Source organism: Zonotrichia leucophrys, chromosome Z (assembly GCF_028769735.1).
Source record: "Zonotrichia leucophrys gambelii isolate GWCS_2022_RI chromosome Z, RI_Zleu_2.0, whole genome shotgun sequence".
Taxonomy (NCBI): Eukaryota; Metazoa; Chordata; class Aves; order Passeriformes; family Passerellidae; genus Zonotrichia; species Zonotrichia leucophrys.
The window spans coordinates 59,468,565-59,540,653 of record NC_088200.1 but is presented as its reverse complement, the minus strand read 5'-3'; positions in this window follow the sequence as shown (position 1 = coordinate 59,540,653).

Genomic DNA, 72,089 nt, shown 5'->3' with positions numbered 1-72,089 from the left:
CTGATTTTATACAGTGAAACTGAATCATAAACTGAACTGAGACACATTAGCCCTTTTGTCCACTGTCTGTGAAGCTACCAAGTAATCTAAGAAACTGGCACTTGCAGAATTCATTAATACTTTGGGATGCCATTTTTAAAGAAAATTGGATTAAATATGTGACAAGAAAGCAGGTAAGGGTCTGACAAATGAAAAAGAGACAACAAAGGCAGAAAGAGAAAAAAAACCCGGATGCCAATGTATCATCTAGGGAGGGTGGGAAATGGAAACAGAGCCAAAGCAAATCAAACTAAACCAAAACGAATAAAAGCAAACCCAATCATTCGATAAAAATCTGACATGGGTAAAGACTATGAGCAGACACATATGCACCCTCAAGGAGTTCAATCATCAAGAAAGCCCTCTCAAAAATGTCCACATCATGGGCCAGCCTGTGTCTCATTCATGTAGGGCCAACTACCGTCATGTCCCTCAGGGGCAAAGCAGCACAGAGGGTGAGGGAAGGCTGGGGGTTCATCCTGAAACTCTGAGGAGTGACTGTAATTTCTAAAGTTACTTGGGAGGTACAACCAAGGCAGCACTCAGCCCACAGCAGAACCTAAGAGCCTGCTGCTGCTTTGCAGGATGCTTTATGCATGTACAGGCAAAGCCCTCAGCTAAGGTGATTGAAATGTCTCTGCATATTGGACCAACACAGGATAACATTTGTGGTAAACAAAGCTGTGGCACGGTAAGGAGGCTGGTGGTTAAACCAGGGCTACAGATCACAAGCACGTTGCTGAAGTGTCCACCACCCTAGGTGTGTCTCCCCTGCTCTCTCCTCACTTGTGACTGACTCACGGCATAAAAGTGACTTCAGAATTTTGTATTTCAGCTAAGGGTTCATTGTGAACTGCTTTTGTTTCACTTGCTGGGTCACAGTGCTGAATTTTGTCCTTGCTGTTTCAACTCCAGTACCTCTTCTGAAGATCTGAAGAGTTTCACCATTGGCACACTTAATCACATTAGCATATGACAGTGAGCACGTTTATAATTTGTGGAAACTGATAAAGCTCTTTGGGCATTTTTTCTGCCTGGGATTTGTCCTTGCATGTTTTTGAATCTCCTTCTGAGAACTGAGGATTTTTATATCACATAGCCTAGGGAAACACCAACTTTGAAGTCTTCTGAGTACCTCAGCCACATTTCAGCTGTAAATAATTGCCTTCCCATCAGTACTTATGTTTGTCTGGGGTGTTAGCCACAGAGGTCATATTTTGCGGTCAGCAAACAAATATTACTTGTCTTACACAGATTTTCTTCTCTTTCTGGTAGGCAGAATCCTCCACAGAATCTCTAGCAGACAATCAGGTAGGGAAGAGGGTTGAAGGAATTCAGATATACAAAACGTGTTTTGGAGAATGGGATTTTTAGTAGGAAATCTATACATAATAAAGGGTTGCTCACATACAGTGCTTATGCAGATCTTTTCACACATAAATTCAGACAGTTCTTCTGTGCCAAACTAGAATTTCCCAACAGAATATGCAGAACCACCTCATTTTTTACTGAAAACTTCTTTATTCACCAGAACTTTGATGATGGTGAACTTGTTAATAAGGAGAAAGCACTGCTGATTTCAGCATATGTTGTCACACCTTTTTTCTTTTCTTTTCTTTTTTTTTTTCTGTATTCTTGTCTGTGTGCTTTTTTGCAAACTATCATCCATTGTCTTATACAGGGTTTATAAAAATTTGAGGGTTCAGGGATTAGTAAGGCTTTTACAAATCCTGGATTACTCAAGTAGCCAGTAAAGCACAAATAACCAACATTAATGAAGGAGGCATGTGAAACAATGACATGCTCTCTGAAATAGTTTTCTAGACTGACAAAATAATCAATCTGCATTTAGTGTAACTATTGTCATTCTTTATTAAACCTTGGCAGTGTTTCACAAGTGCAAACTTACAGTGAGTGCTAAGACATCTGATATTTAAATATACCAGGGCCTAGATTTTCATCATATGTTCAATTTTCATCTGCTTTCATGCCACTTTCTAAGTCAAAGTCTCATCCAGAGCGCATTTTTATTTCTGTAAAGTTCATTTATTTTGGCAGCTAGAGAATGTACTTTCTTTTCAAAATTATAGGGGGTCATGATTTGCCCCCTATTCCCCTCTGTTCTCATCTCCTATACACTAAAAATGTTCCAATTTTTTTCCTCAGTTTCCTCTATAGGGAATGTTATGTTGGTACGCTTTTCCAGCAGTGTAGTCAAAATATGCATTTAAATAGAGATAGTAAAGTGAAAGCACATAGGAAGTGGGAGTCATTGACTTTTTGAGGTTTTTTTCTTTTTAAATTACTTATTTTACGACTCAAAGAACTTATTGAAAATATACTTTAGCTAAGTAAAGTAGCAGTAGAATTCTTGGGGAACCAAAACACAACACTAAACTAATCTTTTCTATTCCTGTTTTCCTTCCAAATGGTAAATGTTGTTTCGTATTTGACATCAAGGTAACAGTCTTTTCCTCTGTAGTCACCCTTCATTTTTAATCCTAGAATCTTGAGGAGAGTTTCACTTTTGGCTGATATTAATACTGTCTGTAATTCAGAACCAGATGGGATCTCTCCAGAGGGAGCTTAAATCCAACTCCTGTGGGTGTTACAGGAGCTGGCAAACTTCACAACCCCCAGGACCTGTGTGTCTGTGTGTTTGTCAGCCATTTAAATGGAATTAGTTGTTTTGGGTTTTTTTTACATTTTCACCATGTTTTATTCCTTAGACAAATAACAATGAAACAGCTGCTTTCAGGACCTCATAGGCCTATATTAACAACTAAAAAAAGCAGACACTAGTAAAAGAAAAGTATTAAGTTTATTCAGTTCTCTTATTCTTTTACCAATACTTTATCTTTTGTTAAATTTCAAACTATTTTAAGGAAAAAACCCCAAGCAAAAACAGGCTGCAAAAAGGGCAGAACACTTTGATTTTTAAACTGATACTAAATCTTTTGTGTCAGGTGAGCTCAATACTAAGATCCCTGTGGCTATTGTGTCACAGTGTCTGATGAGACCTGCGTTTTTGTTTGATTATGTTAATCACTGTGAGCCACAGTCTTCTGCTTCCCATCTTAACTTCTGTGTCTTACAGACCCCAGAGGAGGCACAGTTCATACAAGAAATTTGGGACCTGCAAAATGTCAGCACATCAGATGGACTACATGACCACAGCTTTCAAGGGGACAGTGCAGCACTGCAATAAAGTGATGAGCTGCTTCAGAGTAGAATGTCTTGGGTAAGGAAAATTTGTAACCCTTTTCAAGCAACTCTCAGTTAAGTAGTTAAATAGTTCATCAGTGTTTTCCTGTTGTAAAAATAATTTATTCTTGATAAAACAAAACCTTTAGATAACACAATAAGAAATTCTGTTATGAGGTAAAGATATTGAAGGCTAGGACAGAAAAATAAGCAAAACATCACATTTGTGGTGAGAGAGAAGATATGCCTTTTGGTAAATGTGACAGACTCCAACTTTTAAGTAAGGACAGCATTAAGTTTACAAAATTTGGGATGCTGTCACAGCTGAACTGCTGGCAGTTCAGCTGGATGGAGGTGTCATGAAATCTCCTACCTCAAATCCTCCAGCAGTTTCCTGCACACACTCTGGACTGGGAACAGAGAAGGACAACTGGGAAGGGAGAAGGCAAACTTCCCCCATTTTCTTTTGGATAACAAGCACAGCCAGATATACCCAGCCAACGCAATATCTGCCTCCCATAATGACTTACTGGTGTCAATACACAAGATGTGGAATTTTACTTCTGGAGAGGGTGTTTCCCTTGTAAACAGCTTGGCAGAGCACAGTTTCATTTTCTTCTTATGTATTTATTCCTACCTCTTTGGTGCCTTTCCTCTCCTTTCGTGTCATGTCTCAGTCCGCCTGCATCAGGCAGAAGGGGTCAGGATGAAGCAGCAGGGACCCAGTCACCCCACAGCAGTAAGGCAGTAACCCAGCTGCCTGCACAGGCAGAGGTGGCAGGGGAACACATGGCAGGAAGGTGTGTGCACTCACTGAAACCCATGGTTTTCAGCAATTAATCTGCCATGCAGCTCTGGGTATGAAACTTGGAACCAGCAAAGAAGTGGCAAATCTAAGGGAATCAAATTGGCACTGGCTGAATTCCCAGTGCGGTTTGAAAAAAACAATGAAAAAATAAAAACACTAAACAAAAGGAAAAGCATAATTCTTGCTATAGTATTAGACAATGAATTTTACATACTCTGTTGAGCTCTTCGTCTAATGTAGATCAGTGACTACACTGACTTTAGCAGAACTCTGGTATTTTGTAGGTGAAGTTTACTTTAATGTACAACCTCCTAAATCAGTATATTTGTGGTAGTTGAACTTTATGACATTTTTACTTTATTTTTTATCATGGAATTATATATTTTTTACAGTGTTTCACTTTAAGCAACCCTTTTTTTTACATTTAGAATCCGTAGGCACTAAAATAATGTAATTAAGCAGAATACAGAGAGCTCCCACCACTCAGTTCCTTATTCTCTGGGACAGCACAAACAAGTCTGGAAGATATTCCCAGAGTCTTTGCATCTTTTTCATATACCCTGCATTCAAACAACAACAAACATAAATTGCCCCACACATCCAAAATTGTGATGGTCTAGAAAAGGACCAGAAGGAGAGATGGAAAAATCAAGTGATTAGAAAAAGTAATGAAAATACAATCAGAAGGTTTGAGTTTCAAAGCAGAATAAGGCTCATAGCTATTCCTCTTCCTGGGAATCCTAGATATTGAACATCTAATTATCTTAAAATGTACATACAGCAGTGTGGTATGCAATGTTCAATTTTCTGATTATCCCAAAATGGTTTCGTAAATTAAAAAAAATTAAACTGATTGTTTTGCTTAATAACAAGACTGCTACACAGATGAGTTCTTTAATGAACTGTATTATTTCTTTGTTCAAGTTCAATTTCACAAAGTGCTTTTTAAAATAAGTTTCCCAGTGAGAGTGATTTGAATTGTGTTCACGTGTCCAGTGAATAAAAGGGATCCAAAAATTTGTGAGGACTAAAAGATGGCAGAACAGGCCATAAGCATAAGATATGCTTTTTATCTTTAATAATTTTGCTGTTCATCAAGCTCTTCCATTATTTTCAAAATCTGATCATAAATATAAAACCTGAAGACATTCTAACACTTCTTTTTGGTAAAATAAAAAATTTAAACATTTTTAATAATTTTAAAAAACCCAGCTAGCTGTTCCAGGTTTTGTAAAGTTTTCACCATTTTTTTGCTGTGCTATGGTAGTACCAGCCAGTCAAATCTGAATTTTAGTATTTGCTAAAACATGTGCTCTGTGTTCATACCTTTCACATCTGAACTGCAGTTCTTTGCAAGTATATTTTCTTTCTTGCTTTGTCTCATTTTTGTTTATTAAAGCCTAGAAATCAGTTGTCCATGATAGGGAAGTAACTCCCAAATATTATGTCCTCTAACCTTGACTAGGTACAAGAAAATGAGTTTTATTTTTAACCAAGGGGGAAAATTGCTAAAATTTACTTTGCATCAAGCTAATAAGCAATGTTTGCCTCCATTGTTAAAACAAAAACTTTGATCTAACTGTATTCAGGCAGCTGAATTCATAATGAGTTCAGAAACTGAGAAATTTAAAATAAGGAAATAGATATTATGTTCTTAAAATAAGGAAGCCTATTTCAAAGGGAAAAAGGGAGGGGGAGAAAGGGCAGGTTATTGATTTCTAGGGTTTTAAAAATATTATTTTCACTTTCCTGTCTTGTTAAAAAGAATACATCAAATACTGTACAGATTGGCAATTCTCAAATTAGATTTTTCTAATTAAAGAGATCATTCAAGAAAAAAAAATGTTTGCTTCTCTGTGAGACAATCCTCCTTCCTTTTGAGAAGTGCTGGTTTTGCTTTAGGTTTTAATGATCTTTTGGTCAGGGTCTCAGATTGCAAAATTACAGCAAGGAATAATCTATGCCTTCTTCTTTCACCTATAAGGACTCATGCTAATAATTTCATTATAAAATAGTTGTCTTAGTGGAAAAGGTACCACCGTAACTCATTGTTTGAACAAAAAAAGACTTCACTGAAAATCATTAAATTTAAGAAATTTCTCTCAGCTTCATTGCTGGATTTGGTCTGACAAGTGTAGTGTAAGCAACAATACAGATACAGCTCGCAGAGGCTGATGACTTTCTTCATATAAAATTGTTTATGAGGAGAAAATATAAACAGAAAGACTTCTGCTGTCTTATGAGATGACCTCTGGTGTGAAAAAAAAAAATTTAAACAGTAAAATAAATCTATTCTAAGTAAGTTGGGCCACCTGATCTATGTTATGAAAAAAAGAACTCACTTACAAAGTTGCTGCTGGGGCAGCACTGTGTCCCCAGAAGTAATTTGCAAAAATTACTCCAGCCTCTAACAGGATGAGTGGAGCAGCAAAGAGCTGTATGCTTTTTTCTGCATGTCCCTAAACACTAACATGCAAAACATTATTTGTTTAGTAATATTTTGCTCTGCTTTCTGCCATTTGTCTGTTCCAAGTTGGAATTAGCACCTGATAGTCATTTTTCAAGCTATGTTGACTAAATGAGTAAAATTGATTGTAAAGCCTCTTGTGCACAGGGTAGGCTATTCTTATGTCCCTATTTGAGAGCTCAGCGTATGTTAATCAAAAAAGAAAGACTTTGGGAAGAATGAGTGAACCGAGCAAAATTATGAAGAGGTGTTTTTTTCCTACTCCTCTATGCTTACTGTGGAAAAAAAAAAAAAAAAGAAGCAGCAAGAATATTTCTGATAGGAACGGCAGACATAAAATATAAGATTGCTTTCATTGAATGTCCACTGAGAGTTTTGTTGAACAAGAGGCTCACAGATGAAGAGGGCAGAATCTTTATAATACAGCCTCAGAGCTCATGCTGCTAGGAGCTCCCTGGCTCAGAGGAGTAAGGGAGTGCATGTAATGAATATAGACTGACCTTCTGAAGCAAGATCCTCCACAAATTTTTGCTAACATTTCTGTCTAAGAGAAAAAGTCACTTGGTGTGGCTGCTTACTGCTTGATGTTATGTAAAGAAGAGTCTGTTCTAAAATAAAACTTTTTCTCCATAGAATGTAGTGGAATAAATGACTTCTTATTAAGAGGAGTTCAAAGAGCTTCAGTTTCTGAGACCTGAAAAAATTTTCAAGACCTGAAATCCTTTGCAATTTTACCCTCATTTTCTTTATGCTGCCATCTCAGATGCCAGGTATGGACATGCAAAGAAGTTTTTTATTCACACAATTCTCAGAATGCTATAATTCACAGTCTGCACAGCCTGAGAAATAGGCTTTGAAATGAAAGAAGACTGCTGATGTCATGATGAAATAAGCAGGCTAGTGTCATTTATCTTCTGCATAGATAAGTTTCAGAGCCAATAAGTGACAAAGCTCCAGCTTCACTGATTTTCCCCATAACCCCTCAGAGAGTTATAGCAATGAAAGCAGAGCATTCAGTCCCTAAAATTTAGATAGATGGACCAGAGCATAAAAGAGCAAGGTAAGTGGCATTATTTGCAGTACTACAATATTTTTCAGCAGTGCCCTGAAATACTACAAAGCAACATATGTGCAGTCATGTTCAAGTGTCATACTACCAATTATTATCACAATTAAGAAAATCATCATAAAACCTACTTTCCCAAGTAAATGAGACATTTGATTGAGTAGTTCGCTCCAGTTTCATCCTTTCTCTCAGCTTCCTCTGAAAATTTCAAACACATTGATGAATTTCAATCACATTTGCTAGAGAGGGCTAGACCTTAAAGAAAACATTGCAAATTTCTGGCAAATGAAGTAAAATATTCAGGTGAGTATTTTCAATAGAAGATTGACATTGGTCTCATGTATTACCTAGCTGGAACCTATGTGAGATGGTAAATGATGCTCTGCAAATCTCTACTTACTGTAGAAAGAGCATCTTTTCGTGTTTTGTGTTGTGGTGGGTTGTAGGTTTTCTCCCACTAATGAAGAGGTATCTTATTGGTAAAACTGATAGAATGAATTTTAGAATGGTTTCCTTTTCCTGGATGTCTTGAACTAGATTTTAATAATTTTCACTGATTCTTGTTGTTGCTTGCTAAAGGTTGCCTCCCAAAGTCGCTCTTTCCCCTTCAAAAGCTGTTATACACAGTTACCCTTCTCTTGGACTTCTCTCTGTATGCAGTTAGCAATTACTTACGTTCTTATGTGAAGACAGATGGAAAGGTAAACACAATACTCCAAAAGAAAGAAAGTGTTTCAGAAAAAGTGCCAGGGAAATTCACTCACTTCATCCACTTGGCTGTATTCAGAGTACAGTGTGCAATTTTCCATACAAAGGGCCTTTCTTCTTTATCAGCTAGGCCAATCTGAAAATCATCTATTGTTTTCTGATGCTATAAAGCCACACAAGCAGGCGTGATCAAATTGTTGATATCTTAGAAATAGGAGAAAAAACAGTTAGACTGTATATTAATATTCCATTTATGAATATCTAAATGAAAGCAAGTAAAGTAAAGAGTTGAATCAATAGTTAAGTATATCTAACAGAGAAATAAACAGAAACAACAGGAAACATAAGTAAATATTTCATTCACAAAAAAAAGGAAAAAGGAAATTTTCTCTTAAACTGCTGTCAGCCTTTACTTCATTAAAAAAATAAAGCAGGAAAATGTCAATATTTGCAATCACATGTATCTATATATATGATACATATCTGACTGAAGCAAAGGTCAGCAAACATTTAAAATCTCCTGTAAGACAGTATGCTGTTTATGACTCTTCAGTTGATTCATCCATCATGCTTTATTTATGCCTATAGCATTTAATAACAGCTGTGATTTCTATGTAGCAAGCAGGACTGCTACATAGCAATCATAAAAGCAAGCTGCTAGGAGACAACATCAGCAAGAGAATCAAATCAAGCAACCCTTGAAAGAAAGACCCTTCAAGGGATGCAACTTCTAGAAGGCAGGACAAATACTCCCTTCTGTGAAATTTGGTCAGTGGCCAAATGAGTTTTAAACTGTGTATATACATGTATATGCAGAATCACTGTAACTTCTTTAATTTGTGTGCAGTTTTTTTTAATTTTAATCCCCTTCAATATCCTCACTTATTTTTTATCAATCTCTCTTCCCTACTGCCCTTTTCAAAATCCTTTTTTTCTTGGCTGTGTCTTTTCATTGTTCCCCCACTTACACAGGATGTTGCAGCACCCTACAGCAGGATGTTTGGCTGGTCCCTCCAGTAGTTTTCCAGGGAATCAGCCAGCCTTGTCCTTATTACTCTGCAGCCAGTGGGGTGGGACCTTTGTGCTGGATTCAACACAGTGGCTTTGGTTTGCTGCTCCTCTTTATTCTGCTGTGACAAAGCAGAAGACACTTGAGAGGAATATCGGGACAGCACCACCTGCAACATTTTCAAATGCTATTATTTCTTTCCTTATTTCTTGATCTTACTTTTTGCCTTGTTGTACCTCTCTTTGACCTCCCAGATCCCTTCCAAATAAACACCCTGTCCAGAATTATTCTTTACCTTTTGGTCACAGTTCTGCTATGTCCATATCCAAATTTTTCACTTCTTATACCATTGCCTAGTTCACCTTGACATGAATTGCTACCCTGTAATCTTACACTCCCTGGAGGGTTCCCTCAGTTACCTCTCTGAAATATGGCAGTCACACAATTCCCCTTAACCATCTGCAATATCTAGCCATCTCATAGCACTCTGGGTAACTCTTGTCAGGTTCTGACTGTTATCATCCCAACCAGCAATTTTTCATCTCATGTCCTGTGGCATCTCATGCTCTGCTCAGTCATGTAGATCTCAGGTCAGCACCTATTCATTTTCTTGCGACACTAACAGCATACATAACCCTAAAGACAGATGTCTACCAATGCCTATCAGTACAGATACAAATCTATCATCACATCAAGGAAGAGAAGTTAAAAGCATCCATCACTGAAGCCTACACTTTGATGATCTGTTCATCTGACAGCACTGTGAACTGGCATGGTTGTGCAGCAGAATCTTTTCGACATCTAAGAACTGACCTTTTATTGCTCAGCAAAATGCAGAACCAAAAAGCTCCCTCAAGGTTTTTCATAGCCTTTATACTTCCACAGATATTTTATTTTATTTTTTTTTACCTTGAAGAAACATAGACATTCCCAGCTACTTCTGTCAAAGAACATCAGTATGAATGTTCTCCCAGGTTACAGCACAAGGTTCACAAGTTTCTGTTTTGTACAAGCTCTGTGCTGGATTATGATATAGGCCCTTGTGTGGGGCTATAACATGCAGGAAGCCTGGATGATTTCTTAGTGATTGATTACAGGCAGCATTAAGTAGCTCAAAGGCCTAGCACAAGGTAGATAAAAAATTATCCCATACTTATATCAACTCAAAATATTTTATACCCTAACATACTTCCATTTTCCTCTTTAATCCTTCATTTTGTTCAAATTCAGTGCTAACAGCACTAGAAAACAATTTAACATTTTTGAGCAGGCATTCAAGATAGTTAGGAAGGGGAAGATCCCTTCTCATACGGTCAAAAGTTTGCATGAAAGCTGAGACTTGCTGGATCTAATTGGCACTACTAGGCATCATGCCTGCTCCCTCACAGTAGGCTATGCTATGTATTCTAAATAGAGCAACGAGAAGGAGGAATGGGAAAAACTTGGTCTCACCCTGTGTCAGTTTCTTAGCTGGTATGAATCAACCTAAAGCCACCAACATATAAGGACCAAGCTTCCAGCCTTCCTGAACTTCAAAATGAGGTTTTTTTCTGTAATTTTCAAGTACTCCCAAGCAGCATGGCTCACAGGGAGAAGCTTATCTGACTTGCATTAAGAAAATTATTGAGGAGAATATTTAACATCTGTTTTGACAGGATTCAATACTATGATGGGACTCGAGCTCTTCTCAAGAGTTTTGGTGTTGTTTTGGTGAGCACAAGGATATTAATTGTTGGGAGTCTTTGATGCTGTGTTAGGGATCAAAGTTTTTGCCATGGTTCCAGCATAAAGACTTGGGAGATGAATCGGTTGTAGAAAAAACTTAAGATGCAGTTAACACCAACCCTTTGACACCTGTTATCTCCACTTCACAGATGATAAGCCACTGCAGAAACATCATAAATTGTACTGAGATATCTGAGATCAGTGAGTTGAAGCACTGAAAACTAAACCTGGAATTTCTTCTTAAGTAGAATAAGGTAATTTGTGCCTTCCTAAAGGCAAGGATCACTTCAGAAAAGTAGCTACTTTCTCTCCAAGGTGAGAAAAGAACCCTTGGGATATCTCTAGTGATTTATTCTGTCTTTCATACTCTCCCATCTCCATTAAAACAAGGATCTGCTGGTTTGTTTTCCTCTCAATATCCCAAAGAAAGTGAATGTATAGTGTAAGTGACCTTAGAAATTTCAAATTATACGACTTCTTTCTCCACTTTGACTAATCAAAGTCACCTCTTTTGAAGTCACAGTCTGGAGTTATTCTACTCCCTCCTATTTGTCTAACTGACTAGTATCCATCCTGGAACTAGAACAGAAACTATAATACTACTGCAGAAAAATCAACAAATAAATTTTAAAATGGTCCAGATTTTAGACCAGCCAGAATTGGGAATCTGCCAGCAGAATCAAGTGTTTGAAATAGATTGGCTATGTTGGGCTATAAATTAATAATTTCAGAAACTGTGTCATAAACTATTACTATTTGGAAAGAATGTGGGACATATAGAGTTACAAGTAGGGCAGGTGTAAAATTTGTTTCCAGCTCCTATGGGGTGTTTCCCTGAGAGCCTCTCTCCCTTCTCTTTGAGAGGCAATCCTGTCAGATCTGTGCCTCTGAAATGTGTGCCATGTGGCAAAGTAGAACACACCCATTTTTTACATTGACAGTTTTTTCACCTTCTACAAGGAGCAAATTAATCATGAGGACTTAATTGGATTTGGCCATATGACTATGTGGAGATAGTTCTGGCCCCAGCAATAAGGAAATGGCATAGCAATTCATTAGATACACTACTGATATTTCAGTCACAATTTAAGTCAATGTTGAGCTCCGTATCCTCCTTTTCTTATTATCCCAACAGCCATTTGTGTCAGCAGTATCCAAGGATACCTATATTTGCATGGAATTATGAGCTTCATTATTTTCCTTCATTCACCATCACACAGTGGGAAACTTATATTTAGCATAATCTACACTAAATTCTGCCACTCAGAAGCAGAACAGTTGTACGCACATTAATAATGTGATTATGTATGTATACATGAATACACTTAGCCACAGTATTCCAGTGTAGTCTCCTAGAGTGTTGTGTGGAGGGCAGGCATTGGCAGAGTTAGTGTTTATGGGGCTTATATGGGGCTTATGGGGGTTTTGGTGAATTTAGTCAATTTAGAAAAAGTATCTTTTGAGCAGGAAGGCTAAAGAAGGAAGCAGGTGAGCCCCAGTGAGGTGTCAGCAGAGCACATCACCTGTTTACATCAAGCAATTATTGCTAATTGTATGCACCTGTAATGCTAAAGTATGCACCTGACACCCAGGTGTCATTTAAGCCTGAGGAAGGAGCAACACAGTTCATTGCATAGGAGCAGAGAACAGCCCTGTGATATATTGACTAACATTAAATTATTTTCCCCTGCTATTGCCTCATTTCTCATGGCTGTAATGTGAGATCACAGCTATTTGTTGCTTCCTTGAACTCGAGGGGGCAGAATGTCTTGGTGTGCACCACAAATAAAAAAAACAAGTGAATCGAGGAATAAATTTACTGTAGGTTGAGAAGTGCAAAAATTTTAATACAATTTTTTTTTAGTTCATGGCACACCTTTTCCCTACGTTTAACTGAATTCTAGAACTGTTTCCAGGCTACTGCATTTCTGTTTTGCAGCAATGCATCCAGGGATTCTTTTCTTTGGACCTCAGTGTTTTTGCTCTCTATGTCAGACAGAGTCCAGGCACCTACATGGGGTCTCCCAGAGGAGGTACAAGGTGCCTGAGGTCTCCACATGGAGCTGCTCCCAACCCCAAATCTCCTGCCCTTTCTTCCTTTCTTTTTTTCTCTCTGTCCCTTGAGAACTCTTTATTACTGACCTTTGGGAAAATATTCCCTGCAGTCTCAGTCCAGTTTCACAAGCTGATCAGTGCAACCTGTGCCATGGTTAATGAACAGCCCAGTTAGGCAAGAGTCAGGGCACCTAGAGCCCCGAAGGTCTACTGCTTATCTATTCCTGGAGTCATTTCTCTTTGTCTTTGTTACCTGACCTCTGAAAGATGCTCTTCTGTGAGTTCTGCGAATTGAAGCAGAGTGCTAGCACTTGAGATTTCTGGTAGCTATCAACATCAAGTGGAGCACATCACCAGTGTCTTCTTCTCAGCAGCCTTCCTCAGCACCCACCAAACGTGTGAGCAGTGCTGCCATACCTTCCTGAGCTTCCTATCCCCACAGGGAAGTTGCTCAAGGGCAGCAGCTGCTGCACAGTCTCATCTTTCAGGAAAGCAAGTCCACAAGGGCTTTCAAACACAAAAAAAGTCTCTAGAGAGACAAGGAGTAAGATTCTGTGAATCACAAATGCATCTGTTCCACTGAAGTTGTTTTAGCATTTTAAGAATATTCTAACTTTACTGTTTTTCTTAAGCTGTTATGTGATTCACTTTTCTTTATTCAGGCTTGTTTTGCAAGAGTACTTTAGAGTCAAATAGATGTCTTCTGGGTTTTCTGTATGCAACAGCTTCATTATAAAAGCAGCAGAGAGACATTGGGGCTAATTATTAAGGTAGAAGCAACTCTGTGTGATATGCACTAGAGCACTGGATTCAGATACAGAAATTCAGGAGTTTCACCTTCTTATTATGAGCATGCTTTATTATGATATTAGCTTGTAGAATTTGAAAGCTGAAGACAAATATTAGCAAGAGTTAAGTGACATTATTCTCTGGATTTACTTACTTCAGAGCAGAGAATTCTGTACAAATATTTTACTTGAAGCCTCTGTATCCAATTTGATGGGAAAGAAGGAAAAAATGAAGAAAGAAACCAAAACATTTTAGTGCTTTAACTGCGTGCTATTAAACTGGGGTGAGCCAGAGAGCAGGTATTAGAAAACTGGACTACACAACTATTTGATAGAAGAGAGGGGCCTGATTTTTCCAAACTGGAAAACTCAGATATTGTGAGATCCCCAAAGACAAGTACATTTAATGTTTAAATGAGAAATACATTTTAAGTATCCTTAAACTCCCACTACTTATTTACATATAAACTCAGCTAAGAAAGTAACTAGGCAACAGTGAGGAACTGCAATAAAGATATTCTCTTCATCTTTTACTTCAACTACAGACCAACTAAATAGTCTCCCTATTGTTTATCACTTGCAGTTAGATTTTTTTCCAAACTGCAAAATGTCATAGAAATATTTCCTAATAGTCATTCAATCCAATTTAATATTGTAGTATTTATATTGCATTCTCTTGTTTATATTTTTATACACACTACATATCAGTATCAGAAAAATAAAGTTAGCCACAAGGGATCTAAGAAGCAGCAAACTGCTGAACTTTCAATATATGCCTTTTATAGGACATATGGGTTTTGGTGATGATTCCATTTTTTCTTCCCGATTGAAAGAAGTAGGATGAAAAATTATTTTTTGGCAGAAAAACAAGGCTAAACATTAGAACAGAAAGTAAAACCCACACAGATGTAGACCACCAAAATAAAGTTAAACTTCATAGATAGCTGCTTATTTTAAACCAGACTTAGTAGTAAGCAGAATGTAAGTTGGGGATTCTAGTCAAATAGTGAAATACATACTAGTGCTTCAAAATTTTCTTATAGACATGTGGTTTTTATTTCATTTGAATATTTTTGTAAAAGTGTTTGCATTATTTTTAAACCTTTTCTAAGGGCCTCATTTTTGATCCTAAGTGGGTTTTTTTTCCCCTTTTTTCACTGTTCCTATGAATCTAAAATCTTCTTTTCTTCCAATTTCCTTCTTTTTTTCCAACTACAATGGAAATGTGAAACATCCTTGGAAGACATCACTTAATACGACATGAAAAACCCACATTTTTTTAAAACTGATCAAATAAAAGTACTCAGTGCACATATAGTTTTTATGATTTAGTGATTACTCAACTTGTTTTATTCAACTTTATCCTGTCACAAAAACACTACACTCCATTTTTAAGGTACATATTTTTATGGGGACATTGTGAAATTACATATCAGGAAAATAGTGTCTGCATGAACTCAAAGTGACTTAAATGTGTTTGAGTTTCACAGACCACATTAGAAGTGGTTGGGAAAGGCACACAGACCTTTCAGAATATTGTAGGCCTAAAGATGCAGGTTCTAGAAATTTTTGCAAAAGTAGTTATAAGCCTTGTCAAGGTCAGATATGCCTGCATTTCTGATAATGGTGGTGTCACTATTCATTTTATAAACACAAAACTGTGAAGGATGATCAAAATTCTGGTGTTGTAGAAGGCAGTTGTAACCCCACGATATGTTCCACAGCTAATCAGTATTTTGTACAGAGATGCTGCAGAGATGCTGGCTGTCCGTAAGACAGATGGAAAATAAATGTTGTTAAAATGTTACCTTTGCCTAGAAGGTATCCTGTCTTTCAGAAGTCGGAAGAACACTACAAAAATTTTCAGATTTCTATGAAAATCTCATTGCTTCAAAATTCTGAAGTTCTTTGATCTATAACTGTGAAGGAGGGATCATGAAGTCTCATCGCATTTCTTGCATCATTCTTGTCTAATTTATGTTTTACGAGGTTTAGAGAAAATTCTGTTGCTTTTTGGTTTTCTTGATTTCACATTTCAGCCTGAAAAATACTGTTTAATGTTAAGGATGAGTGACATTTGCTTGGATTTTCAACATACTGTGGTCAGCAGGACGCATATGTCATCGTGAACAGCATCATGTTTTCTTCTTGAATTTATTCTCATCTGATATACATACTAATTTCATTAATTAACCAGTTTTATAACTTCACAAAATGTATTTATAAAAAGATGAATTGATTACCTAAGTGGTTTATCAATTTAGGGTAACAGATTCTTTCTTCTATCTGGATAAAATCTCACTTCCTCCCTCTTTTAGCTTTACATCGAGCTAAACAGACAGTATATATATATGCTTACAGAAAACCAAATTTACAGGCTAATCTTTAATTAGCTGCCTACTGAAGCAGCTGTGAAGAACAAGTCAAGGCTAAAGTCTTAGTTGGTGTTTAAATCTGGCTTGAAACAAAAATATATTGATCTTTAAATTAGCCGAGGCAGCTTCCTAAATTCTGCTTTCTGTGTTAAGCTCTAAAATATTTGATACAAGGAATGTCTAGTGGTTTTAGGACATGATCCATGGAAGAAAGAAAACCTGTCAAAAAGCAACTTAGTTCAAGCTCCCTACTCTGTCTGGAGCTGTTGATATCAGTGAAATTGTAGAAGTCTATGGCAAGAAATGCCTGGCAGCTCCCAGACAACAAGTAGTTATGATGATTCACTTACTCCCCTGGGTAAATTTCAGTGATGCAGCTGTGATGTGCAGTGTAAGAGTTCCTGATATTGAAATCCTCTATCACAGAAATGGACGGTAAATTATTACTTCTATCACTGGTGAGTGCAACAATATCTTTTCGTGATGAGCAACATTGCAATTAAAATTTTTTATGGAAGGTTGCTAATGAGCAACATAAACTATCACTTCACAGTTAATCAACAGGGATGCAACTCTATGAATTTAATTTCTGCATTTTATTTAGAGAAAAAAGAAAAACCACTTTTCTAAAATTGCTCTCAGATTTTCTTCTTGTGGTAGCCAAAAACAGTGACTGCGGTTTAAAAAAGTGAAAGAAAATAGTGGTTGAATGTTTTATTGAGAGCTATTTCTATATCTGGTGGAGTTTTGCTCTGTATCCTACAAAACCTACCAGAGTCCAAACAAAGAAAAACAACATGTATTAGATGTATCATGAAATTTATGTAATTCATGTAAAATTTATGTATATCAACAAGCAGTGAGCATACAGATTTTCACCCTGATTTTAGGAAAGAAGGGGTAAGTGTAAGGTTGTAGAGTGCAGACTGAGACAAGAAAATAGAAATTGGTCTCCAAGGAAATCTAGAGAAAGAATGAAAAGGCTTGGAAATTGGAGATTAGTGAGTAGAGATGTGAGAGCTTTTCCAAAAAAGAGACCATTATCGCTAACAGGAGTTGAGGAAATGGAAAGGAATAAACTTGGTACAAAACCATGGTGTTGGTCTTTTTTTTTTCTTCCTTTCTTAGGGAAACAGCATTATATTGGTCCCTTTCTGTTATTATTGATGGCTGCTGTGTGATGTGTCTGACCAACAAAAGCTGAAAGCACAGGACCAAAAGGTAAAGGCCACTTGGTGCTGAGGATGATAACAGTAAGATGGGAAGCCTGTTCACTCACAAAAAGCAGCTCTTCCATGCAGGACACATAGTTATCTCTCCTGTTGATCCTTATTAATGCAATTGAATAGCAGAAGAGCATGTTGCCCCCTGACCCTGAAGAGCTGCGTAAGCTGTGAAGTCATGTAAGAGTGAAGCACCACAAAAATAATGGGCAAAGTAGACTTTATGTGTAAACAGGTATCTTAAGGCCTTTGTATCCTATCTCACCTGCCATGGAAGAAGGCTCCAGAGTAGCTGGGCAAGGCTGAGGTTCTCACAAAATTTTGAGAAGTCTATAGAGAGTGAATAACCAGAACATTACAAAGAATCAAACAGGACTGGAGGATGAATAGAATAGAATAGAATAGAATAGAATAGAATAGAATAGAATAGAATAGAATAGAATAGAATAGAATAGAATAGAATAGAATAGAATAGAATAGAATAGAATAGAATAGAATAGAATAGAATAGAACTCCTTCAGCCAGGAGAGACTTTCAGCTATCATCTAGTCCAGTTGCCTGATCAATTCAGGACTGAACAAGTTAAAACATATTATTAAAGGGATTGTCCAAGTGTTTCAAATTCTGAAAAAACTGAAGCGTTGACCACCTCTCTACAAACTCTGTTCCAGTATTTGACCACCCCCTCTGTCAAGGAATGGTTCCTAATATCCAGTTTTAACCACTGCTGGTGCAGTTTTGAATCACTCCCACATGCCATCACTGGATCACAGAGCTCAGCACCTCCCTCTCCACCTCTTCCAGCCCTTTCACCAGCCACTCCTCTGAACACATTCAGGGCCCTTCATGTTTTCCTTAGTCTGTGGGGCCAGCACTGCACACTGCTCACAAGATGAGGTGGCACCAGTATCATTTACAGCAGGATCACCACCTCTTTTGACTGACTGGCTGTGCTGTGTTTGATGCCCCCAGGATGCTGCTTGCCCCCTTGGCTGCCTGGGCACACTAGTGGCTCCCAGTGAGCCTGCTGCCAACCAGCAACCCCAGACCCTGCTCTGCAGGGCTCATCTCCAGCCACTCCTCTCCCAGTTTGTACCTGTGTGCTTAGTGACTCTGTCACAGGTGCAGAATAAGGCACTTGGACTTTTAAATCCATGTTTTGGAATTAATGTTAAATTTCATACCATTAATAATTGTCCAATGCTTCAAACTATCTACATCCCTGTGCAAGGCCTCTCAATCCCCAAGAGAGTCAAGAGCACCTCCCAGTCTGCTATCAACAGCAGCCTTGTTAATTCGATTCCTTCACCTACATTGTTGGTAAATATATTGAGCAGAACTGGTCCTAGAATCAAGCTATGAGGATCAGTGCTGTTGGCTGGTCACCAGCCAGGTGTAGTCCCATCCACTACAATCCTTTGAGCACTGTCCTTCAGCCAGGTCCTCACCCAGCATCATGAACCTGTTCATTCCACAAGTGAACAACCTCTTCGGGAGGATGTTGTGTATCAAAATGTTTACTAAAATCAAGAAAAACTCTATCCACCAACATCCCTTCATGAGGGCCATGAGGTGGGTCACCTTATCATAGAATATCAGATTTATTTAAATAGGACTTTACCTTTCTGAGCATGAATTGACTGATGATTGCATTGTTCTTTAAATACTTTTCAATAGTATCCAGTAAAACTTTTCAGGAACTGCGGTTAGACATAGAGGTCTGTGCTTCTTTGGGTCTTCCTCACAATCATTTTGTGGATTGCACTACCTTTGGTAGCTCACAGTCAGCAGGCAACTCCCCAGACTCCCAAGAGCTTTGGTAGATGATCAAGACATGTGATAAAAATCCTAGAATCATTAAGGCTGGAAAAGACCATAAAGATCATTAAATTCAACTTCAAAAAGTCACCAGCATGTCAACTAAACCATAGCATTAAGTGCCGCATCCAGACATCTTTTGAACATTTCCAGGGATGGTGATCCCACTACATCCACAGGCATCCTGTTCCAATTCCTGATATCCCTTTCAGGGAAGAAATTCTTCCTGCTCTCCAACCTGAACACAGCTTGAGAAATTCTTCCTGCTCTCCTCCTGGGACAGCTTGAGACCCTCCTCAAGTCCTCTCCCCCCGTCACTGGTTCCCTGTGAGAAGGGACCGGCCCTCACCTGGCTACAACCTCCTTCCAGGTGGTTGTAGAGAATGCTTAGCTCTCCCTTGACCCTCCTTTTCTCCAGGCTAAACAACCCAAACTCCCTCAGCTGCTCCTCATAGGATTTATTCTCTGGACCCTTCACCATCTCCATCGCTCTGCTCTGGCCTTGCTCCAGCACCTCAATGTCCTTCTGGTAGTGAAGGGCCCAGAACTGGACACAGCACTCAAGTTGTGACCTTATCAGTGCTGAGTAGCTGAGTACAGTGCCCCATTATAACATCCCCTAATTCCCTCAGTACTCTGGAATGAAAGTATTGGTTTGGTGTTTTTTTAACTGAACTTTGTTGGCTGAGCATATCAGCCATTTGTATCTGCTGAAAGAATCACTGGTTATTATCAGCTGAGTGTACACCAACCCAGTGCATAACTGCTTGTCTCTCGAGTTTGCCAAAAGAGCAGGAATGCTCTTCCTGTGAGCATATTATACAGACCAGTAATGGAAATCATGTTTCATGTGAGACAACTGTATATCACAATTGTTACTCGTTTCTAAGTGTGCTTTATACTTGTACCCTGATTTAAATCCATTGCTGTATCACCCTGCTAAATTAATACGCCACCTCATATGTTTAAGAGCCAATCTTATTCATGTCCCATTTAACTGAATCATTTTCTTTTGATGTCCTGGACATTTTGCAAGACCAAAGGTTACCCTTATTGAATGTACTCAATATGTATTTAGGAGACTGGAATTTCATTTCAGGAGTATAGAAATTCTGAATACATTCATAAGTGACCTTTGTAAGTTCTCGGTAGAGTCCAAAGGACTTTAAAGCACATGTTTTTTCCTGTTCTAGTTTGTCACCAAGTACAAATAATGCATTCTTTTAATTTAGAGGCAAACTCCCTCCAGCCATTTCTTATTGTTATCTCTAATTGCTGCCAAAAATGTTACCATTTTCTAGAGGTATTACAAGATGTTTTAATTTGAGGCTAAAAAAAATGCCTTTTATAATTTTGTTCTGGCATTCAAGGAAAATCACAATATTAACATTTTTATATTTGTTAATTAGAATGGTTTAATATGGAATGTTACAAATTCTAAGTCTTATTGAAAAAATTAGAAAGTAATCTAATGAGAAGAAATTCACAGTAGTGTCTAATTTTGAACTTATTACAATCTTGGGCAAGAAAATAAGTCATTATAAAAATATTTAATGCTGTTTAATTCTATTGGTGCATCGCCACAAAAATATAAAAATATATTAATTTGAATGAAAGGTTACTTCTGCAGAGGAATGGAAAAATCAAAAAGGTATTTCCACTCACAGAAGACATCCTGTTTGCCTGTCTTCCTTTGGCTTTTTCCCATTTTCCCTTTCTTCACATTCCCCCATGCAGACGAGTCAGATATGTGGAAGCCCTTGGATCATCGCCTGCTGATGGAGGCGATGATTATAATAATTACCCCTCCCATCACAGATGAAAGACTGGACATGTCATTATGATCAAGTAGAATAATTAAGCAACAAAAAAAAAAAAAAAAGGAAGATTTCTTTGTTTAGGCATGAGTGAAATGATTTTTTGCACAGTTGACCTGCTTTGCTCTATGCAGCCTGCCAGAGGCTTAGGACACCTTCACTGTCACTTCTCCAACAAAGGACAGTGTAAAGTTTGGCTGAGAAGGGGGAATGAAAACTGCATAGTGCTGACTTTATTTCTGGGTACATGAATATGATGTGCTGACCCAGTCCCCAGCACATCAAAAAGGATTTTGTAAAATGAATAACATTCTGGAAAGTACTTCCAAAATTGATAGAACTTTACCAGTGTCCACAGATTTGAGAAAAACTTGATGAAGGCAACTGGTTTTATTTTTCTTATAATGATATGGGGACACTGCAATGAAAACCATCCCACTAGAGAAAAACTTGTAGTGGTAATGCAGGTCCAGGACCAAGATGAGAAGACCTGTGCAGAGATGACTCTTGGCTTGCTTCTCAGGCTGGTTGCTATGACTCCCATGAACTTCGCTCCTAGAGAAGTGTGTAGGTGGCAAAGATGACAGCTGGTTTCATTGAATGACATATGCTATTTCTGCTCAAGCTTTTTGCTCAAGGGGTTTTAGGGCAGGCCATCTGCACAAAAAGAAAGCTTGCTCCTGGTAAACATATGTATCTAGCATATTTTTACCTAGTCTAGTTACTCCTGTACTGCCTAAACAATTGGCAGGACCAAGGCGACTGAGTGACTTCTGATAAAGGAAGAAAATAACAACTGTGTGGCATATGACAAGATTAAAGACCTAGGAAGAATAATTTACCTCACTAAAAACAAATGTAGTACTATGGGTATCTATATTTTAAGTGGAATGTCAACTTAATAGTTTAGAACACAGAATTAGGTGTTCTGCTTATAAACAGCAGTGTAGAGGGATATAATGTAAATGATTGTCTTGTGCACTTTGATTGTATCATGTAATATGTATATGTAATAGTAAATGTACTATGATTTGTATCGTGTACAGATTCATGGTATGTGGAAGATGTAGGGATTAAGGGCCTGAAACTAAAGTCAGTTCCCACTGTGAAAAAAGAAATATATTTCTATCTGAATAAGTTGCAAATCTCCATCTTCAAGGAATGTTATTGCTATCCCTCTAAATTTAATGTTGATGCTTGATAAATTAAGTGAAGGATAATCTGGGAACAGTCTCCATCAGGTGGACTTGAAAGCCATTTTCTTCCTGTCAATTGTTTGCTTTTTTATGTAGATGTTGTCCCTCCTGTCTGCCTCTTCTAAAAGTTTTTTCCTATTTTCCTTTCCCATATCAGTTCCAGTGGCCACTAACCAAGCTTGCACAGGACTGCAAGCCTACTCATCTTTTTCAAAACCCAGTACTTTTATTGCATGCAATATAAATGCCATCTTAGAATCATTGACTCGTGGAACAAGAGATTAAGATTGGAACAAGATTTAAGATTGGAAAAGACCTCTAGGACTATCAGATCCCACATTACCAAGTCCACTGAGTGCCACATTTCATTTATTCTGAATGCTTCCAGAGATGGCAATTCCAACAATTCCCAAGATATCCTGTTCCAATGCCTAGCTACTCTTCCACTGAAGAAATTTTTTCTAATATCCAAACTAAAACTCCCCTAGTGCAGCTTGAGTCCACGTCCTCTCTCCCTGTCACTGGTTGCCTGGGAGAAGACACCAACCCTCACCTGATTACACCCTCCTTTCACAGGCACTTGTAGAGAGTGATAAGGTCACCCCTGAGCCTCCTTTTCTCCAGCCTAAACAACCCCAGCTGCTTCACCTACTCTCCATATGACTTATTCTCTGGACCCTTCACCAGCTCCTTTGCCTTTCTCTGGACTTTCTGCAGCCCCTCACTGTGCTTCTTATTGTGAGGGGCCCAGAACTGGACACAGAACTCAAGGTTCTGTCTCACCAGTGCCCAGTATAGGGGAAAAATCACTGCTCTGGTCCCTCTGGCCGCACTATTGCTGCTGCAGGCCAGGATGCCCTTGGCCTTCTTGGCCACCTGGGCATGCACTGGCTCACGTTCAGGTACTACAGGGTACCAGCACCCTCAGGGCCTTTTCCTTTTCCACTGGGCACTTCCAGGAACTCTGTCCCAGCCTGTAGCACTGCACGGGGTTGTTGTGACCCAAGTGGTCAGCACCAGCTGGATCTGGTGAACCTCACAATATTGCCCATGGCCATCAATCCAGTCTATCGAGATCTCTGTGCAGAGCCTTTCTGCCCTCCAGCACAGCAACATTCTGACCAAACTTTCCCCTCTGCAAACTTACTGAGGGTGTATTCAATCCTCTTATCCAGATCATTGATAAAGCTATTAAACAGAACTGGCCCCATATGGAAGGGCATCTTCATACATAATCCTGTGTTGCTATGAGCAGAAATGCAAACTGTTTTAAAATTACCATTTCACAGATCAATTCTGCTCTTCTTTCTCTTTTGACCTCTATTTTCTCCATTGTACTCAAAGCACTTCTTATTGTGGGAATTGCTTGCTTTCTTTCCCTGATGGTTTATTTCTTCCTTTCATAGTCCAGGAGCAGACATTTGAAATAGTGGCAAATTGTGGAAATCTTTTATAGTAAAGCTGAGAGGTCTTTCTGCATTCACTGAGATCAGACTGCAGCAATTTTAAGTACTAAATAATTGATTGTGGAGGCTGCTAAAGGCAGAAAAAGCAGCTTCTCAAATGTAGCATCTGCAAAAGAAATTACATTCACAAAGGTCGTCAGTAATTCTATCATTACCTCACACTGATCACTATAACAGTATTGTTGCTATACTACTATTATATTAAAAATATTTTTAAATAATCACATTCACCAGCCCCAAAAAAGAAAAAGAAAAAAGTTTGGGTTTCAAACCACAAGTTAAAATTATTCATGGATTAATTGACTCCACTTTAAAACTGAACTGCGTTTTGAAAAAGAAAGCAATTATTTAACTATTTAGCTCATCATTTTATGAAAAGGAAAATATTCAATCTGTAAAAATAATTTTATTAATAATTCTTGAAATTTTATGAGTTTTACAAAGCTATTTTAAAATTCTCTTCCAGAGTTATAAAAAATATTATTGTGCTGATGAAAATATGCAGACAGTTACGACAGAAATGTTCAGAAGGGATTTTGTGTGTGTTTTTAACAAAAATCCTAAGTCTAAACAGTGATACAGATATGTTCATGAGTTACCCAAAGTCCCTGTGACCTTATTTTATGTTGCTTAAAAACTACGATTTTCACTTGTTTAATTACAATAATAACTTATTTTAAAAATCATGTCCTTAGATAATGGGAAACTGCAAATGTTTAAAATATTTATTTGTTGCTAGTTGTAGTTCAGGAGTGGTATGTACTTGTACAGCAAAGCTGAGCATGATCATATTAAATGAATATATTTTTCAGTTGATTATTCTTCTGTGTTTGTCATATAAATTGGAAAGAGGAAAATAACTTTCTCTGTTGGAGCATAAAACAAATTAGACATAATGGCACATAAAAAGCAAACCATAATCACACTCTTGAAAACGAATGCATTTTACAGGATATGTAGCCATTAAGGCAGTCACAACATTTTAAACCTACTCAGTTCAACACACCTGCAATCTATTCACTCTCCAATGGCAACATTTTGTGAAGCTGGCACTGATAATTAAATAAATTGTAGGTGGAAATCCTAAACGCATCTTACACGGCAATGTGCCAGATTTTTCTTCCTTTGTCTTCAGTATCTCACTGGACATTTTTTTGTTCACTCTATACCCTTTAGATGGCATTTCCTTTAGAGATTGGGAGCATTTTTATTTTTTGTTCTGAACACAATATTATGAATTTAGGAATAGTCTATGGACGGGATAGACATTGTACTGTAGTTTAGAATGACCAAAGGGACCAGGTGGCAAAGGTTAGAATGACCAATATAAACGGCTATGGTTGAATGCCAAGGAAAATATTGGTTCATGTCATTTTTCCAGAACTACTCATTTTGTTAGATCAATTCACAGAAAAAAATACTGGCAAGCCTTTCCCTGATAATTTCTTATAGCCTTCCAGCTTCATTTAAACCGTTTAAGGGGAAAATCTTGTTCCTTTCCACCTTTTACCTCACAATACCTAAGAGAACACTTTCACATCACCTCTAGACATACCAGGATAGCTCTTAACCACCATGAATGACTTCTCATTCAGCTGATGACAGTCTGGGAGCAAAGAGATTTGTATTAATGCTCATTCTGCAAAATCAAAGATAAAGCTTTGTTTCTGAAAGACCATGACCATCTTTATGTCCTGGAACTCACAGATTCATTTTCACTTCTCAAGCCAATGCCCAAGTAATTTGCAAAATAAGCAATATTAGTAAATGTGCCCCCAAGAGTGAAAATAGAGCACCACAGGAATCTTTCTGCTTAAGTCAAGTCAGATTCCTGACTTGAACCTGAATCTTAAGAAGAGTTAGACTGCACTCCAGCTGAACAGATATAAAGTTTTAGATTAAAACTCTTACATTTTGGAAACCCTGCTGAGCATGACTGTACTTATTGTTTTGGTGTCTGAAAATCCTGGGGCTTTTTAAGAGCTTTAACTACTGTACATGATTTCAGTGGAATCTGTATTTAGGTCTGGGGACTTCGGTCTCTACACATAATAATCCCAGTGATGGAATAATTCCTCTAACAAAATGTTCACCTAAATTCAGGAAAGATGAAGAAGTACCACTAGATAGAAAGGTGGTTAATATCTAGTGGAATATGTGTGACATTGTGCACTAAAATAATAAAAAAATAAAAACAAAGAAAGAAAAGGAAACAAAGGAAAAAAGGGGGGAAAAAGGAGCAAGTGGCCCTGGGGCATTGAATACGCATCAACCATGCGTAGTAAAGAACAGGGAAATGAAAATTGTACTCAAAATCATAGTCAAACCCTCTGGCCTCAGCACATTGGGAGTGGCATACTAACAAAGAAGAGCTCCAAAATCCTCCTGATGTTATGGTTAACAGGTATTTTTCATGTTATTTAGTTTAAAGGTGACCACCTCCAGATAAAGAGATGTTACAAAACCTCTGCTGGTGGTGCAAATGGCTCAGACTATATGGGATTTTGGTAATCTCCTTATCTGATAAGAGATATAGAGAAAATCCTTCAAGTCTGAATAAAAAGGAATTTCAGAAGTATGAAGATAAAGTGCTTTCTATCTTTCTCTATCTCAACTCAGGGAAACATTATTTGATAAACAAGGTTTTTTTTCTGAAAAGGGAGATGGAATTGCCCTTTATTTAATTTCTCATAAGTTTACCATGAAATGCCAGGACAAAATCAGCCTTTTTCAGGACATAAAATTCACAGGTCATTTTGAGAAGAAGATTAAAAATTATAAAGTATAACTCATTGACAACTTTGACTCAAGCATCAGTAATGATTGACTGTGAAATTTTTGCTTGTCTGATGTTACTGAATCATCAAGTAGTTTTTTTTTTAAAAAAAAAAAAAAACATTTGTCTCAGTGATGGGTGCTCAGAGAATGAAATTTAAGACAAGTAATCTGCAGGTTACACATTGCCAACGGTTCTTCAGGGTTTTTAAGTGTGTCAACCATTTTGAATAATTTACCATAAAATTTTCATTCTGACCTCTCTCGCAAAAACAGAGACAGATTACAAAAGGGTTAACCAGCAGGGCTGAAACCATGAGGTGTGGGACTGGCATTATTTCCCATTGCATAGGGAGGTGTGTGCCTGAAATCCAGCTCACAAAGCCTGAAGGTTGGCTCAGCCAGCAGGACCTTGGTGTGATTCGGATGAGCACTCCCAGACCACATGGATTGTCCAAAAAACTGCAGTCATCTCCTGCAGGGTGCCCTTGGGCTAGGTTCATTTTGCACCACTGAAGCCAGTGGACATTTGATCAAAAATATCAATGCAGTCTGAGTATCAGACCCTAACATTTAAGTACTAGTGGTAGAAAAATGTCTTGTAAGCTCAGCTGTTGCTCATTCTTGAAGATATTTTGCAAGAAATTTTTTCTAAATCACTTGTCAGAAGGAACAAGATTGATAAACATGTAAGTCAGTCTATTATTGTAAAAAAAGAGATTATTTTTGCTGATATATTTTCTCACTAAGAATTATTCATCTGCCTTTGATAAATCATCACTTACCATTTTCTACAGTCATTTGGCCACAAATTTTATTGTATTTTATTTCCCTATTTTGTACCTTTATTAGCCTAAAACTTCTTCAATGGTTATATTTGTTCAACTATTTTAATCAACCATTGCAGGCAGTGCTCAGGTTACCACTCTGTGTTCTACAAAGAGAGTTCAGCTATAGCCCAGCTTCCCCACTGCACTTAAATACAGCAGGGACAATGGGATGTGTTACAATGGATTTTCTACTTAATACTCTATTGTATTTTCTGCTTTCTATTGATTCTCCTTTTCAGCCTGACAAAGGAGATATTCAAGTGTTCCAACAGCGACTCCCATTCCTGAGGGAAGCACATCTCACCTGCACCCTTGAACCATACACATGAACCTAGCTTTCCCAGGGCAGCAGCCAAATACCAAAACAACTACTCTGCTTTCAGAAGTGACATTTTTTGACTGGTATTCTGTTACAGATGTATTAACTTTTAAATCCTTATACAGCTTGAAAAAGCAAGTTTTCTTTATAACTATACATGCTTCCTTTGCTATTATCTTAGTTCCTTTATGATTAGCATTGCAATAGCATAAGTAACTGACGCTTCTTGGGAAAAAAGCTTCCATAAACTCAGAAAGAGATCGCCCTAAGCCCCCTGTGGGACCAGCAGAAGACAGTCACCTCCAGATCATACTTCAAAATCAGTCCTAAAATCTAGCTGAATTTGACTAGAAAAGCATCATGAGACTGCTTTCCCAATTTGAGCAGTAAAAATTCAGGATGAAGTACCAAAATGTGATTTTAAAGCTGTGTTTTTAACCAAAAAGAAAGGCTAAACAAAAATCTACCTGGCTGACAACTGTCAATGCTAGATAGAGGAAAACAAGTTCAGATTTCAGCATATACTTGCCAAAGGAAGATAAACACAGCACAATTTCTGCATCATAAGGATACTAAAGAAGTTATTCTTACTGAAGTCCAGACAGCCTAGGAAAGTCAACATGGTATTGTTTTGAGCTCTCTTATCAAAGCCTATTGTTATTACTGGTCTGAGCTCCAGTGGAGCACCTTTCATTTCCAAAATGAAGAAGATGGGGGTGACCATATGACTGCATTTCTATTGACCTGACAGAGGACACTATTTAGGCTTCACACTTGGTGTTAGCTGCAGAAATGTAGGCAACACTTGATTCATTATAAACATCACCAGAACAAAGCCACACTTTACTCTAATATGCTGCCTTTAGATATTTAACAAATATCTAAAGGCAGCATATTAGAGTAATTTCACATTTTATAGTCTGCACAATACTATTTTTCATCCTGTACTTGAAGTACTAATGCCTTTGTGACCAAATCACAGTCTAACAATTCTAAACCATGCCAGTTTATCTATCATGTGGTAGCACACACCAACAGATTTCCATGAATTTAATTTACCAATAAAATTTCCATTTGCAGACAAATGTCAAAATGCCCACAGTATTTTCTCTAAGCCTGCAAGACACCTGAAAAAGAGTCTATAATATTAACTCTATTTTACTCTATGTCATATGGAGAAGAAAAGCACAACTTTATTGCAGGGGGGTGACAGCTCCTTCAAAGGTGGCTGGTGTTCAGTCTTGGCTCAGCAATAGGAGCCAGCCCCACAATGGGAACAGTCAGCCATTGGAACAACCTCTCCAGGGAAGTGGTGGATTTGTCAATCCTGTGAGCAGAGACATGGCCTCTGAGAGCCTTCATACAGGGTTTATGCGTCTGCACACAGCTTCAGAGAAGGGCGCAGGAAAAGACATAACACAGACATATTTTTGAGCAGAGCTCTGGCTTTAGATGCTACAGCAGGTCAGATCAGAACCCCAAGATTCACTGAAAGAAAAAGAAACTGATTCAGGTATATAATAAAAGAAATATATAATAATATATGCCATATAATAAAAATATAATAAGAGGCAACTTCATTACTACCATTAGTGGAGTTACATTTCTCACAAACTTTTATTACATCTCTTGCCTAAGAAGCACGCATTCACAGTTGGAGCTCATTTTCCAGCACTTCTGCTTATAATTTCCCTCTGTCATTTGCAAATTTTAGGTAAACAAGGGACCTAACAGAGCCCCCCCCCCACCCCACCTCTCCCTACCCACATAGAAATGCCTGGAGCAAAAATTCCTAGAATCTTTATTCTGTTTGCAAAATACAGCTCAAATGTTCCCCCCACGGCTGAACTCATTTTACAGGTATCTCATCCTTTCGACAGCTAGATTGAAAGGACATGGGTAGGAAAACACAACACTGGTTTCAGAAGTCCAAGTGCAATTTTTGTGATGTCTCACTTCAGATATGCAGCTGCCCATACCTGCAGTCTGGCCCAGCACAGATTGACCTTCAGCCAAATTGCTTCAGTATTTCTGATATGACTCCCCTGCTAGAAAAGCACCTGCAATCACAGTAGTGCTGTAGGACAATGTTCATCTAACTCAGAAAACAGCCAGACTCCCATTCTGCACACGTATTACTAGATTAGATGGAAAGATACACTCGGGATATGATATACTGAGATCTGACAACTCTGTTTTTTTTCTTACAGCTGCAGCAAGAACACATAAAACTCCACATTATAATAGAAAATTAAATCGGGGCATTGTCCTTTAAAGTAGCAAAAGCCTTGTTTACTTGGGGTTTTTTAACAGACTCTTAGAAGAAACTGGCAAATTAATTTCTACAATGTTATTTGCTAAGAAATAAACACCTGAAAATGGAAGAATATTCTTTATCTGAACAGCTATGCAAGGTGTTAAAAAAACCTCTTGAAATCTCAGAAATAAAAAAAAAAAATGGGGATTTTGGACTTTTTGTTTTATTCCATAATCCTCCCCAACGCATTAAAGTTTTTGGCTAAATTCTTTATATATATTTGTATTTATCTTTATATACAGACATATATGACTAGCAATATAAAACAAGCATTCAAATGTTTACCTTGCCTTCTGAGTTATAGATGCATGTCTATTTATTTGGTGTATTATTTTGACATGAGTGTTTTACAAAATCTCTTCACAGGAGTCAGTTTACCCCTTCATTATTTTATTATTTGTATTTCAGGAAGTGAGAAAAAAGACAGAAATTTGTGGACGTGGCTTTTGGTTGTTTTTATTGTGAACAGTTCATGTTTCTTTGAGGGAGTGTCAAGTGAAAGAATATACTTTTCTGAATCATGAGCCTTCACATTTTGATTCTGTAACTGAATTCAGGTATTGTTTCCCTTGGAGCAGCTGGTGTCAACCTTTTCCTACAATGGCAGGGTGGGAAGTAGGGATTCTTATTATGAATCACAGAAGCATTGAAGTGAAGGTGAAGTAATTTTCTGTTGGAATCATTAATCTGGCTCTGGGATTCTTCCCTACAGCTTCTATCCTGTTGAATAGTTTCACTTTGCAGAAGCAGTCCAGTTGAGTAAGGGTAGCTGGATTTTCTTCCCTGTTTGCATTAAAAGTCCAATGTCATGATATATCATAAGAACAGAGGGGTTACGAGACATTTAGTGCTGCCCTTTAACTCTCTAGTACCTTCAAAACCTGAAATATATCAGCATCTTTATTGCTTTGGCACCTTCCCTTCAGTCCTTAGACTTATAATTCATGGCTATTTCCTAAATCACCTGTTTTGACTTTTCATACAATTTCAAAGCTGAATGATTCAGGGGATTCAGAGGTAGGGGTTTTTGTTTGGGTGCTGCAGCAAATTATATTCAATTGATGTAAAAATCAAACACTCCTCTACAGACATCTAATCGATCTCATTGTAAAATCTACAGAGGGTGGTAGCTCCCATGTGGAGAAAACATACTCCCCAGTTGTTCCATTTTGCTATAGTTACTGTGTGATAGTAGATTCCTTACATATCATAACCATAAAAGTCTGTGCATCAGCTAAATCATTTCATATCAATGACACAACATGAATATAGCATTGCTCCATCTATTCAAGAAAAACTGTGAGCATTTCACATGCACTGAGAATTTTCACATTTATTTGTGCCTGTGCAACAATCCTCTTCAATTAAGTGCAACATTCAAAGGAGTACCAGAATGCAAAGGTAATAGGCACCAAAGTATTCAAAATGCAAAAGCAGCACATGCGGCAGGTGATATCTACATTCAAGCTTACAAAGGAGATTTTTAAGTCTGAATTTTCTTTGTACAAACTAAAAAATATTAAAGAACTTTTGGGCTCAGTGCTGATGTCAGAATTCAGCCAGCACTCACTCTGGTGAGATTAAGGAAATCTTGTATTCAAAGGAACTTTTTCCAACAAGACACTGATAGACTTTTAAATACATTTAAAAAAGAAAGATTAAAAAGACTTTCATGTTAAGAACAGAATTTGAGGTCAACTTATCTTACTCACAACTTCAGAAATATCTAATGAACTTACACCCTAAACAAAAATCTTGGAAACATGAAACTGGGGCACAATAAAATATGTAAATTTAACTGTATTTTGACTGTACATATCTTAATTCCAAAACTCAGAGACAGACTTTCTCATGCAAAAGAAGACAGATTTGTACTTGGAAACACAGATCAGAAAATAAAGAATGAACAGAGCAAAGAAGTCAGGAGGTAACAACTAATGAGCCTTTCGTAGTATATTACTTTTTTTTTTTTCAAATAAGTGTTAGGCAACATGCTGTGGCAAAAACAAATAGTGCCATGGGTCCTGGATATGCTCAAGTTCTCAGGGGAAGTCTGTCCTCTTCACCAGTGGCTCAGTCCTGGTGTGCAGCTGAGAGCTCTGCAAGATGTGCCTGTATTTGGCCTGCAATAGCACAAGCACACAAGGAAACCCAATTGCTTTTAATTAATTAATACATGTGCTCCCTGTAACTGTTTGCTCTTTCATGGGTGATGACAGTGGGTAGGACAGGGTTTTCCCTTTCCTTGATATGGTATGGCCATTAGGAGAAACAAAACCTTCCTTTATGGTACTAGAACGAGTTATACCTGACCTTCCATGTCTTAAACCAGAAACTAATCAAGAACTGTGCAAGGTCCGCAGGTAATTCTTTGCCTAACATAGTAATAGGGAAAAAACTGAAGTGAGTGCCAGACAGGAATGTCTTCTGCTGAACTCTGAGAGTGTGGAGGGGATAGAGGCTCCACAACAGCTGGGGGCTGCAACCTGGGATGTACAAATAGAACCTGAGGGAGATGGGCAGGTTCAGCTTGGGGAAGAAAGAGGGAAGGAGAGATCTTATCAGCGTTTCCAAAAAGCTGATGGCAGTTACAAAAAAGGTGCATGAAGGCAAAACAAAATGCATTAGACATAAATTGAAATACAGTAATTTGCATTAGATGTAAAGAAAAATATTTTTAGAGTGAAGATAAATCAGGAAGAAGTGGCAGGATATGGGGAAAAGAATGTATTAAATAGTCTTCTCTGCTCTCTCAAATCTTCAGCAGAACACCAAGATGGATTTCTGCCCATTGTTCTTCACAGAGTTTCTGATTCACTGGTGGTGCTAGTGGAGAGCTCAGGTTGAAATGTTTAATTTATTTGTTTAAGGACTTCTACCATCTCTTGCTTTCATTATTTTCTAAGTTAAATGAATAAATTACATTCTCCTGAAGTGGACTTGAGCTTCTTCCAGATTTTTTTTAATCCATGCAGTTCTTGCACTTTGTATCCTTTTGAGCAGAGCTTTTATGATGCTTGCTACTGCCAGGAAGATTTCACTTTCTATCAGCTCTAAACTGAGCAGTCTAAATTTTCCTTTTCACCAGTTTTGGTGTTCATCAGATCTCTTACTGAGGCATTTCAGCTCACTGATGTGGTAGTAAATGATTATCCATTATATTTATCCATTGTATTGTTTTGGCCATGCATACAGATTAGTGAGTGAACTCACAGAGGGACCAGCAGGCTCCATCAGGTGAGCTATTAGGTCTGCTTCAGCCTTCTTCCATGCACGCCTATTTTAAAAAAGGACAGGCTAGGTGAATTCTTGTCATAATTACTTGTGGTTTTGTGTCTTCTGCCACCTCCTGCACATTTGCTGTTTCTACTCACAATTTGGTTTAGGACAGACACTGCGGGTTGCTTGTTTTCACTGTCCTGCTGAATCTGTTAGAAGGCTTTAGCGTTCACTGTTGTTCAACAGACAGTCAGAAAACATGAACTGCTTGGATTGAGAGGAGGCTGGCAGCAGCAGAGCTTGGCAGTGCTCTTTGGGTCTGTGTGAGCACTTCTCACCTCCTGGTGATCCTTTCATAACTTGGCAAAGCCACCATGGCAGTGTCGGTGAGTCAACCTTCTTGTACTCGGTAGCTGTGTGTACAGATATCTCCTGCTGGCAATAGAAGGAAAGAAGCAAGATGAAGACCAGGGGCTAAAAACTTTGAGTAGACAGGACATGCCTAATTCGGCTCTGATGATGAAAGATTGACAGAGTACACTTGGGGATGTAAGGCTCCCTTTATCCCAAAACCCACCTTTCAGAAGCTATATATAGTCATCTTTTTCGGTGGAAAGCTCCATGTGAAACACAATGGTTTACTTTCTTAGGCTGACTTCAAAAGTGAAAATTTATAATATCATCCTATAATTGATTTGGGGATCAACCATATCTTAACAAAAAGGTTCTATCTAAGTAAGGGAATTTTAAAAATCCAATTTTCAACAGCAAGATACAATTAGTGAGATTTTCATCTACCATTTCTTACTACAAATTCAAGCTGTTCATGTTTCCCAGAGTATGACTAGTTTATTCTACAAATTTACATGTACTTGGGCATGGCTATTCCAAATTTTTGTAGAGAATAATACCGTGCAGGCATCCTAAGTTCATCTTCCTATCAGCAAGCCCAGGACGGAATGATTTCCACGGCAGTAAGGAAGTTTCATGGTTGAAACAGAAATGTAGATAAAAGAAAGGGTACACATATAGGAGGAACTCAAGGCTGTGACTTCACGGCAATTAATACAGCAATCAGCAATGGAACTTTAATCCAGGCCAGGTAAGAACACAAAACTGCATTTCTGACCAATATACTCAAAGACGTAGTATGAATTTCTTCTGGGGAGGAGGACAGATGAAAGGTATCTGGCAAAAATTCTGAGGGAATACAACAAACTATATTTTTGTTGCTCTTGTTAGTTTTCTTCAGGTTCTGGGGCTTTGCTCTTTGCTTCAGAGGGGTTATGGATGTTGAAGCAAAGACAAGAAAGGGAAATTAACCTGTATCAGTTTGTGCTGCACCATCCTTTTGTATTGTGCATTTCATGTGATTTTGGCATCTGAAAGTTGGATGAAAGACTTTGCTGAAAGATCAACCCATGACTTCAGAGCACAAATACCGCCTGTTGAAAAAGGGACTGTGCCTTTAGGTTATTAAAGAATGCCCCCCTAGGCCACTTCAGCAGAGAGAACTACAGCAAGAACATCATAAAACTGCCTGTCTCTGTACCACTGGAACAGGCATTTGTTGTACCCTGATTTAAATTTTAAAACATACTATGCTGTTGTTGCCTCATTCTGCACCCTGTTAGCAGGTAAGTCTCATCAACTCCACGTGGAAATAATTCAGATTTCCTGATTCTTTGTACAAGTCATTTCTCCTGATGATGTGATTTTAAAACTTTCTCACCAATGAACCCTTAAACTTTGTTCCTATGTGGCACTGTAAATATTGAAAATGTGAAAATATGTAACAGAAGCACCAACATTTGTGGTGTCACAATCCTCTTGCAAAAATGGAATAAAGTTCCTCACCAGGCTATCCCAATCAAAACCCACACTAATATTAGCCAATGGATATTGGCTAAGGAATATTAAGTTTGCCAGATGCCAAGAGCTTACTGCAATTTCAAGAACTTGTCAATGTTCTAAGAACAGGAGCAAGAATACTGTCCTTCACTGGCAGGAAAGCCCAGTATCTTGAAATTAAGCATGTTTTTTTTTTGGTGTGTGAAAAATTGCAGTTAAAAAAAATCTTAAAATGCAGTCTTTTTCAAACAAGTGGAAGCACTAGGAAAAATGTTTTAAATTCAGGTCTCCAAGGATTGTACAGTATCTAAAACACTAGCTGGATACCCTTGTTAAAGGGTGGGAAGTGGGGAATTTGGAAGGTGTTTGAAGCAGAAAAATCAGTAGCAGATTATAGAAGCTTGGATGTCAATGCAAAAAGAGGTGAAGAACAAAGAAAAGTCTTTGAAGATTAACATATAATATATATATTTTGGAAAATTCTGTTGGGGATAAGCACCAATATCCAGGGTCAAAGAAAAAAGATATAGCTCTTTATTTGGATTTTAGTTTTGTACCCTAATTAAGGTTTTGATTGGTAAAAAATTCCCCTTCCTCCTGTGATAGCTTTGCATAAGTTTAATGGACTACTACAGCAATTCTGAAGTACTGACACTGAATGAACGTGTCTCTTGCCCTTGTTAAGAAACACTTTTCTGAGTTTACCTACCAGCCCTGCAGCCCCTGTGAATTTTTTGTGGGAGCCTCGAGCATTCAGCTGAAAAAAATAAATTTCTTCCTCTAGACAGAATTCCCCCACCTGTGTATATGCACATAGACTGACATATTTTCAAACAAAAAAAAAATTATGCTAGGACTGGGAATTACTTTCAGAAAGTATTTGGCCTTTGCTTGCATTACTTCAAATAAAGTTCAGAAGAGTCACATATCATTACAGACATCCACCATTATATGAAGAGAATAGCAGGATATTTTTAAAGTGGGTGGTGAATCCTAGAGTGCCTACACATTATAATTTCATAAACTTCACATAAAATATTTAAATCCAGTCATTAACAGAGACAGACTATCAAACTAGAACAACTCTGCTAGAGCTATAAGGATACATGGAATTATCCAGGGATAAAAGAATTACAAAACCAGTGGTAATCACCTTTAGCCCTCCTTATAATTTGTTTCATTTCATCTACCACTGCATTTCCAAGGTTCTGCTGAAACTCTAAGCAGAGATATTTATATATTATCATCATTAAAAAGCAAAAGGAATAGGCCTTCAAAGGAGAAATACAAGTACTTTTCTTGAGATGTTCTGTCAGGCTTCAGTAAGCAGATAAAACCATTGTTTTGAACTAGGTTTTCCTATCTGAACCAAAGGTTGAAAACACTCGCAATAAAGACCCTTAGAAATTGGTGGTTTATCATCTATAAATGCAGAATTTTCAACTGGAAAGAGTGTGAATAAATGTCTTTAATAAATTTAAATAAAACTAAATTTAGTTCTCTCTGCATGTGCAGAGTATTTAATTAATTGTTGTATTTTCAAAGTTGCTGAGCAACAATCATATGCTCTTAACTTCTGCATAAACCATTTAGACGAGGAATAAAAATGTAATAACTTAATCTTTTTTGTTTCTCAGAAAGTCTTGGTGGTTTTACATATGTTTCAAGTTTTTATAGAAACATTTAAAAATATGGCAATAAATACTGTTAACTGGTATGACTTGCTTTGTTATCTAAAACTTGCTTGTTGTTTTTACACTGTGCAATAGTGAGAGAAACAGATCAAACAGCAGCAGGAAGCTCAGCTGTATCTTGCTTGAGGCTCTTGCCTAATTTGCACCTGCTCACTGATGGGTTTTTTCAGAGCTTCACCAATTAATGTCCTCCAGATAGCCAAGTTCCAGGGTTTGGATTTTTTTTAAATTTATACAGACCAGAGGAATCCCACCTATTTAGACTTCATTGATTCAGATGAAGATGTCACAGTCACTCAGATGACTTACTGTTGTCGTTGTAAGGAGGTCTATGATTAAAATATTCCCTTAAAATTGTTTCTTTTGTCTTGCTTACATCATGAATACTCAGTAGTGAAGGAAAAATCATATGCCTTACTGGTGACTTTTTTGTCTCAATGGGTATAGAATGCCCACTCGGTAAGTACTTTCACATACAACAGATGTATATCTGTTTAGATAAATTTGTTGGGCTCAGGAGTTGACAACCCCCATTACCAGTTAGCAAGATTTACAAAGCAGAAAATGGAGCAGGACTGCTGTGTAAATTTGCAGCTAAATCTCTGGTGACAAGAACAACCCTGGGAGGAACTATATTGTGATTTAATACAGAGTATCATCATTCCTGGCTGCTTTTTTTTCTAATTATTATTCATATATACATTATGTGACATTATTTTAAAAGGATACATCTACGGTCTAATATTCAAGAAATTTACACTTCACTATGCAGAAGGCAGTATCCTTCATAATGTCTGACTGCTGGCAAATACTGAGGGGAGCACGGCATGGAGCACACACTGTGGAAGGTAAACAGCACCACAGCCTCTGGAGGACTAAGGCTGGTAGCATTAGAAAGGAAAATGCTATCAGTTAATGGTTACTGTGACTTCCTTCATGAATGATTCAACTGCATCTGTCCTTGATAGTATAAATTTTGTTGTGCATTCCCAGAAATCAATGCAAGGTAAGTGCAAGTTATGTAAGTTATTAAAAAAAAAAATCCATTTTGAGACAGTTGGGAGTGGAAAGGAAATTCAGCAGAAAAGTTCCAAAAATTAATTTCAGATTAACACACCTGATTTTCTTGCTTCTCCTTGTTTTTCCCATATCCCTTTCCCTTCTCGTCAGCCTCTCCCTTTTTTCCTTTTTCTTGCCCTTCTCCTTCACTTCTACCTTTTACTTCCCCCTTCCACTTTTTCCTTTTCCTTTTCTTGGAAGCACTTTCTACAGAATAAGTAAAATGTCAGTGAGTTCTCAGGAAAGTGCATTTCCAAAATGACTGTAGACACAAATAAGAAAAAAGGAAGGAAAAGGAAATGGAAAGGAGAGACCAGCAGCAAATGAGTGACATTAGTCATTAGAAACTTTGACATTTTCTTACTTTATCATAAGAAGAATTTGAGCACTTAAATTCACTTTTGGCATGCCTGTAGGTTCATGAATTTCTAAGCAGGTACTCTTTTCCCAGCTTTTCCTTTCTTCTCAGCATTTTTTACTCACAAGTGTTTAAACCAAGGGAGAAAAGAAACGCTGGTACATATTTAATGTCAACAAACTTACAGAAAAGCTTAATGTAATATTGAAAATATATTAGCATCCATGGTCACTAATAATCCACAGAGAACAACAGGATAACTACAGGATAAGCATCATCTTTTCAAGGTTTCAATCCATATAATGATTCTTAGCACAAAAAAATTGTCCTTGTAGGTCAGCCTCCCCTATCTTTTTCACCTCCTTCTATCTAGATTTGTCATTTAAGTTTTAAGATGATATTTAGGAATAGTCAGTCATTTGGAGTAGCACATCTGCCATATGCATACTCACAGGATGCTTGAACTTTTGCAGAAGAGAAAATTTCAATTAGGTGGATTTGGAATTGCAGGAAGAGCTGTGGCTTACAGACATATTTTATGACATGTTTGGGGTCCTTGTCCCCATATGCACCAGCAATTGAAAAAGCTGTGTAAATAGCAGTTAACTGGCAATTAAAAATTACAGAAGTTCAGTGTATTTTTCAATTATTTGATGAGTTCCCAAATCTCATGTATGGTAAAACAAGCAGTCATTCAGCACAGCTGTGCAAGCTGAAGCTGGTTATTAGCATCCAAATGGCTATGATGGATTCATTCTACTTCTGAAATTCTTTTATTCAGCACTGCTCCAATGAGTATTTTATTGATTTATTTATTTATAACCACATAAATAATTTAACTAATAATTGTAAGTCTCCATTTTCCCTTCTAAACCTCAAGTACAATAAGTTCCATGGCTAATCTTAGATAATTCTTCTGTCCTAGAGAATATAATTACTATTCCTAGCATTGTTCCTATTATTTAATCAGTTTCTAAACATTTTCAGAAAAGAGGGGAGTGAATGAAAATTCAAATTAATAAAATGCCATAAATCACAGCAAAATTATATTGATATAGAGGGAAAAGTATTTGTACAACCCTGGCTAAAATTGGTTTCTTACTGCTTGTTTAGAAATAGGGTAAGGATTACATGTCAGGCAAACTAAGGACATTTAACTTTCATTACTTTCTTTTCTGTATGTTTTGAATCAGGCTATAAAGAGATATTACAAAACGGAACAAAAATGTAACATGCCGTTCTAAATGTCTCTAGATGCTAGGCAAACCATTTTCAAGATTACTGTGCTTAAAGCAAGCTTTTGTGAGTAACCATCACAAAACATTTTCACTTACCATCACAAAACTCTTCATTTCAAATCCTGTTTCAGATGATTAGAGCTCTGCAATAAAACATTAACTTTACTTCAAGAATCCTCCCAGCATTGTCTTTCCCTAGAAAAAAAAATCCTGTAACCTACATGTATGCTTTAAGTCTGACTCTAGTTTTCTAGTCCTCTGGAGGAGGACAACAGTAAATGAAGTAAATGGCAAGTACACTCATGTCATTACTATTAGTGTAAAAATGGGGCCACTCATTACAATGTCGAGCAAAGAGATAGTGAAATGTGAAATTCAGCTCTCAATCTGCCCCACCAGTTTAGACAATCCAAGCAGGCAAGACCACCAGAAGACCAGGCAGCCTGGCTCCCTCAGGGCACGTTCCTGCAACTGTGGTGCCAGAGCTGGAGAGAGCAAGGGAGTGGGTGCAGCTCTCAGTGCCCCCCACCAGCCTCACACCCTGCATCAATCATTTTGTTCAAGAAGAAGCAAGTGTCTTTCCACCACCCCTTGCACAGGCCAGCTCCAAAAAATTCAGGCCACATGTGCTGCTTGAAGAGAAACATGTACCCTGATAATTGCTGCTTGTGAAGGGAGGTTTCCAAAAAAAAAAAAAAACCCACAAAAAAACCGTAATTGTCAGGGAAGTGGACAATGAGTGACCTGAAATGTGAGTTGGATCAGATGCGAGAGTGGAAATTCTGTACTTGCCCCGTCCCACACAGAACAAGAGCATAGAGCATAGGAGTTCTCATTATGACAGTCTGTGGAAAAAAATCACTCATCTAATGGAAAGCCCTGAATCCATATGGCAAAGGTACGATTTCAAACAAGATTGTTAAAACTTATTCATTCTATGCAGTTTTGTGTCCAGTGTGTGGACAAAGAGAAATTTTAAATCACTTCTGGCACTGCAATGGCAGACCCCTCAAGCTTCTTGAGACGAGTAAATCTTGTGGTAACACCCAGTATGTTACCTAAAGGCATAACATGCAGCTAACAGTGGCTAGGAATCACTAACTAAAGAACGTAAAAAACTGTTAATTTGTGTTTTATACCCAAAGGTAGAGTTTTAGAGCCAAAGGCAGAGAGAAAGTACACTTTTCTCTCATTGAAGAAAAAAAATTATCACAAAATTTAACTCATAACAAAATATGTGGTTTTATCAACTACAGTTAAACTATCTTCCCAATCTGGTTATCTCTCAAAAGCAAAATACCATGAAAACCATGATCAGCTAAAACAAATTAAAAATTTTTTTAAAAATTCATAATTGAGAACAAGGACAAGTAGCAACACAAAATTTACAGTAAACAGATATCACAGGGATTTTTCCTTTTAGCAGAGGATCAGGTCCAAGATACCATCATAGCAGAGAATTGTAAACATTTGTGAAACTAAAGAAAGACAAAGAATGTTTAGAACCAGTATGACTCAAACCTCTGCAGGCACAGCTGGACACCAACAGACTCAGAACAAGAATCAGATAAGCCCGGAGACCTTGGGAAGCAAAAGCTGTGACAGGACAAATCCCCAGACTGAGGCCAGGCAGGTAGTATCAGACAAAACAGAAGACACATATGAGAAAGCACTGAATTCAAGGAGTGACTGGAAGATGAGATAAATGGATCTACATTGGAAACAGAAATTGAAGCAAGCACTGCAGTGATAAGAAAGTACCGCATTTGGAAGAAGTGAAACTCTGTGTGGAAATTTCAAAGGAAGAAATGGACCAGTCAAAAGCAGTGAGGGAAAAACTTTACAAATGTGTGTAACTGAAAAGCTTCAAACCTCACCCTGTCAATAAAGCAGATAAGGCACAGCATTCTTGAGAAGCTTTCAACAAACACCACTCAGCATCAGACTCTGAGAAAATAAGGAACAGACTGTAGTTAAATTAATGATAACATGTATCCAGGAAAAAATCAGAAGCACAGACTGCAAATGAACTGCTGAAAACAGAAAAGCAATAGACAGAAGTGCACCAACAGCAGACATAGCAAAAAGCATTTTCTGTACCTCACTCATGCTGAAAAAGCTGTTCAGAGATGGGAAAAGAAATCCCTCCAAATGGTACCAGCTTTGAATCATTATCAGAATATTCCAACAAGAACTTTGCAATTACTGCAGCAACTGCAAATGTGGCTCCATCTTATAAAGTATTTTTTAAGGCAAAACTGCAAGGAAAAGCCGAAAAGGTAGATGCAAAGCTGAGAGAGGATACAGAGATCACAGGCAGGCCAGTTATTCACCCCAAGGGTACAGCAGAACTGTGGAACACGGTTGTCCCTTCACATCCTCAAGGATAATGACCTCAAAACAACATTTTACAACCTTCCCCTAATCTCTTTTTGTAATATCAAATACCACAAAACCAGAAAATTCCTGAAGTTAAGCAATTTCATTATCATATGAATCAAATACATTTAATAAGCACAAGAAATAGAAAACAATTGTGGGAAATTTTAAATTTTAAATTTGTACAACATAACAAAGGCATGTGAGGAGAATCATCTCTCTTTCACCCAACTTAAATGCCTTTACTTCCATCCGAGACGGTGAACATGTAATATCAACTTTTTGCAAAAACTTTTCTTAGGCAGCTTAGAAGTAGTGACAGGGAGGGTCTAATGAGACCCTGCTCCCAAGTTTCCTGAGTGATTTTGATAGTGTAGTTTGCATCCAGTTTGTCATGACAGACATTCTCAGCCTGCCAGCTGAGATGGGTTTTTTTAGTGTGTAGTTACCTGCTTTATCGCCAAAGGTAAAGAAAAATAAATCGCATAAAATAGGAAAAGGTTGGCCATTGTATGTGTCAAACTTCATGGCAAACTCTGACTGTTCAGCTGTTAACTGACTTTGATTCTTACAATATCAATCAGAGGCTGCTAGTATTAGGGTAGACTTTAAAGATGAGTACAGATCACACACTGAGACAACCACTGCGTGTACAATTTCACTATATCCAGATACATCTCATAGTGCACTTCTGCATTTTTGTAAAATAGAGAAAGAGACAAATGAATGGTGAATTATTTAGCTGAAATCTACTGATGACATTTGATGACCAGTGAAAATTTCCCTCTGGTCTCCACACACAATATATTACCCTTTAATCATATGCATTATCAAGGGGAAGAGGTAAATAAAAATTAATGTAAAATAACCTGATCCCCTCTTTTCAGGAACATAGGTACCTGTTTTGAATTTGCCAAACTAATACTGTAGAAATATCTTCCCTGCCTTTTCTAAGTATAATAACCACACATATAATTTCTCTCTGGAACTCTCATCTATACATTATAAGACACTCACAATGAGTACTGCAGTGCCTTGGAACAGGAAAAAAGTCAGTGAATCCTTTACAAGCAAAGCACTAATATGGCCAAGCTGTAAGTCAGGAAATGAAACAAAGAAATATAAAATCACTGGTCCTCAGGCAGCTGAAGAAGTAACAACACACAAAGGATCCACATCCAGCTCCTTTAAGCATAAGACTATCGGTCTGGCTTCTAACTCCCCCAGGCTTCTCCTTTCTTTCAAGGAGCTGACAGAAAACTGCTGGTCCTTGTTAGGTGATTTGCTTCTCTCCTCAAGCCTGACATCTGCATAGAAAACTTAAATAAGGACAACTCAGCTCAAAGAGTCCACATAAATGGCCAGCAGCTGCCAGAGGTTCCCAGCAAGTACCAAGGAGGGACGGATTTGTAGCAATGCAGGACAATGACGAGTCTCTATATTGTGTTAGGAGTTTCCTAATCAGATGTCACCTGCCCCAAAGTGCCATGTCCTGAAATACCACTGCATTTTATGTAGCTGCATTTTTCCTTCCTGCTAGCATATCTGGGAGCATCTTTGCCCAGTATTCAAAAATACTATAACACTTTGAGAGGCTATATATAAGAACATTTGTAATAAACATTATACTTAGTACACATTAATAAAGGTGTAGCCAATATCTAGGTGGATTAAAGATCAGGATAACTTTCCCCTCACTCCATATTTACTTCGTGCAGTAGGTATTCTGGTTAAATTATCCTTTCTGGATTTTGAGTCTGACAAGAATGTGAGCTTTTGCTTATGTGTGTGCATGAATTATGATTATAATAAGTGTTTCCTTTCCTCACAAAATTGGAAAGCTGAACTAATATTCATTAGAAGGTAATAGGAACAAATAGCACAAAATATTTTGGAATGCTGGTTTAATACATAGCTGCATATATGCTGGAAGTTTTTTCCCTGAGTGGTCCTTTGTTCTAAAATTCCAAATTCTTTGAAATAGGAAAGTATAGTTCTACAAAAGCAGTAATATTCACTTTGCCTATTGCAAGACCATGATTTGTGTGTGCCATCCCATCCACGTGGAGCCTGTTGAAAGAAATACAACACAGCAGACCTTGATAAAGTCCTAAAGAAAGGACTTTATCAAAGTAAAATGAGCAAATGTACCATAGTTTCTGGCTATATTTTTGTTATTATTACATTGTGATTAATAACCCATCTTTTTGAAGACAATGAATTTTCCTAAGACATTTATATAACATTTTCTATGTTATATAAATTAAGGTTCATCAGAGAACCCCTAGGTAATGGAAAGATGAAAAAAAGGGCAACATAGATTTATTTTATAGTAGCGGACATACACACACACACACATATACACACCAGTTTCATGACCCATTTTTACTTTCCTGAACACTTGATAAGAATCATAATACAAAGAAAGTAAAAATGATAGCAGCCCAAGGCTTTTGAGGAAAAAAATCACACACCTATATTTTACAAAACAGGTGCTTTTTATAGTCTTTTTTCCTTTATTATTTTATGAGATGCTGATGCTTGGGTTAAAATTTTTGCTGCAGAGCGGAAACAGGCACAAAGAGAACTTTGATTAGGCATAGCCATCAGTGTGGTTTTGGTGCATTATCAAGGAGAAGCAAGCTATGAATGCCATCTGCTGGAGAAGGGCTTGCCAGGCCAAGCATCAATGATGCCTCACAATAGCTTTGGGCTGGGTAACAAATATCTGAGACTGCATATCACAGCAATTTTTCCCATCAGCTCTGTCAGCAGAAGCAAGAGTCAATGATTATTTTGAGGGAAGTGGTCCATTGTATCAACCAATTCTTTTTCAGCACTTTTCTTCAAATTCAGTTTTATGCAATGAAATTTCAACATCTCTGCTTTTATGCAATGGGAGTGGACTGGGTAAGAAAGAAGGGAAAAGAAAATGCAACAAAATGTATTCTTTTGATTGTGGTTGGGATATGAAGATATGAGCAACACCTCTGTTCAATTCTGTTGACATAGGTGTGTCACCACAGTGAGGTGAGAACCCTGAGGAGAACAAGCCTCTGCAGTAACTGTATTAGAGCTGCTCCAGGATGCAGTGAGTTCAGTACTCCGTGAAAGCCACTTTAGGACTTGCTGCTTTCTTTAAGAGTTGAATAAAGGGCACCGTGCTGAAAATTTCCAGGAGTTATGAACTAGTTTTATCTAGTCAGCCAGAGTTCTTTCAAATTAGTAGTGAAATCAGGCTTTTGCAGAGAAAAATAAATTCAAATATGTCATAGGATAGGACAAACAGCCCTGTAGGATACTGACTACAGTGAGAAAGTCTGTATTATGTAGGTTGCTTAACTGATTACAGCTATCTAGTTATTACTTTTAAACAAATCCTCCTCTACCAATCATTCTCTCATTGAAATCAGCATGAATTTTGTGGAGCTGACTGTAAGTCCTATGGCATTGTTTGACTAGCCTAAAAGGTATTTTAGTATTCTTACTGGATAAATGACTTTATTAATTTTATCTTTTTTAAGACACTCTGCTGTCTCAAAGAATGAGGACAAAGGACTCAGCAGCCAGTGCTCCATGGGTCATCACCGTTAATGTAGGAATTGAGGTCCCTGCTTACCTTTACTGCCTTGGTGCTAGAACAGTAGATTTAGACATGGTTCCATTCTCTAGCAGTAATTCATATTCATTCAATGAGAGGAAAGAGACAAAATCCAGGCACTTTGCTGAATTAAGAAAGATTCAGGCTGACATCTCATCTCTGAACTTGACAGACCTGGGCCTTATGCTTCTGACATTTACTACCCAGAGCAGCTCCCTCTTGCTTTTCTGCATTTCATATCTCCCCATCCAATTACCTGGGGCTCCCCCCACCCTAAATCCAACCTGGATCATACAAGTCTCTCTAACTACGTAACATGATTCAGCAAAAAGACACTGAAGCATTAATCTTTCCCTTCATATAACTACGGAAAAAAGGCTAACTAGTCCAAAGCAGCTAAGCTTTGGGGATTTCAGCATTGGTCCTATACAGGGATTTGAAAACAGAAATATAAAGGACTCTCTCAAACTGAGCACACAGTGAGAGATGAGAGGAAGGAGTGATCAGTACATTTCAGCTGTTTTCCAAAGAGAGCAGAGTCTGAACCTCGTCCTGATTTGCTATGGTGATTGCTTCCCCAGCAGGAGGTCTCAAGAGCTGTATAAGATACGATGAAGCCCCCAGACAGAGGTGAAAGTCAGCCTTCCTTGAATTAAAAGTGGCAAAATAGTGGGTTATAACAGCTCTACCAATAATGAAAAAAGGAGAAAAAAAAAAAAAAAAAAAAAAAAGAAGATAAAAGAAAAAAGAAAACAAAGCTCCAAAGGACCAAGGAGATAGATGAAAAATGTGAGATTATCTGCCTTGGGGATATGAAGCAGTATATTAACTTAGCTAAGCTAAGCCACCACAGACAACTTCTTCAGCCTACAAATTAGCTTCAGGTTTGGTCTGATGATTGATGCAGCTCTGCAGTTATCCCAGTCTATCCCAATCAACTATCAACATCTGTCTCTCATTTAGGTTAGTTTGAGCTTTCTGGTACATGGTTATGCAGCAAGACTGTCCTAAAATTAATCTACCCAAGGATAAAAGTAGCTTATTGAAGGTTTCTGCGGACGTACAGATTCACTGAAAGAAACCAGTTACATTTTTTTACATATTTAAGAGACCTACCAACAGAGAAGCTGCCTAAGGCTGACAGTAGATCAGACCTAGGTCATGCAGAGGTAGATTTCATTTATTGTAAGAAGACACAGCAACCTTTGAATTTTATGACATATGTATTTTAGCTGAGAAAAAGTATGAAATAAGAGTTCCAAATCCAGTACTTGAAGGAAGGTATCATTTACTTCCTTTAGGACAACGATTTGGATTAAAGGGCAAAAGATGTTACTTGCTTACACTGTGACAAAAATAAATCTTCATAGATTATTTAGTAATTACACAGAAATAAAAAGAAAATCTGTGCACAATTTTTATATGATTTTCATTGTAGTAGAAGCAAAGAGTTTTGTGAGGTATTCTTCTTTCATTACCAAAAATTGCATTAGAAATTTTAAAAATCATATGAGGTCAAGTGCACGCTATGTAATAATACCATTCATTTAGAGCAGTTCTTGTTACAAGAGCCCACATTTTTATTACTTCTACAACTGAGTGAAAAACAGACATATCATTGAAGGATATTTTTATGTGAGCAAATTTTTTCTTCTGCTTTAAAAAAATCCATCCTTTTTGACCTAGAAATATGCAAATTTCAAAAATTTTACAGAGCTTTGTGATAACGAATGTGAAGAGACCCTTTAAATCTTCTTACTGCAGATTATGGTTAAGTGATTAGCATTCTCCACCAGCCACTACTTCTTAACTGATCCACAGTTTGTAAAACAAGTCACAAAGTGTCCAATTAACTACCATGACACTTTCAATCAATACATATGTTTGTGCACACATACTCATGCTTCAATTTCTATGCTACCTGTTTATTTTGCTTTTGCCTGTTTAATGATTGTGACTCTCAGTTTAGATCTTTTCATTCCCTCCCTTATAAAAGACATGCATAAACTTTAATTTTTCTTTCTCTGTCATTCCCTTAACTAAGTCCATTCCTAGTGAGATGCTTCTGTCAGCATGTCATGAACTTTCATCAGAAGATTGGCACAAAGTCTGGCTGTAAAACCGTGCAATGAGATGTGGCTGGATTACAGCCTATGAGAAACCAAGGTATCTAAAAACCCCAAACAGCAGAGGCTAGAGCAGAACAGAAGTCTGAATTTACCTGAGAATGCTGCTGCTAATGATGCCATTTTAGTGGATTTTTGGCCAGTCATGTATTTTTTCTAACTGCATACAAGTCATTCAAGGTACCCAAAAGTAAGGCAAAAGCATGCCTTCAAATCATTCGAAGCATTTACTTATTCATTTCAATGTAAGTAATATTAAAAGAAGATTCTTCATCAAGAAAATTAGGTGTCCAAACACCGTAATCCAAAGGGCATGTAGTAGAAAGGAAATTATGGGCAGCCAGACTATATTAAATACAGCTTCACTTCTTGTCCAAGTAATTCTCATTATTCCTTCAGTCTTCCCTGTCATTTTAGCATCTTTTATTCTCTTTATAAAACTCTTACAAATTTAAAGTCTTTAAGAGTATATTAATGTCTTTAGAAGACTACAATATTTGTTAAGTATTTCAAATTAATCTTTGTTTGTAAAAGAAAAAATTGTCCTTAAAAGCAAAAAAGAAAGAGAAAATTACTGAAACTTTTAACAGAGATAATAACACAATTTTTTATTTGAGAAATACTTTAAACAGAGAAGCAGAATAATTGAGACTGTGAGGAAAGTAAGAAGGTAAGTAAAAACCATAATGTATAATATCCTGACGAGCACAAATGAGAAAAAAGCCAGGCGAAGTCAGAGGAGCCACTTCCACCAAATCTCCCACACTGGCCACTGTTACGAAAGTCCGTGGGCTAATCATCATTAAAGTAGTTGATACAAGAATCCCTAGAATAAAGTAGCATCTGATCTTGAATAGAATGTTGCAAAATGTTGCCTGAGGAACAAGAAACAACTGGGGTTTTGTTTGTGTGTTGTCTTGCGTGACAGCTAACATCCACTCCCAAATGCATCATTAGCTGAAGTTTGCTAATGGCAAAAAGACATCTTCATTTTAAGAGCAGCACTAATTTTTGAAATGGTAAGATGAAGGCTTGGTCTTACTTGTATATATTAGGTTGTACTTGTCCCTGACTGTGGAAGACACGTGGGGGGTACCACAGAGAAGACCAATCTCATCAAATGATGATTGCTCTGAGACACTTAAAGTCTTCCAGAGCGATACACATTTAGCCCTTGAAAGACTGCATCCTTTCCAACAGCACTTTGCAGGCACAGTACCACACTCCCACAGCTAAATCAGAGGCCAGCTGATGAAGATGTTCTATTGACTAATGAGAAAACCATTAGGAAATTGGTAGAGAAGTAAAAGAATAAATTATCTTGGCAATATAACAATTATATAATAATGCAGCCTATTATGCTTGACTATAAAGCTATTAATTACAGCTTTTAAGTCTAATGAATCACATACCTGATTCATTAGACTACTCACTACTACTACTACTCACTACTCAATCCCAGTTCTGATAGTAGGGAAGCTATTTCCCTCTTCAGCTCTGGACAGCATGTCTGTGGAGCAGGATGACCCTCCAGCATTGTGATGAGCCAAGGCAAGCAAGCCAGCATTACTGCTGTCTGTTGGCATCCACAGCCTTGCTGAGCAAAATCCATTTCTTGCTCTTGTTTCCCATGTACCATTTTAAAACTTATTCCCTATTCTTTTTGAGTCCAGATTCACATTTTTGCCATATTTCCATATTTGGTCTTCCTCCAAGTTCTTCCCAACAGTATATTCCTATCTGTCCTTTCTTGATTTCTTCCAGATTTGCTACAGTACCAAAAGCTGTTATTTCTAGCATCTTTTCCCAGGCAACACTGGCCTCGTGGACAGGATTACTTCAGTATGAATGGATTTGTGCTCAAAGTTCTCCCATCATTGTCTATCCCAGACTGACCAAATTTTGTTTAGAGTTATTGAACAAATATTTTAGCTTTAGTTTTAGCCCTGTCTAGCTCCACTTAGAATGAGCAAGTTCTCACCATACACTCCAAGCATTTACATATCAGGGCAGCAGAGTTACTTGGTTTTCCCATTTCTGTCCTGGGCACATTTCTGCATTGGTCTCTGGGAGACCTTGACTGCTGTAACCCCCCCAGCCTGTACAAGAAGCAAAAGTCTTAGCATATTTCAGTCACTGCTAGCAAAAATAAGATCAGCGTGGACAAAGCCATGCACCTAACTCACATCTTAATTGCCATCTTCTTTAAGGCAAACTCAGGGGCTTTCCAGGGTGTGAAGATGATCTTGAAAGACTGAAGACATTGTTTTCACTTTGAAGCCTGTTCTCATGACAGGATTTTTCTCTTTTTTCTCAAAAAAGGTCATTAAATAAGTCTTTCTTCCACCATGTATTTTAAATTTTACCTGGACCAGTAGCTCAGCAATGAATTTTTTATAGGCTTCCTTTACTGTAAATTTGGATGGTCAAATTTTACTTTGTTTGGTTGAGACTTTTGATTTCTGTTGAATTTATATTTAAGCATACAGGCTTCTTTTTTTAAGGTTTTAAAGTGCTCCGTTCCCTAAGCCATCAGTAGATAACACTGCATTTCTCCATGGTCTGGTTTGCACAAATTGAGTTTTTTAGTTTGAAACTCCCTTATGCCTAAACAATCCCTGAATTTCACTTAACAGGCTATTAAAATTATGGCATAATTGTATAGAAGGGAGCAATTTATCTATTTTTTTTTAAGAAAACAAACATCATTTGGAACTGTTTTTCTTTAAATTCAAGAGAACCTCTTGGTGGACAGAACAAAACAGTATAATTAAAGCAGTCCCTTTTCTTATGCAAATTCAATTTAGGGCTGGAACAAATATTCATCTTGGAAATATGCATTATGTATTAGGTATTCTAACACACAGCACTTCTTTTGTCCTAAGTAATTGCATCACACGTGTAATCTCAGGCAAATTTCTGGTTTGTGTGTTTTTTCAACTCTGCTATAGAAGTAAGATATCCCACAGGTTTTGTATTGCAAAAATAAGTTATCTGCCCTTCTCCCCAAAATCCTGAATAACACAGAAGAGATTCATCTTGTTCTTCCAGAGAAGACCTTTGTGCTCATACTGTGAAGTGCACCATATCTGCCTCCCACTGCCCATCTTTGCTCAGGCAGGAGATGCTGCTGGTGGCACTGGCTGTGTCTAAACAAGAGGATGCAGGTTTACCAGAGCCCAGATTTAGAAGCTTATGTCACCTGTGTCCAAGATATGAGGTGGAAGCCCTTCAGTTCTGTATACCACTGTTTCTATGGAACAGATACAGAGGCTGCATGGGAGTCTGCACATGCTTTAGCAAGTCTTCAGTCTGAATCACTGGCAAAACTAATCCTGAAGGTGCATACAGTAAAAGTTAGTAAAAATTCTGAGTTTCTGGTTCTTGTATATCAATTAGGATCGTGTTAGCATGACATTATTCTCAGCCAGGGCTTTGAGATCAATTTAGCTAAATTACCCATCACAGGCTACTTCCCCACTAGGTACAGAAGGCTTTCCAGTTCAGCCAGATTCTGTTAAAAAATTATTTAGGAAAATTCACCTTCTGAGGAAAATCAAAATTATTAGGTGAGACAGTAGAAATAAAAAATGTTCACACAGAATTCTTCTGCCATCATTATCTTTGTGAGGAGATTGTAGCTTCTTCAGTAGATTTATTGCAGGTTTGAGCTGAATCTCAATGGCCACTTTAGTCTGGTGCCTGGGATATCCCTAGTTTTCTTGGCTGAGACCTCCATGGCCTTTAATGTTCTTCTAATCTCCAACAACCTCCGACCACCAGAAATTCCCTATGTCTGGACAGGTTCAGTTGGTTTCCTCTTGGGGGCGAGGAAGGGAGCTCCTTGGTAGGAAGAGAATGACTGGCAAAAGAGTACCTCTTTATTTCAATTGCATATGCTAAGTCCAAAGCAGTCAAGAGGCAGACTTGACATAGCCCTGCTCAGACAAGAACCCATTTCAGGAACTTATCTCTGTATGTATGTATTGCACCCTGTCATTTCCAAAAGGACTTCACGTATGATCCAAAAATAAAAACTGTGGAGAAGATTAGGTTCAGAGTGAAAAAAAAAAAAAAAACCCATAGCTAAATTAAATTATTTAGTTAATGGAGACTTCTACATTAACTCAGCAATTTCAGTGGTCTGCCCCTCATAAATATGTGTGTGTTCCACAAGGAATTCTTCCATCATCCAGGGACAGCTCTGTAACACAGCCTAATCTGCACTAACAATTCTATTTTCCTAGCCAGTTCAGAATCACAGGGTCACAGAATAACTAAGGGAACAGAAAGTTTGTTCCCTGGAGTCACAATTCCATGCAGCACAAGGAAAAGCCTTCATAAAGATTTGCCTTCTTTTAGGTACTCTGGAGGCATAATCCACTTCTAATTATCCAAGATTTAAGCTTTCTCAAAGCCAGAGATTAGGAAAAATAAATATTTAGCTTCTGGCCCAATGCAATTAAGATATGAAAGGCACACAGGTGCAAAATCAATTGAAGAAAATCTATTTCACAGATTTATTAGAGCTGAGTCACCATCCCTGGAGGTATTTAAAAGACATGCAAATATGGCACTTAGGAACATGCTTCAGTGGTGGACTTGGTAGTGCTCCAGTAAGGATTTTTTGAGGAATACATCTGGAGCAGGTAGCTTGGTCTACAAGCTGCAGCAGGCCCTGGGTGCAAGTCTGGGAGAAGAGGACATGATCCATCAGCCCTTTCCATAACAAGGGGCATGAAGACCAGTGTCACTGGCCAGGGATTGGACAGGTGAAGACATGGCAGCAGCTGAAGACCCAGGAAGAAGAGCAAGACTTGGGCATGCTTAGACTGTGAGGGTATAAAAGCCCAGAGGTTTCATTGATGGGGTCCCTCCTTGGAGGACCCAGCTCGAGCGGTTTCTGAATGAACTGCTTTAAGGAACAAGGTATCCAAGACTCCTCAAAGGGAAACCTGGCCTCAAACCAGTAAGGAATCCTTGTCTTTCCACGCGAGTGTGGGGAGTGTAGGGAGTCAAGCAGGGATCTTTTGTCTCCCTTGAGCTGCCCACTGCAAAGGGGCTTTTGTCCCAGCAATTTTGACTGCCAAGACTCCCCAGGATGGCCAGAATGCAATTTCTTTAACAAACTGAGCTCAATTACCTTAGTGGCCTTCTCCAACTTAAACTATTCCATTATTCTGTTATTCTAGATACTGCAAAGGCTTCCAGATAAGGGGCAGGAAGAGCCTGACCCATGTCTTAAAAGTAAGAATAAAGAAGGCTATCCCTCTTGCAAACATTGAAGTGAAAGGGAATTTGCTAAGCTTTTCTCAGTCTTGCCTACAAAAAAATTAATTGTCTGAAAAGAAATACATTTAGAATTTTAGACTTTATGAGGTTGAGTTTTTGGGGGCTGGGGGCATTTTTGTTTTGTTGTTTGGGGTTTTTTTCCACAGACATAAAAATACACGTATGACTGAGAAGACAAGGAGACAAATGGATAATACCAGGAATTCTGTACACAAGAATAGCTCTATTTACTCTGTCTTTGAAGAAGCTACCTGAGTCCACAGCAGCTATGAAGAGCACATTTTCAACTTTCCTGTGCTCTTATTTATGTTCTGAGTTTTATTCATTTATTGGTCCCCACTGTGGAAGCAAGGAACAGATATGAAGGGACAGTACAGCCTCAGGGCACCATGGAGAACTACAGACAGATGGAGACATAACTTCTCAAGTTTTACCCTAACACCTGCTCAGCTTTCCAGCAGAGTTGGAATAATTGGCCAGTCAGGAATTCAAGAGAACTGACATTGCAATGAACAAAAAGCCAGCACTGTTCTTCCATCCCTAAAGCTGCCTATAAAATATTATTCTTATTAAAATATTTTCTATACCCATCCTAACACATTGCAACTGACATGAAAAGAAAGTGATCTCAGATAACACAAAGACAAAATACTGCAATCACCAGCTGTAATAGCACCTGTAATGGCATCATTTTGAAGAAGAACAATTGTATAGAAAGACATTATATTTCCCTCTAATGTTGGCTTTCCTCTTCAGACAATATATACCTTCTGCATGTTAAGTATGAATAGAGGAGCTATTGAGACACATAAAGGTAGGTGACATGAATTGTTAATATCCAGTTTTGTTCATCTGCCAGGAAAAAAACTAATCTCCAAAAGTCTGAGAGAAGACCCTGGGTGCTAGTAATGACTTTTCCAGCACATTCTTTTGGGATTTATTCCTTGGCTTTTTTATGAAGTCTGTAAAAGAGAAAGAATAGGGTTCCTTACATATTTATTAAGGCTTTTCCAAAACAGTGTAATTTCCAGAAGAGACTAAGCTGATTAAAGACAAATATATTTGGTTACTACCAGCCCAAGCTAGACAAACAAGGGGACAGCTGGCAAAAACTGATGCACAGAAGTTCCTCCTGAATATGAGGAAGAATTTCTTTACTGCACAGGTGACCAGGAAGCGGGACAGGTTACCCAGAGAGATTGTGGAGTCTCCATCACTGAAAATACACTGTAGGAGCAGGGAGTTTGAACCAGATGACCTACTATGGACCTTTCCAACCTGACCCATTCCATCATGCTGTGGTGGTTCTCCCCAATGTCACAGAAAGAACTTTAATTGCACTCTTTTAATACATCTAACACACCAGGTTTAGAATGGCTTCTCAGTCAGAAAAAATAATTCCAGTGTTTTCTAAGAGTTTTAAAGTGCACATTGTAAATAGAAATTTTGAAATAATAAAAAAGTCACAAAGGCAGATGATAATATAAAAGTTTGAAGAAAATCATTTGTGTTCCTATCACAGTTAATGATCAAAACAGGATTGAATTCACAAGTGTGAATAATAAAAGAGAGTTCAGCTTCTGAAAGAGCAGATGGTGCACCAGAAATGTGGCCATACTATGATACAAAATAAAAAAGTAGCTAAGTGGATCTAGTCTAGTGGACCCATATATATTGATCTCTTTAGGCTTTTTACTTGCTTTTCTTCTGGGAAAAACACAAAGTCATGGACTGGATGATACTCAAATTTTCAGATCGTCTCTAGTACAATTGTTTTGGAAACTACAAAACTTTCCTTAGAAAAAAATGAAGTTTCTTTAAGCAGTACTTTAATATAAATACAAATTTTGACTAAACTGTCTGCGAGGACAAAAAGTGAGCCATTTCCTTTCTACATGAGATGAATCAAGAGAAAGCAAGAGAAGGGAATAGGACCTGCATGTCCTTTGCTAAAGGAGAGCACTCCAGTCTCTTAAACTTTAAATCTCCTTGGTAAAAATCAACAAAGCTTCTGTAAGAAAAAAAAAAAAAAAGGTATCTTAGAAGGTTTTGATGTTTTTCAGTGAAAATTGCAGGAAAGTCTCTGTGGAATGCAGATCTGATTTATGGAGTTCTACCTTCCTGAGATGGGTTCTTGTCTTTCACTCTGAAAGGATAAAATTTCCAACCATAAACCCAAAAATTACTCCTATTCCATTCACTACGTGCTTATCCTTATATTCTGTGTTTCCTGATTCCCAGTGTCCCAATTTTCTGTCACTTCTACTCTATCCACTACTTTCCCTTGTAGTTTCCAGAGGAGAAGGGAGAGTATAACTTTTATTGTGACTCCCATGCTTTCTTCAGAAATAAAAAACTCACAATTTTACCATCTGATCTCTCGGTCCCCTCCTGGGCTAGATTCATCATTATGGGAGAGAGTAGAGAGGGGAAATTTTAGCATTGGCTTTCAATCGTTGCAGCTCTTTACACAATCCATAAATAATGGATAGATTAATTAATACTGGGGAAAGATTCAGATACTGGAGTGATAAATGCTTGCAGAAAATCTCATTCATTAGAATGCATTCAGAGCCATTAATCCAACTTTGGAGAGCAAAGTCTGCCCTGAAAGACAAACAGGAAACAGAACATATTTCCACTGGAGTTCAGACAAGGAGACAAAAAAAAATAGGTTAAGTTTTTTGTCCTTTAAGCTTGCCTCAAAAGAAATTAGGTCAAGCATTAACATTAAGAATTATTACATTATTAATTTACTTTTAATATATTTGGCACAAAAATAGTTATCTTACCACCATCAGAATTGTGATGGTTGAAAAAATATAGAGTCAAGTGTGCTTCCAGTAGAATATTTTGAGCAATTTGCAGTTAGTTGATACTATACCATTTTATTTATTGGATAGAATGCTAATCAGATTCATTGTACTTAAGGTCTAAGGATAACATAATTCATTGTGGGGATGCATAAAATATATAAAATACAATTGAAGTATTTATTATTAAATTTTCTCAGTGATTTTACAGTGAAATTTCTGAAACATCTTAGGAATCTGGAGAGAAAGCTGTCACTTTTGAAATATATGATGAAGATGCAACCACAAGGCAAAGATTAACCATCTATAGAAGCTATAAATCAGCACATGGATATATATTTCTGAAGAAAGAACAGTCTGGGCATAATTAATGATCAAGCTGGTAAAATGTCACAAATTATTACAGGTCTAGATTTAGAATGTGTGAGCTTCTTATTCCTCTGTATTCCTCTATGCTTCTTCTAGATCAATTTTTTAAAGTATAAAAAATGTCTATTTCAACTGATATAATAGAAATTATTGTACAGTTATAGAAACATATTTATTTGTGCTGGAGTGTTTATATGACTGGTTAATTAAGTGCAGATTGTAAAAACAAATTATGCTTAAGATACAACTTTAAAACATCTACAGACAAGGAAATTTCTGAATAAACTCAGCCTTACATTATAGAACTATAGCACACTCTCAGTTTTATCTTAGGTGGCAAAAGTTATCTGAGCTCAAAATCAGATAAGTGTTATTTTGAGTGCTTTATCGAGACAAATGACTTTTGCCAATATCAACATGGAAAGAGACCTGCTTAAACAGGTACACAACTGGATAATGAACAGTCTCCTTTTTCATGGCCAGCCTCACAGTGATACATGAAAAGTTAGAGAAATAAGAATGTAATAACTCTACCTGATTATGTATGACTTAGTGAAACAGAAAGTCATTGTGATATGAGTTGTTACAGAAGGATTTCTCTTGTGTGGACTTTCCTCACAAACCATAATTTACTATCAATACAGAGTAGCTCACAGAGTACAGCCAGGTAATTGTAAAATCCTTCTTAAAAAGGTAAGGATTTGGGAGTGGAAACAAGCTAATCTTTTAGGTTTTTCCAAGGCAAAACCACAAAAGCATTATTAGAGAAAAACTGCTTTCCAATTCTATGTAGTGTCATTGATCTCCTTCAAAATAAACTGTGAGACAGTTTACTGCCAAAAGTTTCTCTCTTTTCCTAAAACGTAGATTTCTAACCACTGAAACACAAAAACCTGGGAGTGAGAAAAAGTCCCAGCTGAACACAGGATAAACATTTTGGGAATCATAGAAATACAATAATGCAAATACAGGAGAAGGTCCCAGCTAGTATCTCTCTGCACCCTATGCAAGGAAATTGAGGTTTTATCTCTTCTGCTGATTCATAGAGACACATATTGGGTGTGTGCAGCCTGCCAGCAGATTGGCAAGAAACACTTTTTCCTCCTCATGCCTTCCCAATTCTCTCTCCAAATGTGCACTTGAGCAAGTGCAGAGGGTGGGGGGCCAAGGTGAAGAGTTAGAGCTGCATGGGAGAGCTGCTCTGTGGAAAGGTCGTACTGCGCAGGCTAATAGAGATGAACACCCTGCATCTGTAATTCTGCCTAGTGTTTCACTCTTTGGTTCACATTTGCATACACAAGTGAAACATATTACATGATAGAAAGAAAAATTTCCCCACAAAGCCAACCATTCTTCTTCTGAAAATGAGATCACATTGAAGGACAAGGTTTAAAAAACCCTTTCTAAGAATCATGACTTCTGCTTTCTTGTTGCTTACTTTCTGTGTCGTGCCTCTCTCAAGCCTTCATGGCTCACACTTTCCCTACCTCTGAGGATGTACCAGGAAAATGTGAATATATCAATATCATCATCCCCACATTGGTCTTCCAAACTGAGTACTACCCTTGTTGGAGACAACTTGGTGCCATCTCTCACAATCACTGAAACCCCTGTGTTTAATGTTTTTCATCGGCTTGAATTTGTCTTTTGTTATTACAATTCTAAGTTCCAATTTTTTGGTTGAGGGAATTTTTGTTCTTATTAGCAATGCTACTATTTTGCTTCAATGCAAGCATGAAAACAGCCTTCCTGCCAGCTTCCATGCTTTCAGTGAGAAGATTTTGCAACACTTGGGGGCTCAAAGGGAGATACTACTGCTGGTGGCAAGAAATTGGGGGGGGGGGGGAAAGGTGTGATGCAGGAGCTTATTCCTTCATTGTCCTCCCTGTTCACAAATAACCCTTTCTGTGACAAGGTGCAGTAATACTCTTACTGACTGGTTCAAGCTCCCAGAGTGCTCATGTTTCTGCCAAATCTGACGAAATGTCCCCTTTCTTACTCAGCATTTTTATCCACATTGTAACAATAGGAAATCTTTTTTCTCTGTGACTTCTTATTTTTGACTCCTTTCTTCCCTCATTGCCCAAGTCCATGGGCCCATCCAAGCACCAGGAGAAGAGAACAGCCCTTTGCATGATGTTGTTCTGGTCTTTGCCTCAAGGGGTTTCATGTTCTATGGATCAGGAACTGCATGGGTTTTGTGGTGTCACAGTCTGACATGCCAGACTGGCAGGAATACCTCCTGGACATTGCTGCAAAACAAATGCCCTCAAGTAATAGAACAAATTTTGCTTCCTCATGCCTCTACCTGCGTTCTTCTTAGTCAGGACAACACAGGTTTTGGTCCACTTAGAGACCACTGTCTGGTTTCATGATTTGTACAACATTTCTAGGGCCTGAAGGTAGTGTTAATTTATTTAATATATAAAATTTCCGATAAAACATAAATTCACTAGGTTTGTGTAAAAAAATCTTTATACATGAAATAAATTAATTCATTAAAACAAAACAAAACAAAACAAAAAATCTGACTAGTGTTTCTTTAACCATGGAAACAATAATTCATAATATTAGTAATTTTTTTTAGATATTTCAAAATGGAGACAGCTTTCTGAAGGATGAGGCCTAGTATAAATATAAAGCTAAAAATAATATATAAGTAATTTGTTCGTCTACATAGACTGTACAAAGATTAAAGACTCTTGAGAATTAATTGAGGGCGTGGATTTTCAGAAGGGCTCTGGCAAATATACTTTACGAGGTAGGAAATTAATAGCTTATGTGTGATACACTGCCTTTAACAGTGTCCAAGGTCTCAAAACAGCCAAACACCTGTAGTAAAGCAGAGTTTTAGCTCAGATTTACCTCAGACTTAAGGTAAAGCTTAAAATATTATTTAAAGGCTTCAGGAACTTACACTCCATTCTTTGCAAAACCAGCGCAGCTTTTGGCATTTTGTGTGTCACTGCCCACACTTACAACATGGTCAGGCATGTATATTTGAAGCAGTGCTGCTCCTGACCCTGACCCAGACTCAGACCACATCCCTCTTCTACACCAGCATGTGACCCAGCCAAGGACCACCACGTGCTGCCGGACACAATTTCATGGAAGAGCAAATTAGAATGCACAGGAAAGGCAAAAGACATAATATTTGCCACCAGGTTCCAGGCCCACACAGCTGAAACCAAGAATTAATGACATATCATAAAATATGATATGTCATTAAACAAATCCAAAAGGATCTGTGGGTAGTCTCCTCAGTGGCAAGAGTCTAGACTTTAAAATTCACCTAAATATTTAAAACCATTTTAAAATTATATTCTAATTTAATTTTGAAAATAGTACTTTGCTATCCAACAATGGGCAAACACCAAAAAACCAACTCACAGTCAAAGTCCTTTTCTTCTTTCACACTTTTGGTGCATTCTTGAAAAAAAGCTGGAAACCACTGTTACCTCCCCTTCCTTCTAACTGATCCCCATTTCTACTCCAACTGTTTATTCTCAGAGCATGTTTTGGGAAATTAATAATTCCACTTCCTTAGTAATTTTTTTAATTTATTTAGAATTGACCAATGAATTTCAAAGCTCTATCAGCCAGAGGTTTATATGCGTATGCATGCTTTTGTGAATGTGTATGTTAAGGGACCACATGAGCTGAATTAATTTAGGAAACAAGTCTAACCTTTTTTTTAATAAACTGAAGACTTCAGGGACAGGCAGTTGGCTGTTCACTGTGAGGTTTTTTCCATATGATATTTGATCACAAAATTTAATTAACTTTAAATTTAAGTGATTTTGAAGTATTTGTGAAATATTGATTTAAAAGGAGATAAATGGCCAGTTATCATCTAGCAGTTGCATCCCTCCCCAACTTTAGTCTGCAAGCTCACTTTAAAGTGAGAGTTTAGATAGATCCCATGCCTTATAATAGTTCTTATTCCTCTTATGTTCTTGGCAGAGGAATAGAAATCAGCATATTTGGAGGAGCAGCTGCAAGATGCTGCTGTGGGAAATATCTGCTTAATTTGTTGCTGCAAGCAGATTCCATTATTTGATTAAAAATAAAGTGGTTATTCTTCATCCTCATGATTGACTGTTCTCTATAGACATCCTTTTGGCCCAACTTGGTAAAACAGAGAGGAAGCTGAGAGCACTCTCATAGTGGAAACAAGTGTGGGAAATATTTACAAGCAGTGCTCCTGTTTTTGGGGGGAGTTGGGGGTGTTTGTATAGATTATCTTAGGTTTTCCTATGGCACAGTTAGGTCACTGAATCTGCTTAAACTTACACTCTTGAATCATAAAGCCTTATGGAAAAGGCTGCAGGGGATGGAGCAGAAGCTGAGTTGGGGTGGAGCTGGTGCTTTAATCTGGGAATTTCTCAGAAATAATATCTTAGCAGGTGTAGGGATGATACCTTCATTTCTTAGTGATCAATCACACTCCAGGCAGCTAGCACCGAGTCAGAACTGATGATATCCCTTTATAGCATATTGTTCTCTGCAGCAAAATAGAACTCAGTTTTAAATTCTCCTCTTCTTTTCATCCATCAGAAGACAAAAACAGGAGCTCAGGATGAAGCAGAGCTCAAGTAATTTTTACAGCGGAGCAGACATCAATACTTATAGACCTACTCATGGTTTACAAACATTGCACAGTAGGGCATCTCAAACAGGATTGGCTAAGGATCAAAACAGGTTATAAGACATAATTAGCCAGGAAAACCAATGTGTCTGGCAATATGGAATTGCTCATAACAATAATCATTTTGAACACCAAGGGGGTACATAGGCCAGCTTTGGAAATAGAGACAGAAAAAAAGTCTCAGGAAGCAGCATGTGTAAACAGCCTCCTCTTACTACATCCCCTGCACTTGCTGGACAGTAATTCTGGCTACCAGTGCATGTCCATACACATGGCATTTTGTTGTGTTGGCTGTGCAAACCTTCCTGCATCCGGTCTCCTCATCCTGGTAAAACCCAGGCTTTTTTTCCACAAAAGCCAGTAGAGGCACTGATGCCCACCCAGCCCACACACACAGTCAGGATGAAGAGTACAGACAAGAATGCACAACATCAGCATTCATGCCACAGACCTACCACTTTGAGAAAATTTCCCTTTGCAGCTCTGTTTATACAGTAGCTAATGACAATAAATATACAGTCTGATACCACAATAGTATACTACTAAACCCTCATGAGTGAGCAAAAGAGTGCACAGCTCACCTTCTCAAGACTTGTGATTAACCAGAGGTGGAACTCTAAACTGCACATACTCCTGTCTCTCCCATTTCTCCTACTCATTTTGAGCTTTTAGACCTCATTTTATCCTTGAATAGCAGCATAAAGTCCACAGATACTTCATTGTAGGACTCCTACAATGCTGTGCCTTCTTTGGACTCACAGGTCACACACTATCAGTCTTCCCGTGCTTGGCGGTGTCTTCAGATAGTGATCTGAAGACTGACACTGAAAATCATGGTAAGACTAGACTTATTTTAAATGCCAGTAATCACTGAATGGATTGTAGTTTTATGTCTTTATGTCTCTTTTCTTTAAGGGTTGTAGCACTGATTGACTAATAGAAGATAGTCTATAATGTTAAAAGTAGCTATTGTAACTGAAGCAACAGCATATTTTATTGGAGCAGATGTTCTGCGAATGAGCAGGGAATAAGGAGAGCAGTCTTTTTTGATGTTGTTTAAAGGGCAAGAGTGCTGCCAATCATAATTACCATCTGCTATGGTACATAAAGTATCCATATGGTCTTTAGATGGCCCCAAAATTGATTTGAACTGCCACACTGAGATTTCTCATTTGAGGACACGATAGCTCTATATACCCTTATTAGCTCCTGACTGACAAGAGTCTTCTGAGCAGTTAAGAAAAATGTTTCAAAATCCTGGCTCAAGTAGTCACAGATTAAATTTAGAGCAGACCAACCTTTGTCATTCTTTCTTGGATCTTCTGCCATGATAACATTTACCATCTGAAGCCTAAGCATGCCAGGCAGCTGTTCAAAAACATAAACCAAATCTACAAATCCTCACTGCTATACTCTGCAGGGCTTGCAATGTTTCTCATTGTTCTAAAAATGTCATGTTAGAGCCCACACTCTTCTGGGCATTGGCTCAGAAACCAACTCTGTAGTTAACCTTCTGTCCCTCAGCTTCCAACTGAAAAGTGTGTTCTTTCAGCTGAGTGCATTTCCAGCAATATTTCACATAGTAAAAAGAAAGACCTCTCACATTTATCCAACATGCAGAGGAAAAAGTATTTTTAACCTTGCAAATCCATTGATCTCTTCATACTTTGCAAGTAGCTTGTAGATGATCTTTCCAGCAAAATTTTATGTCAACTGAGTTAACAAATGTTATCAGAAATCCAAGAAAGAAGTTTAAATTCGTCTATAACAGGATACTAAAATACTGTCTTAACTCAGACTCCATCTTAAATTTAGAATTATTTTCACTTGCACAGAAAACAACAAAACATATCAGCTATGGAGATACGGTGATCATCCATTCTTTCACACGTTTTTCCTACAGCAGTCCAAATAACAGATGTCTGAAAAAGTGGTGCCATACCCTATATAAAATAACTAGTTCAAATGACATTTTGTTGCAAAGCCCAGTCAGTTAGCAACAGGCTTGTTCTGCGAAGGAATTTAGTTTATATTTTCCTCCTCTTCTCTTTTTTTACCAGACATGTTTTCATTGTCATGTGATTGTCTAGTTTTGGAACCCACCTGTGATTTAGTTGGCAGCAAAACTTATGGAATGAGGTTAAGACATTTCACATCACTGGATTTAAACACACAATCACAGATCAGGGTATATCCTTGCTGCTATGTACATGATAATGTGTGAAAAGGAAAATTTTTAGAGTGGTAGCGGGTTTCTGTTATTGTAAGAGGGGTTTTTGTTGTTGTTGTTGTTGTTTCTAATTTCTTCTTTTGAGGCTGGAAGCAACTTATGGTGTTTAGTTGTCTTTGAGATGTGTTACCTCATACTCAAGATTTTAAGTGATCAGTTCAATGGCCAGCATGCAAGAATCTGGATAGTGTTCCTCCAATTTTTAATGACATCTGAGAGACTCCATTAAGGTTTTCCTGGCACAGACACATCCCTGTGTTCTTCAGGGACTATTATTGAAATGCCCTGGGGGAAAAACCCCAGTTCCCTGGGTTTCTTCCTTTTCCCTTAATCCTTTATAAGGGGTTATCACAATTCCCCTTTCATATTTTTATTTTAGTTATTTCCCTCTTAGGCATAAGGATGGACATTTCAAAGGGAAACGACTCTCTTTAAATTAGGGATAAAAGACATGCCAACATCTTCTACAAATAGCAGCAGAGTTACCATGCAACCTTCCACATTCTGCTCCAGTAGCAAAATGGCATAACTTTTAACACGAACATGTCTAAAAAATATGTACACTAATAGAGATTGTGAGAGAGGAAATCTTACAAATATACTACTAATATAAATACAATTACCCTCCTTCAGGAAAGGATGAGACAGAAAATTGTTCTCAGGTTGTTCGTCACATTACATAATGCTAGAGGGCATTCAGCAACAATAGTGATCCAGTGATGAAGCTGGAAAAGAACTATTGCAGAGAGTGTGCTGGTGTTGTATGCATGCTATTTGTTGAAAGTAGAAAAATCCTAAACAGAAAATGTCAAGATAACTGCTACTACAACTCTTGTAATGTGCAGCTCCTTTGTATGATCACTATACTTTGAAGGCCCTCTATTTACTTTAGTTTGTTTTGATTTACTAATCTGTGAGTAACAAGCTATACATTTATGTGTGAGAAGTTTTACAGAACACATTTCATTTTATGTTAACATGTATGCCTGTTATTAGGATATTGCTCATTGCTAATTTTTATCTGCAATATAAAGCTTAACTAATATTTTTTGCTGGGCTTAACTAAAGCTTAACTAATATTTTTGCTGGGCTGGAATATTACATTATATGGTTCTTTATGCTAAATGTACAGAATTTTATTTATAGCATAACTGTGACATAGAAGTTGTCTGTAAGACCTAAAAGGTAGTAAGAATACATTGATGATTTACATTAACATTCATTATCATTTTAAAAAGCAGCATAAAGGTAGTTATGGGGTTCATATAATTTCACTGTAATAATTTTAATTTACTGTAATTAAGATATTAAAGAGAAAAAAATCAGTGAAAGAAAGTCATAACATCCTTTCTATACCAGTAAAAGAACCGCACTCTTGCATTTATAAGCTGTTATTAACCCTGTCCTGAGTGAGCAGGACAAAGGCACAAAAGACATTCTGATATTAAGAAAATCATTTCCGTATTTGCATAGGTGTTCAGAGGAATAATATTTAAAATATATTTGTGTCCCTGCATTTTGTCCTTCTTCAAAGGTCATCACCAACATTAAAAGCGATGGTGTCAGAGACTGAATTGTTATGATGAATGGTTTAAGCATTGCTATGAAGGACTTTTTCCCCATTATGGCAAAACTCTATAAAGAAGCTGCAACCACCAAGGCCCGCCCCACCCTGAATGTGCCTCCTGAGGGAGCTTTGGTGAGTTAAGCCACCCAAGGGAACTCGAGGTAAGACAAAGGTGACACCATTGTCCAATAATCTCAGGTCTAGAAAGAAGTGACCAAGACTGAGGGAAAAGAATATACCCACAAGAAAGTCAACCCCAGCAGCTGTCCTGTGAATCATCTCTGGCTGGGCTCAGGGTGGGGAGGCCATAGCCCACAGCCCATCTGCTGGGGCCAGGGCTGCACACACTCCCCGCAACCAAGACAGGGAAGGAGGGGGCTTTGCGCATGTGCCATCACATCGGGTCAGAGGCAGTGACACCCATCATCTCTTACACAGATTGGCTCAGTGGTAAGCACCCCCACACCTTAGGAAGGCCACATCCATGGGACAGTCACATGAGAGTCAGCTGAGAAGATGCCATAATCCATAAAGACCCCCCAGACTCATTCCTGAGGCTTTGCACCAGGCAACTGCATATGATGCAAAGTGATGCAACAGAGTTCTTGCAAGAGACAGTGTCAAACTTCCTCTACCCAGGGAAAGTACCTGGGCATTCCCACCTGGCCCGAATGTATATTAATCCATTGAACTCTCTGTTTGGTGGAACCCTTAGCACCAAGAAGACTAGATGGAGAGGATCAACAGGATGCCGTCAGGATCCTCTGAGTGGTGATATTTTCTACTTAATCTGTCTTTGTCACTCTTCCTCTCCCTCCCTCACCTCTTTTTCTATTTCTTTCTCTTTCTGCATCCCTCCCTCTCTGTCTCTCTGTGCCTCTCTGTCTCTCCCTCTCTCTCTCTTGATCACATTTATGTTAAGCAAAATGCATATAGTGTTGACTTTGGCATACAGTCTCGTTTGCACCTTAATTCAGGCTGAGGCATCTCTCTAAAAATTTTAACAGCTGAATCCTAAAACAGGCAAAACCCTGGATGAGATCTCAATGGCCCTAGCTGCATTTACAGTCACAAGCAAGTGACTGTAACCAAGTTGATTCCCCATTACATTCAATTGTGTAATTAGGCGACTGTCCTGATCTCTTCTTTGGACCCTTAAGATCCGTGAATACACCTGAACATTCATCAACCAGCCAACACCTGGGGGGTATACTCATTTTCTGTTGCATGTTTTTCTATAGGAAAAACATGGCGTTGAGCCATCTTTACACACATGATGCAGCTCAATACCAGAATGACTCCTGTGTTTCATTTTAAACTAATCACTTACAACAGTGCTAACAGGCTCACAAAGCTACTGTTGATGAGTATTTAAAAGTTTAACTGTCAAATGTAGAAAGGGGAAGAAAAAGCTTTTCTTTTTTTTTTTTAATGCACAAAGGACAATGAAATACCAGGCTCTTATAGAATCATTTCACATTGACTGACACCATTGTTCAAAGTGCAGGATGGGTGCTTGCCCTCTTGCCTTATGTAAACAGCCCAGGACTTAGAGTCGAGGTTGGAAAGGTCAGGAATCATCAGTTTCTTATTTTGAGAGGTGAAGGTGCACATGAGGAACTCAAAGAAGAGGACAGGAAGGGATGGTGCCAGGATAACACCTTCATTACTCAAACCTGGATGCTTCAAACCAGCTGTCTGAATCCTTTTGTCAAAAATAGCTCATTTCTGAATACGCTTCAATCCTGTCCCTTCTGCTACTGTACAAAATCCTTGGCAATTTGCCCCTGCTCTCGGCTTAAATTATTTCCAGCCCATTTGTCTCAGACGTTACACAACAGGTATTATGAATTTCTTATGCTTCCCAAGGGCTATATGATCTTCAGTTGAAAACCACTAAATGCAAGCTATCATTCAATATAGTAAAGAAAGTAATATGTGAAATAAGAGTGAAAAAAAAGCTTTCATAATCTAAAACAGGATAAGGAAAAGAGAATGTCATTTTCTTGAGAGGTCATGATTCCTTTTTAAAGTATAATCACTAGTTTAGACATAGAGTTCCCTTTTTATGAATGTCAAAGAATGATAGAACAAGAGGAAAATATCTAAAAGAGCAGGTCAGAGAAAGCCAGTAATTCAGGGTCTAAGCAGCTGAGTGGCAGGGAAAAAAATCCACTGAATTTACAAAGTTTCTCAGTACTTAAAAGTCCTTCTAAATATGTCAAGTCTGGCATGTCCAAGACTTAAGATAAATTTTGTCAAATTCTGTGACCCGGATGTTTTAGGTTTCTAAATATTCTCTGTAATCACTGTATGTATCTATACCTAATACAGCATGTATAGATGCCTAAGTAAATGTTTTACAATATTTTTTACAATTTTATACAGTATTTTATACATTTTTATACAGTATTTTATACAGCGGCAATTTTTATACAAATTTTATACGGTGCAGCACAATGAAGTTGATTATATATTGGTAGGAAAGAAATCCAGATTTAGTTGATTGAGTAATGAGATCAACTGGTTCTCTGGGAATCAGAACATGTCCACCACAAGCAAAAGCCATCAGGCTGAAAGCAGTATCAGGGACAGGTTTGTGCTTTGGACAAATGGATACATTCTCTCTAAATCAAAACTTTTCATGTGTACAGATATTTTCTCCCCTTTTACTTGTCTGTCCTATTGACAGCGTAAAACAACCCATATTAAGCACAGTGGGATTCCTTACTTTAAGGGGATCATGAAGAACAGAAACAACACAAATGAGGGAAAATGATAAAACAGGTTAGTTATGTTTTACAGAGGTTTCCAGCTTGCTAAGAATGTGCATGTGCATTGCAGCCTGGCATGCTTCCTGCTGTCAGCATGCACCAAGATGCAACATGCATGCCAGGAAAGGGCACCACGGAGCTGTAAGATGGCCTGGGAACTGCCAGCCCTGCACGGGTGGCTGGCACAGATCTTCAGCACACAGCACAGCCTCCCAGCAGTGAGGCAGGGGCCTCATTCAATGCCTTTGGGGCTCAGACCCCCAGCAATTATCCTATCCAATGGAAACCTGTTTGACAGCACTGAGGTTCGTAAATCTCAGGGCCTGGATCTCTGGTAAATCTACTTTCCTGTCATCTTCAGGGAAGACAAAACAATTGACAAGAAGATAAGTAGAGATTACTAATAAAATAAGCAAGTTAAGAGTATTTAAATGGGTTTATACCTCAATGTAAGGCATATGCATACATGGATAGAAGTACCTTTCCTGAAGCAACAAGAAAATAGTCACTTAAGCCTAGGCAACATTGCAAAAAATCTTCCTACAGACTCCTGCTGCAGACCACTGCAAGCTTATGTGAATTACATAAGACAGAATGGACAAAATGTCTGAAAAATCACAATTTATTCTTTACAATTTAAATTTCTACTTCCAGAATTTCTAATTCCCATTAAAAACAGATTTCAGAAAGCCAAAAAAAATGCCTGCAGGTTTTCATTCTCCTTGAAGAAAAATCTGTTTCATGTGTACACTCTGCTATTCATCAAAAAAGTTATTAAACAGTGTAATGCAAAGGATGGCATATCTAGTTTCTTATTCAAGTGGAATATCTCTATTCCCAGTCTTTCTACCCACATGCATAAGTTTTGTCAGCAGCTACTTCAAGAGCATTGAACATACACATTCCCACCCAAATTAGCCTGAAATAAAGGTCATTGAGTTTTGTAAGTCACTCACATTCCTATTGAAAGAAAAGTCTTGGAGGCTGAGCAGGACGAATTTCAAATAAAGGGATGTTCATATGAGGATGTCTTTGATAGGTATATCCCAAATCCGGGCTCAAAGTCACCTAACACATACTTTGTTCCCAACTGCCAGCATACAGTAGGTTTGGCATCAGTTGTTGTGTTTACCTCTCCAGCAAGACTTCATTTTTGGCTTTATTTTTGTATGTATGTATGTAAATATTCAGGGGGCACATCATGTAGAGCAAGGGATCGCAAGTGGGATAAGTTTGTCAATGTATGTAAAATAAAGCCATGTCAAAATGTCTTTATTTTACATGCATTGACAAACTTATCCCACTTGCAATCCCTTGCTCAACATGATGTGCCCCCTGAATTATTTAAACCTGTCTTCTGGGACACAGATTTTACTTGGGTACTATGCAGGTAGAAAAAATATATCCGCAATGATTGATCGCTATCAGCAATACAGAAAAAGATTGTAAAAAAGAAGGAAAAAGTGATATAATGAGGGGTCTGTGTCTTTTCTCTGACAGGGTTTATGCCCTGTAATTACAGGAAAATGCTTTCTCTCTCTCTGCTATCTCCCCTTTTTAATAACAGGAAGACAATATTTCACATGTGAAAGAAATGAAAAAGATTTAATTAAATAGCAACATATCTTGGGAGTAAATATACCCTGAGATACTGATATCTTATCTTTAGTCAGGCCAAATGGACTTTTGGTGGGGGAAATTGTTTGCAAACTGTAATCCATCAGACAGTGCTTATAGGGTTTAGCACCACAGACCTGCATATAACAGCTCATCACAAAATAGCAAACACCACAAAGCATGCCTTGAAGAGTGAATGAGACATAAAAATAAGATGCAGCCTGTCAAGTCTGTGGCACTGCATTTTAATAAGCTGAAGTCAATCTCCATGTGATTGTTGAAATGCTTGGGAAATGCTTATTTTTATTCGTTCCAAAATATTTTTCTTCGTGTTTCTTGTATCTGCTGAACTTAAGGTCTGAGATCTTGGGAAGAGAGGGAGAGACCATGTTTCACTTCATGTTTCACTTAGTTTAAAAACCAAAAAGTTGGCTATTACTATTCTTAAAGAACCTAGAATGGATTCACCTTTTATACTATAATTAAAAGTCCCAAATACAGACTTTTTTTCCTTCTTTGGGACAGATTCTAAGTAAGTTGTAAGTAATACTTCATGAGGCACTACTACAAAGCAACTACTGCAAACTTCTATTAATCTCACATACAAACAAGGTGATGAATGGATGTGTTTACAAACATGTATATGTGTAGAGAAGACAAGGAAACTGATTGTCTGGCACCCTAATAGAAAGTAATTTTTGGTAAAAACTAGTAATCAAAAAAACACCTCTGACCCAGGTGAGATGAGACCACAGTCAGAATTTCCACCTGCCCCAGGAGTTGTGATGGTAAACACTTATGAAACTCTATGCAAACTAGTTGAAATATTTGACAAACTCCTTTTAAATTTATAAGATTGCTTTGGAGTACTTTTAATTTACATTAGTTTTTTATGCTATTCTTGGGTTTCTTTGAGGTGAGAGCTTTGTTTGCCACAATTAAATCATGTTTTATTTGTAGTAGAATTTTTAAAAAATATAATAAAATATATTGTTTCAATTTACTTAAAAGGCAGTGAAAAAATCATTCATTGAAAGTTATTTTTAAACACATATCTATTAAGAATGGAATATAGAAATATCTGCACATTTCTAAATCTTAAAACAAAAATATACTGTTTTGATACTAAAAGCTTAACAATACATTTTCCAATATACATGCTAAATATATTCTAATTTATATTGAATTGTGTTATAATTTGAAGCAATTTAAGCTTTGATTATGGTACAATTATAAAAATACATAACATTTGAAAAGTTGTGGCTGTCAGGTGAAACCCCAGATGACTGGAAAAGGGAAAACATTGTACCCATCTTTAAAAAGGGTAGAAAGGAGGACCCCTGGAACAGCTGAGCTGTGAGCATCACCTCTGTGCCTGGGAAGATCATGGAACAGATCCTGCTGGAAGCTGTGCTAAGGCACATGGAGGACAGGGAGGTGATTTGGGACAGCCAGCACGGCTTTACCAAGGGCAAGTCCTGCCTGGCCAGCCTGCAGGCCCTCTGTGATGGAGTGACTCCACTTGTGGACAAGGGAAAGGGAGCAGATGTCATTTATCAGGACTTTGACATGGCTCCCCACAACATCCTTCTATCTAAATTTATGTCTTGGTTTACAACAAAAGCCAGGTTAGAAACTCAAAAATTTGTTACTTTCCTGTAGTTTTAACCACTTCCCTTTCATCAATAAAAAGAGATGAGTTCATTCCTCATAGGCACAGTGCTTGATGCCTCTGATTGACTTGGTGTCCCTCCTCTGGACCCACTCCAGCAGTTCCCTGACCTCCCTGTGTTGGGAGCCCAGAGCTGGATGCAGGTTCCAGGTGGGCTCTCCCCAGAGCAGAGCAGAGCAAAGCAGAGCAGAGGGGCAGAATCCCCTCCCTGCCCTGCTGCCCATGCTGTGCTGAAAAACTTGTGGAGGGAGGGTCAAACTTTGGGGATTGATGTAGAGGAAATATGGAATATACAATTTTTTTTCTTTTAGGGGCTCCCTTGTTTACCTAGTACAATTGAATAGGGATTGATTTGCCAAGAGTTCTGTCAGATGCATACTGTCAGGAACTGGCTGCACTGCCACATCCAGAAGATAGTGGCCAATAGACTGCTAGTTGTGTCCTCACCTGCATCCAAAGCAGCGTGGGAGGGGGAGGAGGGAGGGGATTCTGTCACTCTGCTCTGATGAGAGCACACCTGGAACCTGCATCCAGGTCTGGGGTCCCAGAGCAGGGTGGTCATGGACCTGTTGGAGTGAATCCACTAGGGAGGCTACCAACACAATCAGAAGCACCCCTCCTCTGAGGAACAGCTGAGACAATTGGGATTGTTAAGTTTGGAGAAAGGAAGGCCTCAGAGTGACCCTACTGTGGTCTTCCAGTACCCAAAGGGAGTGATCAAGAAAGGTAGCGAGGGACTTTTTACAAGGGCATGCCGTGATATGACAAGAAGGAAAGGTTTCACACAAAGAGAGTTGGTGTAGATTAGTTATTAGGAAGGAGTTATTTTCTGTGAGGGAGGTAAGGCACAGGAACACATTGTCCAGAAAAGTTGTTAAATCAGCAGTTATATACCAAGGGCTAGATTTTCCAGTTATACAGATATCCTTTTTACAATATCCTGCATACTCTAAGGTTTTTAATTGGGCATAAATTACATTTGTAGTCCCTTCAGGACACCTTTAGCTTTCTGGAATGATGACAGTTGGTTTTGCATAAATGAAAACCCAGCTGCCAAACTCATTATTGTGCTTGGATTGAAGCCTTCTCAGCAAATCCAGTTTGCTATAGAATATACCAGTTCACAGTGTGTTACTCCTGCTCTCTGCATCTCCTTTCCTCTGTATTTCCACAAAATTTCATCCCAGCCTCTGACAGCTTGACCCTCCACACACCAACACTGTATGGCAGCAAATGAAATCTTGTCATGGAAGTTGCACAGGCTCAAAATGTAAAACAGAAAAATATTTATTTAAAAAGAGTTCCTTCCCTTTGAGTAAATTTCAAACTAGGGAAAGGCAATATTAATTGTTCTAAAATTTTCATGACTAGAAATTGGAAATAAGTTAATAAGCTGAACTTTTACATTGACTATTTGTGTGGCTCTTTTTTCAACTGTGCTGTTGTCTCCCTGCCATGCAACTGACACTACAGCGGCCTGAGATAACCTTCTCTTCCCACATGCATATATATATATGCATATCACTGATTTGTGTGTATACATCCAGAATGTGACCCCTTCTGAGCATTTTTTCTGT